Raw genomic sequence first — 62,291 nt, forward strand, 5'->3', positions numbered from 1 at the left:
TTTGCTCCCTTGTGATGCTACTAACGTGATGCAATGCCAATGCAAGGCTAGAAATTAAACATGGATGCATTATATATGACAAGCACATGCATTGCAAGAATTTAAATCTATCTTGTCAAGTTTGAACCCTTGGCAAGCTTCTTCATGATGAACCATTCTTCATGCCATGAGCGAAACCAAGACCACTGGCTCATGCAAGACCCATGTTCATCACTATCTTGACAAGGTTAGACAAGCCCCTAGCATTTGTACATATGAAATGCATCTATATGACAAGACAATTATATGACGTTAGAAGCATCTAGAACATTAAGCTCACTTCGCAACCTACAAAAGGTGCTCTCATCTAGAGGTTTTGTGAAGATATCCGCCAATTGATCTTCGGAACGAACACCACAAAGTAGTATATTATTCCTTGCCACATGATCTCTTAGAAAGTGATGGCGAATATCTATGTGCTTGGTACGAGAGTGTTGAACTGGGTTATTAGCAATTTTAACGGCACTCTCGTTATCACAAAGGAGCGGGATCCTATCTAATACTACACCATAGTCCAAGAGGCTTTGCTTCATGTAGAGGATTTGAGCACAACAAGCCCCGGCGGCAATATATTCCGCTTCCGCGGTTGACAAGGCCACGGAATTTTGTTTCTTTGACGACCAAGAGACTAAGGAATGCCCTAACAAGTGGCACCCACCCGATGTACTCTTGCGATCCACACGACATCCGGCAAAGTCCGAATCCGAGTATCCCAAGAGTGTAAAACTAGCGCCTTTGGGGTACCACAAGCCTATGCTAGGCGTATGCTTGAGATATCTAAGGATCCTCTTAACGGCACTAATGTGTGATTCCTTAGGATTAGCTTGAAAACGGGCACACATGCATACGCTAAACATGATATCGGGCCTAGATGCGGTTACGTAAAGAAGCGACCCAATCATAGAACGATAGAGAGTTTGGTCAACCGATTTACCTCCCTCATCCAAGTCAAGATGTCCATTAGTTGGCATTGGAGTCTTGATCGGCTTGCAATCATCCATCTTGAATTTCTTGAGAATATCCTTTGTATACTTTTCTTGATGGATGAAAGTCCCTTCCTTCAATTGCTTGATTTGAAACCCAAGGAAGAAATTGAGCTCACCGATCATGGACATCTCGAATTCCCGAGCCATCATTTCTCCAAATTCTTTGCAAAGAGTGGGGTTAGTTGAACCAAAAATGATATCATCAACATAAATTTGACATACGAATAGCTCTTCATTGATGATTCTTGTGAATAGAGTTGTATCCACCCTCCCGATCTTTAAGCCCTTGTTGAGAAGGAAGTCACGAAGGCGTTCATACCAAGCCCTTGGCGCTTGCTTGAGCCCATAGAGCGCCTTGTGCAACCTATAAACATGATTAGGATACCTAGGGTCCTCAAACCCGGGAGGTTGTTCAACAAACACCAACTCATTAATTAAGCCATTTAAGAATGCACTCTTCACATCCATTTGAAATAGTTTCATGTTATGATGTGAAGCGTACGCTAAAAGGATACGGATGGCTTCAAGTCTTGCAACGGGGGCAAATGTTTCACCAAAATCCAACCCTTCAACTTGTGCAAAGCCCTTTGCCACAAGTCTTGCCTTGTTGCGAATCACCACACCATGCTCATCTTGTTTATTGCGGAAGACCCACTTGGTACCAATGATATTCTTGTCTTGAGGACGTTCTTCAAGAACCCAAACTTCATTGCGGGTGAAGTTGTTGAGCTCTTCTTGCATGGCCATCACCCAATCCGGGTCCTCAAGAGCTTCATCTATATTTGTGGGTTCCAAGCAAGAAACAAACGAGTAATGTTCACAAAAGGAGGCATATTGACATCTACGAGTTCTTACTCCACCGGAGGGGTTACCCATGACCAAGTCAATGGGATGATTCCTTGAAGTTCTTGTATGCCTCTCTTGTGCTTAAGAAGTTGATTCTTCTAGGGATTCGCCATCTTGATCTTGAGTTTGGGCTTGTTCACTTGTGATGTGTGTGTCATCAAATGGAAGTTGTTCTTCAACCACTTGTTCATCTTGGACATCATGGAAAGGAGGTGAGGCATCATCTTCTTCATCGGATGACTCATCATGGTGATGTGATGATGTGGACTTGTCTTCATCCTTTGAGTCATCCTTGAAAGTGACTTCAACTTGAGTGGATGAGGCTTATAGCTCTTCCACCTCCTCCTTTGGCTTGACTTGCCCAATAGTGATGTTCTTCATGACTTTTCGAAATGGTTCATCACCTACATCATCACAAGAGAAAACTTCCCCTTGGGAGCCATTAGTCTCATCAAACTCCACATCACAAGTTTCTTCAATCTCGCTAGTAGCACTATTGAATACTCAATATGCTTTGAAGTTTGATGAATAATCAACAAGAAAACCAACATCACATCTACTTTCAAACTTGCCTAGGTGCTTCCTTTTCTTGAATATGTAGCATTTGCAACCAAACACCCGGAAGTAGGAGATGTTGGGCTTCCTCCCAATGAGAAGCTCATAAGGTGTCTTTCCCAAGAAGCGGTGAAGATAAACTCAGTTGGATGCATGGCATGCGGTGTTGATGGCTTCCGTCCAAAATCTTTGTGAGATGCCATAGTCATCCAACATTGCTCTTGCAAGAGTGATCAATGTCTTGTTCTTCCTCTCCACCACTCCATTTTGTTGGGGTGTGTATGTTGATGAAAACTCATGCTTGATCCCCAAGTCGTTGCAAAGCTCTTCTACTTGAGTGTTCCTAAACTCCGTGCCATTGTCACTCTGGGCCTTCACAACACTTGACTCAAATTCATTCTGAGCTTGCTTGACAAAAATCTTGATGATCCCCATAGTCTTGCTCTTGTCCTCTAAAAAGAAAGTCCAAGTATATCTAGAATAATCATCAACAATTACAAGACAATAGAGATTACCGCCAAGACTTTTGTAGGTGGTTGGCCCAAAGAGATCCATGTGTAGTAGCTCCAAGCTTCTTGATGTTGACAAATAAGCCTTCATGGGATGTGATGATGCAAATTGCTTCCCGGCTTGACAAGCACTACACAATTTGTTTTTGTCAAAAGTAACATCTTTGACACCAACCACCATACCTCGTTTGAAGGCCTTCTTGAGTTGGCTCATGCCAATATGAGCAATGCGGCGATGCCAAAGCCAACCCATGGAGTTCTTGGAGAAGAGACATGTCGCCAACCTTGCATCATTAGATGAGAAATCAACAAGGTAAATGTTACCATGTCGAAATCTTTTGAATATTAAGCTCTTGTCCTCCTTGTTTGTCACTATAACCTCACTATCACTAAAGGTGCATATTAGTCCTAAATCACAAAGTTGAGCAATAGATAACAAATTGAAACTAACCGATTCAACAAGCAACACATTAGAGATAGAAAGATCCTTGGTAATGGCTACCATACCCAAACCTACCACTCTTCCTTTTGAGTTGTCACCAAAGGTGACATGTTCATAATCGCCTATATCTTCATCTAGTGAGGTGAACATCTTTACATAGCTGTCATGTGTTGTGTACATCCGCTATCAAGCACCCAATGCTTGCCACCGGCTTTGTAGTTCACCTACACAAAAATGAATCACTTTTGAGGTTTGGGAACCCATGCAAGTTTGGGTCCTTTGACATGAGTTACTAAAGCTTTAGGAACCCATAGTTGGCGTGGTAGCTTTCCCTTAATTTGAGTGCCAATAAACTTTGCCTTAACCTTGCCACTTTTAAGCTTGCTTAACAAGAAATGATTTTCATTGAATTGAGACTTGTAATTAGGAGGCAAGGTAGGAGATGGACGAGTAGGAATTGGACACTCCCTTGTGTGATGCCCGGTGATTTGACAATGTTGACAATATGAGCCAACTTCCTTGGTGAAGCATGCCTTGAGCTCCGGCGACTTGGGACAATTTTCCGGAGGGTTGGGAAATAATCCAAGTCCATTTGTCCCATAGTGCCTTGCATTGTGGAAGAGAATTTCCTTATGCAAGTATTCTCCTCTTGTCACATTGAACATGCATTTGGTCATGCTTTCAAGTTCCTCCTCAAGTTGTTTCTCCTTATCATGGTTAGTCTTTGAACAAGAAGGAGAAGCATGATGACAAGTAGTAGGGTGAGGCAACTCCACAAGATCATCACAAGAAGTAGCAATATTGACTTTGATGACTTTCTTCTATGTTTCTTTTAGTTCTTCATCCAAAGCATCAAAGGCAAGGTCAAATTCTTGATACTTCATATTTAAGTTAGCATAATCAAGCTTAACCTTCTTGTTGCATGAAGTAAGTGACTTGTTAAGCACAACTACTTCCTCATATTTAACATTCAATTCATCATGCTTAACAAGTAGCTTGTCATGCTCTTCTCTAAGTTGCTTGCTAGGAACAATGCTTGTATCATGAGTTTCTACTACCTCATTGTGCCTAACAATCAACTCATTGTTTGAGGCCTTAAGCTTTGCATATTCAATTTCAAGAACTTTACATTTTGATTTGTACTTCTTGATCACTTGTTGGTACTCATCTAGGATGTTTTGTACTTCATTAGGAGATAAGCAATGTTCACTTTCATCACTAGAAGAGTTTTCATCATCACTCACCTTGGAGTTACCTCTTGCCATGAAGTACATGGGTGGTGGAGGTAGAGGTGCCTCATCACCATCATCTTCATCATCATGCATGGCAATCCCCACAATCTTTTTGTTTGATTCTTCATCACTTGAGTCATCATTTGAGGATTCACCATCCGTGATCCATTCTCCAAGGAAAGCCTTGACCTTCTCTTTTCTTGTGAAAGACCCTTTTTCTTGTGGTCCTTCTTCTCATGACTTTTCTTTGATGACTTGTGTTGATTGTCATTATTTTCTTGTTTCTTGTTGAGCTTTGAAGGCTTCGGACAATCATATGAGAGGTGACCATATTTGCCACAATTGTAACAAACTTTCTTGACATTGTCCTTGCTCTTTCGGGTATGAAACTTGTTTTTCTTGCGGTCATTGTTGTACCCTCTCTTGTTCAACCTTGACATCATCTTGGAGGTCTTCCTCATGAGAAGTGCTAGCTCAACATCACCATCTTCATCACTTGAATCTTCGTTAGCTTCATCTTCGCTTGAGCTTGGTGATGGAGCTTTGCACTTGTTCTTTTTCTTGGACTTATGATCACTCTTAGCTTTGAGTGCAAGATCTCTCTTGTCTTGCGGTGGATCAACTTCTCCCAAGAGGAACATCTCATGAGACCGAATCTTCCCAACAACATCACTCACTTCAAGCGTTTCAAGATCCTTCTCATAGAGCAATGAGGTGACGATGTTGTACTTGGGCTTGTGTAGACAATGTAGAATCTTCCGGATGATGTCACTATTAGACAAAGGAGAAATTTCAAGAGCGTTAATGTCCTCAATAAGCACATTTAATCGAGCATACATTTGTTCAACCAACTCATTTGGAAGCATTTTGAATTCATTAAGTTTTTTCTTAAGCACTTGATATTTTTCTTCACGAAGCTTTTTAGAACCAACATAGATAGCTTCAAGTGCTTCCCAAATTTCATGAGAGGTCTTTTTGCTATGAACACGAGCAAAGATCTCCTCACTAAGAGCATCAAATAAAGCATTCTTCGCTCTAGCACCATATTTGACTTGATCTTCATTCCACGGACCAACAATAGGTTTTTCCGTGACCGCCCAAGCGATGGGATTAATAACCTCAAGGTAACCCGCCATACGAGCTTTCCAATAAGCATAGTTTCTCACATCGAGTTTGGGTGGACCACCACTTCCCCCGGCCATTCTCTAGGATTTTAAGCCTAAAAACATAGCCCTAGCTCTGATACCAATTGAAAGGATCGTGGCCCAAGAAGGGGGGGTTGAATTGGGACTTTTTCAATTTTCTATCTAGTCCTTAACCTAGACTAGTATTGCCCAATCTACAAATTTGAAACCTAGTCACTAGAGCATGCTAGCACAAGGTCCTTAGGTAGGTAAACACATTATCATGATCATTTTGTCTAAAGGGTTTCACACTAGCAAGGTCAAAACCTAAGCAAAAGATCACACTACCATGCAAGTTGTCCTAGTCAAACTACAAGCAATCAAAAGCAAGAAACACAACAAAAGGATTTAATTGCTTGAAATAAAAGTAAGGGACATGAGACAACCGGATTTTTTTCCCGTGGTATCGAGGAGTTGACGCTCCCCCCCTAATCCACGTTGGAGCACCCACACAAGGGTATAGCTCTCTTGCGTCACCAAGGAGCAAGTGATCACTAAGAATGCTCTTTCTCCATCTCCGGAACGGCGAGCTTCACACCGTGTACAATCTTCTTGTCTTGGGGCTCCCACAAACTCCAAGAGCTCACCAAGAACCTCCCGATCACCACGACCGGCTAGGTGCCGCAAACACCAAGAGTAACAAGCTCCTAAGCCTTCACTTGACCTACACTCAGTTGGCCCTAGCTCAAGCACACTTGCTACACTTGCAAAGGATTAATTCTTCAAGGTTGAAGCACAAACAATTCACTAGATCTTCTCTCTTTTGCTCAAAGCACTTTCTCTTCTTCTTCAAGGGTGGCCTCAGGTATTCAAGGTGTCAAAGGCAACTGAAATGAGCCAGGGGGTGCCCTTATATAGAGTGGAGGAGGTCACATAGCCGTTGGAAGTTTTCTGCAGAAAAACCGTGACCACCGGAAGAACCGACGGGATAGAAAGTATAAGCACCGGTTCAACCGGTCTCTCTGTGTCCAATTAGTAGCCGTTGGAGTTCTGACACAGTATCCACGCTTGCGTCATTGCACCGGTGCATGCTCCGTAGGGGTATCGGTTCAACCGGTGCTGAAGAGGTTCACTGATCAACTCAAACAAGCGTTCTGGAACAAGGTACATCCAATGCACCGGTGCTTTAATTCTGAAGCGTCGGTTCAACCGGTGCTGAAGAGAAGTTGAAGTCCATCAAAACATGCTCTCTGGAACAAAGTACATCTAATGCACCGATGCTTTTCTTGGGACCATCGGTTCAACCGGTGCTATAGAGTTTTTGACTTGATTCCTGCCTGCATCCAGAGAAGATAGACCGACAGGGCATCGGTCCTTCCGCCAAGCATCGGATGCTCCGATGCTAGGGCACCGGTTCAACCGGTGCTGCTGATTTTCTATGTTTTCCGCTGAATTGACTTGGATTTGAATGTAACTTTGATTGTTTCTTCTTCCAAGCGTTGTGTTGACTTCTATTGACCATCTTGGGCTGTTTTTGAGCGAGTGTGCATGATTTCTAAGGCCAACTCAATTTTGATCAAGGTACTAACTCATGAACCCCTCTTAATAGTACGGTCAAGAACTAAAAACTATAAACCCTATCTAAATCAAGTGTCATTCATCTCCTTGTGACACTTGAGACTAGAAAGGTCCTTAATCTTTGAAATTGAGTCCTTGGCGCGCATGGTTGTTTCGAATTGAGGGGTCTCTTTTCACATTTCATATGAGACTAATTTAATCATTAATTTTTCCTTCAAAACACATGTTAGTCGCATACGGTTGTCATTAATCACCGAAACTTACCATTAGCATCTATCGGCCTAGATGCACTTCAACCAGTGGATCCAAACATCATCATCATCGGCCATATTGATGTGCTGGACGTACTCAATTTCTCATCGATGTGCAGGCCCTGGCATCGATCTGCAAGTAAAGTAATATCATGCTAAAGTTACACAAGGAAAGTAATTAATAAATTCTAATTGAATAAGGAAAGTAAATAGAGAAATTTTAGGAAAAAAATAATATACATGCTAAGGTTACACAAAAAAAGTAACTAATCAATTCTAAGTGAATAAGAAAAGTAAATAGAGAAATTTTAGGAAAAAATAATATGCATGCTAAGGTACACAAGAAAAGTAATAAGTGGGTATAAAGATGGGTAAAAAAGTGCTTGGTGTAAAAAGTATTAGCATTTTGGCAGAAATATTTTAGAAACATCAAAATCATGGGTCTCCACATCTCCTGTCAAACCTCTCGTGCTGACAATTAGGGCCTCTGCGAGGAGTAAGATAGGCCTAATTTTGGTGAGAAAGGGTTTCATTTTTTTATCCTTTATAGTATAGATATATCTACGGCCCTCACTTCGTGCTTATTCCGGTGCTTCATTACCTATTCCACTAACTGCTTTAATTATTTATTAAAGACAAACTAATATAATTTGTATTATCTGTACCAACGTAACGTACGAACACGAATCCGCGAAATATAGGATTACACGTGAGAATTCCATGCTAGCTCCGGGTTTTAGCAAATAACAACACGTTGAGTATTAGCAGGTACGGGCGATTGGTGAGGGACGATCAAGCCGTTCCATCTCCCGCGGTGTCAGCCAAGAAGAGCAGAGTCCCAAGTAGAAGTTGAAGTCAAGCCAAGGAAGCCGTTCCTCCGTCACAGCAGCCATGCCAGCCCCTGTGATAAGTTCAGGCCTCGAAGCACAGCAGTGGGTGAATGCAAGCTCGTGCCACAAAATCATTGTACCATCTTGTATCTCCATCTACATGTCGTGTTTGACCCTGTTAGTCTTCTTTTTAATACGGTGACAATGCAAAAGGGACGAGGTTGATCCATCTCCAAAACCCACACACTACGGGAACACGTGGTTTGCCGAGTGCGCTAGGCACATGGCAAAATTTATGCTGAGTACCACTCTCGGTATAGCTCACTCGGCAAAGTGTTAGACGGCAAACAGATCTTTATCGAGTGTTTTTTGTTGGGCAATCAGCAAAGACTTTTTAAAGGCTCTCGGTAACAAAAAAGGCACGAAGACGAAGATGGCAGTTTTGCCGAGTGCCACGATGGCAAAGTACTTGGCAAAGCCATGACTCTCTCTTTGCCGGTGTCAAGACCGAGGCACTCAGCAAAGGATGAAAATTTGCCGTGTCAAGGCAAAGGTACTCGGCAAAAGCTGAATAGCGCCAAGGCCAAAGCACTCGGAAAATACACAGGTTTTGCCGAGTGCAAGGGCTTAGGCACTTGGCAAAGAAGGTTTCCAGATAGCACTGAAAATGTCTTTTGTCGAGTATTATAGTATATGTACTCGGCAAAGGGTCTCTTTACCGAGTGTATTTCAGGTGGCACATGACAAAGGATCTTTTAAGTCAAACCCCAATTCGGTCGTCAATTTGACCACAAATCTTAACGAATCCTTCTCAACTCTATGGATTTTTTCGGAGATGCTTCAATTTGCAAGTAACGTATGTGTCACTTTTGCAAAACTTTTCTAATTTTTTCCACAGCCTCCACGTATGATATCATGATAAATTTCATGATTTTCAGACTTTTTTTTGCTTTATATAGAATTTAAAAATAATTTGACCACACGTTCGTGGTCACATTTCGTGAACAAGATGTTTGAAATTTTTCATTTCTAAAAAGACCTCCTATTGGACTCAGTAAATACGAATATCATTTTTCTATTAATTATGTTCCATTATTCGGATCACTTGCGATTTATATTTGAATTATCCCGAAAAATCCTTTCAAAGAAATAAATTAATGAAATATAACAAACAAACTGCAAAATATAACAAATTTTAACATGGGTACCACATATAGCATGTAGACAACAGAAAAAGTTTGAAGGGTAGAAGAGAATTTTTCTTGTTTAATTTGCCGAGGGACAAAATAACACTTGGCAAATACAAATTTTTACCAAGTGCATCTAAAAATATACTCAGTAAATATCTTTTTTGCTGAGTACCACTAGCAGAAACTGGGCAAAGAGCTAACAACCGGTGCTAGATTCAACAGCCGTGTGCACGTAGCACGTGCCGCTCTTTGCCGAGTGTATTATAGGTGGCACTCGGCAAATAACAAAATGCCAGGCGCTGGACTTCACGATGGGGTGCGCGTGGCGGGCACTGCCGCTTTTTACCGATTGTGTTTCGGTGGCCTGTTTCCTGCACTCAGACAAAAAAACTTGATTGCTGAGTGTTTGAGAAAATACTCTTAATAAAATTTTAGATACTCGGCAAACAGCCGGTTTTCGATAGTGCAAAGAGAGCCAGGCTGCTCACCAAACGAGGCGACCCATCGCCTCCGTTCGTTCCGCCATGGAGATCAAAAGATGGCATCGCACCAACCCACGACCAGGTCAGGAAGGTCAGACCAGACCAGAGCACCAATTTGCCCCCACCAACCAACGTCTCGTCTCCCAACTCTGACCACGAGCACGAGCCACCACCCACACCAGGCAGGCAGCGGCGAGCCCGACGGCGCCCCCCACGTTTCCGTGCACCTCCCCGCGGCAACCAACCCAGTTTCCGTGCTCGGCGCACACGGGGTTCCGCTCAAAACCAAGGAATTCCCCCGCACCGGAACACCGCCACGTTTTCCCACGGCCACCACCAACCAACCGAGCGAGCTTGGCGTCATATAAAACCACGCCACGGGCCGCACCCCCATACCCAGCCAGGCAGCAGCCGAGAGCAAGCAGAGCCGCCAGCGCCAGCACAGCACAGCAACTCGCAAGCACACAGCTAGTGATCAGCGGCAGCAATGGCGGTGTCCGCGGCCAGGGTGGCCGTCGCCACGGCCGCCTCCTTGGCCGCGCACTGGCTCGTCCGCTCCTTCCTCCAGCCCCACTACCCCGCGCTGGGCCTGCTCCTGCCGGCCGCCGTCTTCCTCGCCATCGCCGTGCTGGGCGGCGGCAGCGACGCCGGCGGCAGCGCGCCGCCGGGCCCGGCGGCCGTGCCGGTGTTCGGCAACTGGCTGCAGGTGGGGAACGACCTCAACCACCGCTTCCTGGCGAGCCTGTCCGCGCGGTACGGGCCCGCGTTCCGCCTCCGCCTCGGCGTGCGCAACCTCGTCGTCGTCTCCGACCCGCGGCTCGCCGCGGAGGTGCTCCACACGCAGGGGGTGGAGTTCGGCTCCCGCCCCCGCAACGTCGTCTTCGACATCTTCACGGCCAACGGCGCCGACATGGTCTTCACCGAGTACGGCGACCACTGGCGCCGCATGCGCCGCGTCATGACGCTGCCCTTCTTCACGGCGCGCGTCGTGCAGCAGTACCGGGGCATGTGGGAGGCCGAGATGGACGCCGTCGTCGCCGACATCTCCGGCGACGGCTCGGCGGCCCAGCGCGGCGGCTTCGTCGTGCGGCGCAGGCTGCAGCTCATGCTCTACAACATCATGTACCGGATGATGTTCGACGCGCGCTTCGACTCCGTCGACGACCCCATGTTCGTCGAGGCCACCAGGTTCAACTCCGAGCGCAGCCGCCTCGCGCAGAGCTTCGAGTACAACTACGGCGACTTCATCCCCATCCTGCGCCCCTTCCTGCGAGGCTACCTCGACAGGTGCCGGGACCTGCAGGCCAGGAGGCTCGCCTTCTTCAACAACAACTACGTCGAGAAGAGGAGGAAGGTCATGGACACGCCCGAGGACAAGGACAAGCTCCGGTGCGCCATCGACCACATCCTCCAGGCCGAGAAGAACGGCGAGATCACGCCGGAGAACGTCATCTACATCGTCGAGAACATCAACGTCGCCGCCATCGAGACCACGCTCTGGTCCATCGAGTGGGCGCTCGCCGAGGTCGTCAACCACCCGGCCGTGCAGTGCAAGGTCCGCGACGAGATCAGGGACGTGATCGGAGACGACGAGCCCATCACCGAGTCCAGCATTCACAAGCTCCCCTACCTGCAGGCCGTGATCAAGGAGACGCTGCGCCTCCACTCCCCCATCCCGCTCCTCGTCCCGCACATGAACCTCGAGGAGGCCAAGCTCGGCGGGTACACCATCCCCAAGGGCTCCAAGGTGGTGGTGAACGCCTGGTGGCTCGCCAACAACCCGGAGCTGTGGGAGAAGCCGGAGGAGTTCCGGCCGGAGCGGTTCTTGGGCGAGGAGAAGGCCGTGGACGCCACCGTCGGCGGGAAGGTGGACTTCAGGTTCCTGCCCTTCGGCGTGGGCCGCCGCAGCTGCCCCGGGATCATCCTGGCCCTGCCCATCCTCGCGCTCATCGTCGGCAAGCTCGTGCGCAGCTTCGAGATGGTGCCGCCGCCCGGCGTCGAGAAGCTCGACGTCAGCGAGAAAGGCGGGCAATTCAGCCTGCACATTGCCAAGCACTCTGTCATCGCCTTCCACCCAATCTCTGCATGAACAAGAGCGCTCCAGATCATTTCTGACATGGAAGTTACCCTGCACAATGATTTTCGTTTTTATTTAATTGGTATACGAGTTACGGTAGAAATGTGGAAGCAAGTTATTTTACAGATTTTTTTTTTTGAGTTTTTCGGGGATGTAATTTGGAAATTGAAATGTTATTGTCATCATTCATACTAATTTGAGCATGACATGTTCGGAGCCATTCTCTGTTTCCCGTCACCACTCCCGTTATCTGTTTTTTGAGTTTTTTTGGGATGATTTGGAAATTAAAATGTTATTACTGTCATCATTCATACTAATTTGAGATAGTTCGGAGCCATGCTCTGTTTCCCGTCACCACTCCCGTTGTCCTTGCCAAATTCTGCCAACTTTTCAACATGACATATAGGGTCCACATGTTATGAATTTTTTCCTTCAAAATATAACTACTTTTAGTAGGATACAGTACATCCATAGAACTTTACAATATATTAAATAGCAGGTTATAGCAGTCGTATAGCGAACTATGTTATAGCCCGTTATTCAAAAATTAAAAATGTTATCAAGTAATAGGTTATAACAAACTAGAATAATAATAGTAACAGTAGTGTATACATGCATAATATAATGTAATTACTCCGAATAAGAAAGTAGACATAAAAGGTGGTGACGGTTGAACAATAGTGCTTCACTGTCACCTACTCCCTCTGTCTCAAAATAATATTTTTTTTAGTATTTTCAAAAACATTAGCAGTTAAGAGAAATGATCATTTTAACCCTAGTTACTCATAGTAGTTGTGATCGAAAGCCGAGATGTATATTTGGTTTTCTAAATCCTTAACAAATATGCAGCATTTGGAACCAGAAAAAAAGTATCAATTAATCATAGTGCAGGAAATAGTATCAATTAATCATAGTGCAGCTGTTGCTTTAATTAGGCGAGTTTTACTAACTGATAAAGGCTGGGGGAATTTGAATACTAAAATTAAAGAACATTTATTTTAGGAAGGAGAGTGTACATCATTTTGAAAGCATCTCCAACAGACTCTCCAAAATATACTAGATAAATTTCCAATTAGCTATTCCTTAAATAAGATTGACTCTCTATATTAATTGACTCTCTATATTATGGTAGAGTTCAACGGACTAGCTATCCATTTATTCAACCCTCCTACCGCTGTCGGAGGCCGCATCCAAGCTCCCACCGCCGTCGCCTTCCGTGGCCGAGGATGTTTGTGCGCGCGGCTTCGTGGATGAATCCGAGGTGGAGCAAGCCTGGCCTGGCACGCCAGCCTCTGCTGCTTGGAGCTCGCCCTCCACCGGGGAAAGAGGAGAGGAAGGGCGCTGGATGGGGAGGGCAAGGATAAGGGGGTTTTACATTTTTACCATTATAATGGATGTCACTCATCAGATTATCACTTTTAAAATGGCACCTACAACTACACCAGCAGAGAGAGGTTTGAGTTATAATTTTACCACATTTGCTGATGTGGCACGCCACACTAGTCTCACATGCAGGCGCCCTGTCAGCAGGCTCAGGTGAAATGTCCTCTTTGTCCCTGATCTGATCCTCTCTCCCCCTCTGACGGATGGGTCCCGCAGCCCATCTCACTTTCATGTGGACCGCACATGTAAGTTCTGCCTCCTACCTTTGGCGCATGAAGACCGAGGGCCAATGGCCGCCTGAAGCCCGGGCTGGCGAGCTTCATCAGGTGGTGCAGGTGGCCGTGCGATGTCCGAGATGGCCTTGTCCTCTACTGCAAGTGCTTTGTCACTATTATGGAGCAAGGGGCAGGGGCGCTTGTCCTTGGACCTCGCGGTGTGCGACCCCTTGTCCAGGGGGTATTTGTTGCTGCCACCCATGACCGACGACTTGCTTGCCTCCGTAGGCTGCGGTCCGTGCCGGGCGCGGCCGCGAGCAGGGCCTCGACGCGGGACGCCGCGGCGGCGATGGCGCGCGACGCCGGCAGCGGCGGGACGTGCTGGAGGTGTGCGAGATCCTGTACGGGGCGGCGTCGGTGCCCGCGCTGCGGCTGATGCACGGGTACGCGGTGGCACAGAGCTGGGGCGTCGTGCGCGCTGCTGCCGTTGACCAGACAGGTCGGGATCGGGGGCGACGCCGCGCTTGCGGGCGCGGGATCCGCGACGGCCGCAGCCGGGATGGTCGAAGCCAATCGCGATTCGCGAGTTCGACGAGCTCTCCACCATGCCGGTGTTGGGACTCGCTCTCCGAAGTTCGCCGGCCCAGGCTTCAAGCGGCCATTGGTCGTCGGTCTTCAGGTGCTGGAGGTAGGAGACGGAACTTCCATGTGGGGCCCACATAGAAGTGAGTTGAGTTGTGGTACCCAGCTGTTAGAGAAGAGAGAGAGGAGCAGATCAGGGGGCAACGAGGACATTTCACCCGAGTTTGCTGACAAGGCGCCAGTGCGTGGGGCTGGTGTGGCGTGTCACGTCAGCAAATGTGGTAAAAATATAACTCAAACTTTCCTCCACTGGTATAGTTGTAGGTGTCATTATAAAAATGATAATTTGACGAGCATCATCCGTTATAATGGTAAAAATATAAAAACCCGCAAGGATAAGCCGCCAACTAGCAAAAGCCAAAATATAGGTGGCGGCACCCTCCCGAGTCCCAATGATGCTGCTGTCGCGGCGAGCCACGCTCACGCTCTCCCTCGTGGGCGTGGCCCTCCTCGCGGCGCTGGGCGTGGACGTGTCCGTCCACGAGTACGCTGGCAGCGGCTTCGCACCGCGGGCTAACTCCTTCCCCAAAAATACAATGCAGCATGTGCATGCATGCATGCATGCTGAGCGGGGCTTATCTACACCGCCCAGATTAGTCTGGGGATCGGCGCCAGGCTCTCTCTCCCCTGCGTATTCGTGTGTATTCTTCTTTTTGTACTGGGATGTATTGTATTTTTTGGGAGGCCTACAACATCACGTGCATTTGGTCAGACGGTGTGCTTCAGGAAAATCTGGGCGGTCTTGGTCTCCGGCGAGGACGCCACCTCGTCGCCCACCGGCCGGTGCCGGCTCCCGACAACGTCGTGTGCTGCCCTAAGGCGAGGAGGCTCCGGCCAAGGTGTGTCCTCGTCACTGGCGCCGGGCTCCCAACGACATTGTGTCCTGTATTCTTTACCTCCGGCGAGGGAGCGCCGTCGCCATCATCGTTTCCGGGGGACTTTTGCATCGGACGCTTTGGATCTGTATTATTTTGGATCTCGAACCAATCTTGCTTCCGCTGACTTTTGCATTGCATTTGCCCCTCCATGTCTGCGGCCTGTAGTCTCTCCTTCCGGCGAGCGAGCGCATCCAACTTCGTCTCCGGCGCCGCACTCCTTGTCGCCGTGCATCGACGATATTTTTCTGGCGAGGTAGTGATTACCTCATGTCTCCGGCGCACGCACGCATACCATTTTGGATCTTGAACATGTTGTTTTATTGCCAATCCACTACGATTCAATCTCTGAAAGAGGAGATTCAGGAGTGTCAGGAGTTACTGTATGTGAAAAATCGGAAGCGCCAGCATGCACTATGAAGACAGAATTATTGAAGGAGCAGGCATGCAGTATTGCTGAAGATCATGTGCCACCAGCCCACCAAGATGAGCAAATGAAGAAAATTTGCCAACCAGACATAGCATTTTCAAGCTTATTATCTTCTTCCTTAGGTGCAGCATTCCTGCTTAAGATATTAGCTTCTGTAATCGAGTAGTGAAGTAGCTGTTAATACGTGTCATGACCTGGGATCGCGAAGACGCGACCTTTTCTTCTTCTGCTTACAGGTACCTGGCTGCAACTGGAGAACTCGATGCCAATGGTGAGCGTATTTGGGCGACAAAGATTCCATCCAAGGTGAAGTTCTTCGCTTGGCTGTTCTGCAACGACCGTCTGCGGACTCGAGCCAACCTCCTCTACAAGCACATTCTGCATGATGAAGACGCTTCCTGCCCTTCCTGCTCGACCCCGACTGAATCTGCAGAACATCTCTTCTACGGGTGCAGCAGTGCCCTAGACATTTGGTTGGCGCTCTCCATAGGGACGACGGGTACTATGACTGCCTCTCCTTGGATGTGCCATTACCCCCAGCACCTTCCGGCTGACGTTTGGGATGATGTACTTCTTATTATCCTGTGGCGTATCTGGAACCGCTCAATGATGTAGTTTTCAGGTCCCTGCAAACCTCTACGGCGGCGACTCTCCGGCTTATTGCGACTGACATTGACACATGGTCTTACCGCTTCCGTGATCCTACTCTTAAACTACACCTATGTACCTGGCACTCTCATGTTTTGAGTGCCCTAATGGCGTAGCCATTCTTTTCCTTTTTTGGAGCAGCTTGTCTAGTCTGGACAAACATGTGCTCCCCCTGTAAACTTCTGCTTTGGCCCTGTGCCAAGTTTCTTCGATCAATGAAAAGGTGGGGCAACTCACCACCCCCCTCCCCCCCACATTCTCGAAAAAAAATATGTGTCCGAGGGAGAGTGTAATGAATTTTTAGTGATTGTCAGACTCTAATCAGTTTCCATTATTACTATTATGCTTTTTGTTGAGCATATTTTTTTTACACACTAGTACTATTTCTGCGCGTACACATAAAGTTTATCTTTGTGTCTGAAGATACTAACCACCTTTGTGTCTAAAGATACTGAATAGTTTTTTCATTCATTCAGTACTTACATATTCTAGGTTCACTTTCAACCTAGAATGACTTATATTTGAGGATAAATTTTGAATTCTAGAATGCCCTACATTTCAGGACGGAGGGAGTATATTACATAAAAAGGTACTATTAGGTAGTGTTATGGCCACTGATCAGAACATTGATCATTACAATAAGAGTTTGACGACTGATAAGAACTGTCGTGGCCATTGATAATATCAGTTGGGATATATTTCGTCCCCACTTGGCCCCATGCAGAAACATTGGTGAGTTGTGTTGACGATTGATCTGCAAGTCGTGGCACCGCAGAGAAAATCCGGCAATTGATTGATCTTGAAGTTTGAGGACGATCCAGCGAAGCTTCCAATACCCTTTCGGCTGTAATATTATGGGAGAATAAATATTGGAAACATCTCAAAATGTATGTCGTTATCTGTTACATTGCTGATAACATTTTTTTTAATATTGACACGAGCGCTATTACATAGACCATGCTTCTAGTACAAATCTAATTTTTCCCAACAGATAACAACCTAATGGTAACAGTAACTGAGGTAATTACATCTGACAAAACAAAATTACGCGGTGACAAGGTATGACAAACTGGCGCAAGTGGCCATAACACTAGAAGAAAAGAAGACACCATTACTCAACTTTAGAAGAAAAAATACACCATTACCACACTCGTGATGCTAAAGCTTAGGCGAAGTGGCCATTTTGTGCTCCAAAATCCTAGAATCCCTTTTCAACTGAAAGCATGCTTGAGAGGACAGATGCATGGTGTTACTTGAGCAAAAACAAAAACAATATGTTGCTTGCCACGAGACTAGAGGTAGACATGTTAGCTTGAATACAGAGTCACTCGTATCCAAAGACTCAGGACCATACACAAGGGCAGCATCATGAGACATGTCTCTAAGAGTTTACCTTGTACGGTATACCACAACTATCCATGAGCTTTGTGGCGGAAATTATAGGACGAAATACATTTGAAATTTCTCTTGATTCAATATCAACGATCTGAATGATGCAAAAGAAACTGTTAAAAGATAATGAAAGCGAATATGGCTCAGGAAAATAGTGGATTTGATTAACAGAGGTACAAAGGGGTACAATATATAGGCAATGAGCGTCTAGGGTTTATAGAAATACCCAATCGACGGAGATCCTTGCCTAATCTGAATCAAACACCACAAAACCCAAGGGGCAACCCTAGCCGCATGGCTGGGTGCCACGGCCCAAAGGCCAGCCCACTAAACACCTTGCTAACACGCCCCCATAGTTGGAACGTCAGCCACTGCACATTCAGACTGGACCTGAACTCCATGAAGACTGAAGAAGGAAGGCCTTTGGTGAAGATATTTGCATACTGCGACGAAATTGGCACGTGAAGAACACGAAGATCACCAATGGCAACCCGCTCCCGGACGAAGTGTAGATCGATCTCAATATACTTGGTACGTTGATGTTGGACGGGGTTGGAGGACATGTAGACGGCGCAGATGTTATCACAATACACCAGCGTGGAGCGGCGAAGAGGAGCGTGGAGCTCCTGCAGGAGTTGGCGCAGCCATGAGGCCTCGGCAACACCATTAGCCATAGCGCGATACTCAGCTTTAGCACTGGATCTTGAAACGGTGTTCTAACGCTTGGAGGACCATGAGATGAGATTGTCCCCAAGAAACACAGCATAGCCCGAAGTGGACTTGCGCGTATCCGGACAACTCGCCCAATCAGCATCAGTGTAGACCACAAGATCAGCAGATGTGGAAGGTCGCAGCAAAAGACCAAGGTGTAGAGTGCCCCGAACATAGCATAGGATGCGCTTCAGAGCCGCCACTAAACACCTTGCTAGCAGATAACAATATGCAAACGGAATATTATGGTAGGAAAATATATCCAGATAAATTTCATGCAAAGGAGGTCATTTCAAAAAAAATACTCAACATATTCTCAAATATCACAAGCAAGCTTTATAATTGGTTTATATGATTAAAGAAAATTTTCTAAGCATTAGAACCAGTAAACAACTGACACCATCAATCTGTATTTCCCTCACAAGTCTCTGCAAAGAAACAACTGATATAGCTCGAGTTTTACTATAAAAGTAGCATTAGTCTCAGATTAGTACTCAATGTTAAGTGAACAATATTTATGCTAAGAAAACTATATGCTAAATACCTGTGCTTGTGGTGAGTACGGCACTAGTGCTAGAGTCCTTACAGAATACTAGTATGTGAAAAATTCTTAGCATTTTAGTGACTTACAGCTTTTCCACATAATATGTTTCATCATATTTTTCCACATGAGCCCGCACGTAAAACAAAGAATCAGGCATTTAGAGGAACAACAAGAGTAAGAGAAATAAATACTTGCAGATTAATGTAATAATTCATGAGAAACGAGTGTAGAATACTAGAATTACATAATGAATTGTATATTACTGCACTAATTCATGTCATTAGTGCTACAAGGACCTTCAACGCTCCAGTATTGTATTGCAATTATATTGTGGTTTATATGGACTGATGAGGGATATTACGGTCGAACTTTGGATGCGACGTGGCCCAATCCAAGCATGAGTTTCCGTCCAGATTTCATCTTAAAGAGATAATCTGGTGGGAAGTACGAAATATTTATCGGTTGAGCACATGGGCCACATGTGTTTTCAAAGCAACGTAAATGTCACTTATCTGCGGTTTACCCGATATTGGAGGCACCAGAACAGCTACAAGGGCATGTTGAAGCTCTGTGGACCACATATCTGTGCATCTCCCTGTCAATAGAAGAGGATGAGATGTAAATGCGCATGTAAAAGGTAACCATTATGAATTAAAAATAGGAAGAGATGGTCTGGTCTGATTTAGTATTTTACCATTTAAGCTGGGATGTTTACAATGTCGTCAGGCTCTGTGTATTTTTGGTGGAACAAATATAGTGGCAGTGAATTGGATCAAAGTAAATTGAATCCATGTGAATGTAAGTAAACATTTGTATCAGTGAAAATGGCCAAGACGGAAAAAAATCGAATCAATTTCTCCTCCTCATGTAATGTACATCTCATATAGCAAGTCACTTTGGAGCAAGGTTATGTCTGTTTTGAGACTACAAGGTAAATCAAGCATATTGTGTACCCATTAATTTTGGAGCTCTTTTATGGTGCACAATACTACTATATACTACTATCTGAAAAAGACTCGTATGTAAAGATCGTACGGTCAAGATTTATTCTATACTACTGAAACATTATCAGTGGTATAAGTAGGGTTGAAAACAGTCGGGATAAATCCCGTTCCGTTCCGCACCGATTTCTCCATTTTACCAGCTCGTTTTCGCATTTTCGGACAAATTCGGATTCGGTACGGTAATACGGGATATCAAATTCGGAATTGGGACGGAAACGGTTTGACTGTTTTCCCGATCGTTTTCGGATTTCCCGTATTTGTTCGGGATATCCCGCTTTTACCAATTCGGGACATCCCGTTTTTTTGCAGTTGATGGAAACCAGCCCAAAAAAATTAGAGCACCCCATCCGATTCCATGACTGTGTTCCCTCCGCCTCCGCCAGCCTACTGCGAACCCGCGCTCGCCGCCCAGTCCAACTATCCAAGGCCCCCAACCACGTCACGCCGCCGCAGGGGACGGAGCCAGGGGCACCACTGCAAGCCGAGCACCCCCACAAACTGGAGAATGGACCCACTATCTCGCTTAGCAGTGAGGGGCAGGAAGAAGACTAAGAGCTATAGGCTGTACGTTTTTTATATTGTGATGTGCTCTGCACTTACGGGTCTTATTTGTGTATCTGAAACTTATTTGTGACTCTGTGTGAATGCGGCCGTGACCTGTCACCTGTGGACTCTGTGATCATGTGAGCCAAGGCGTGTCACAGTTCAACACTTATATTATGCTTAACTATTAAGACTTGTGTTATACTGTTATTATATCTCTGTGTTATTAATTATTATGATTTATGATTTGTATGTGTTGTTGTGTCGGGTTGGTTGGATGGTTGGGTAATATTTCTTCATTGTACGGGTCGATAGTTCCGTTTTGACTTTTCGTATTTCGATCGTTTTCGACACATTCCGTTCGAATTGGTTCGTTTTCGATATCCCGTAATTCCGTGTTCGTTTTCGTGTTCGAGCTTCCCATTTTCGATTTCGTATTCGTATTAAAATGTAAAAGTGAAAATAATAATAGAGTTATCCCGACCGATTCCGACCGTTTTCAACCCTAGGTATAAGGGAGTATAACTAGGTAGTATAGGTAGTATAAGGATATTATGGGAAAGATTATTATCCCTTTTTCTTATTAATTATCATTCTCTTCTCATAATTTGATTTTCATCCCTTCTCTTCTCTTTCTGTCACGAACAAGCGACAGCCCTAGGGTTTCTGCGTCCGTACTGGAATCGCCTCCGGGGAATCATCCCATGCATCGCCGTCAGTCGCCCTCGTGAAGTCGGCCACGGCACGACGCCAGGAAGTCCGCCTACGCACGCCCCGCCGCTCGCCGCCGGGATTCGAATCGGGCTCCCGCTCGGCGCTCGACTCCTTGGCGGCGGCGGCCCTCGAATCTCTGATTTCCCTCCGCCGCCGCTGGCCAAAGCGGGCCTCGGGTTTAGTTGGACGAGGTCGCCGCCGGCCACCCATCCGGTCGCCGCCCGTTCCACGAGCGTTGCCGGGCCATGGCTGCTGGCCAAGGCGATCCTGAGGCGTGTGTGGCTGACTGCACCAACAAACTCGGAGCCTTTGCACCAAGTGCAGCCAAGATCAACTGCTAAAGTACCGATCCATGAATGGTAGCTTTGAGAGTCATTCTCACTGGCAGAGTTTGATAAATGCTATGCAGCAATTAGGATGTTCAGAGTTCAGACAATGATCTAGTATCATAATAAAAAAATAAAAACAACCAGCTCATGCTATCCACCAGCTGCCCTTTAATTGAGGAGCTGCAGCTTGTATCTTTTGATCAGTATGATCTCCTCCATGTACTCTGTTGCTAAGTTTTAATTACAGTTTCTCATCCACAAAAATAAGATTGTCATCGAAACTGTCCCTCACTAGATTGGCTGAAGGATCCATATAGAAGGGCATAGGAAATCATGAAGTGGTTTTGAATCATACTCTGCTTCTGAATGCCAAATAGGAAAAATCATTTGTATTGTTGATCAAATAAAGCAAGTGAAAGGGAAAAGTGTAAGCAAAGATCTAGCTTTTTTTTTTGAAACAAAATCTAGCTTGTATTTTTACTTGCACAGTATAAATACAAGAGAGAGCTTTGCTTAGATTTTGAGGATAAATGGTTTTGTTCTGAACATGAAAGCACCCCGCATCTATTTTTTGCTTGCACAGTGGTTAGGCAGGTTTGGACGATTATTGACTGGCTATGTGAAAAGAAACACCAATCTTTAACATGATTAGTTCTGCGGCTCTTTGGGGCATTTGGAACCTAAGGAATCACATGTGTTTTCAGAATAGACATTAGCCAGGTTTGCAAAAAAAAAAAAACTATGGCTTTCCGTCATTGGGATTCTTAAGAACTGGGCTATGTTGTGCGCCGCCGAAGATGGTTCAACTGGTGGGTGCTATGTGATGGCGGCCACATTTAATTTTCAAGAGTAGAAGCTGCTGGAACTGAAGCCTTTCGACCTGGAAGTGCAGATGGAGGGGGCTCCCCGCTGCACAAGTGAGTCGTGCATGATGACAATTGAAAGTCTGAAACCAAGGGCCCTCAGTTACAAAGCATAGCAGTAGTCTGTTTTCTCCCTTGTTCTTGCAGAGATCGATGTCTCTGTCATGGTAAAGTTTTATTGTTCTGCGTAGATGACACACATCATTGCTAGAAAAAGAGTTAATATAATCGACGCCTTAAAACTGATGATTTTGTCCTGAAACAATTCAGTGGACAGGATTGGGTCTCGAGTTATCCTGAATCAGTGCAATGCATATGGGCCGTTTCATCTTCAGTGTTCAAACGCATAGGCTTCACAAATCCAAATTGGAATCAGCTAACGATTGTGTGATCTGCTACCACCATCGGGCAGGTCCTGCAGGTGCTTAACCCTGCAAACGCTCCGGCAGGCGGCAGTCCGGCTGCAGCATTTCAGCGAGCAGATTGTGCGGCATGCTGTTAGGTGTTAGCCCCCATCACAGGGTCTAGCATCTCCACAAACTCATCTTGTACTCGCCATGACTGGTTGATGCGAGCTCGGCGGCACGCGCGGTTATGGGCAGGGCCGAGGACGCCCACAACCAGGGCCGACGGCGCCCGCGGTGGCGTAAGAATGAGGGGCTGTCGTCGCCCACGGTGCCGCATGCGGCGAGGGCCGGCGGCGCCTGTCCACGCCACGGCTGGGGATCCGATCTTCCGGTCGGCGGCGACGAGGACGCCCGACGCAGATGGGCACGGGGAGTAGGCCGCCGCTGGTCAGGGGCGCCGCCACTACAGCGTGGAAGGGAGGAAGCGAGCGGTGTTGGTGAGCTTGATGGGGATGGGCGGCGGCCTGGAAGGAGGACGCGGCGCTGGTCAGATTCGGGGGGTATATATTAAGATACTAATGACAATCTTATCCTTTTTAATGAATAGTTAGATCTTTCATATATTACATACTACCAAATAGTAGTATTGTGCACCATAAAAGAGCTCCAATGCAATGGGTCTAAAACCACTAGATTTCGCTTGCTCATACCCGTGACCCCGAATACAATACACGCATATTAAAAAAATCCATGATCCACGGATTTAATTTTGTGCCCAAACCCATACCCGTCCGGTTAACAGCTACCCACGAGTCACTCCTGTGGGTCTATATTTTTTAATACTAGTTTTTATCATAATCAACAAATTTAATATAATAAACATAAAATTTATAGCGTACATAAATACATAATGAACAATAAGTTCATTGTTCACTAAAAATTGACAGATCAATAAAAAATAATTAACAAGTTGTATATTCAACGATCATAACAACAAACAAAGTCACCAATCCATTATATGCATATACAAACATTATAATTGCAAAGCAACAACACTCCTACCCACCACAAAAACATTGAGTGTTCACCAAAATAAGAGGTGGAGGAGAAGAGATGTGAAGTTTATTAAAATTTATAAAATAGAATAATAATTTAACTAGGTTGGATCAGGTTTAAAAAACACGTGGATTTACGAGTTTGGGTATTGTAGGAACAAACCTATGCCCATAAACCCAACAGGTGGGATTTTGTACCCATTAACAAATCTATGGATCTAAAAGTTGACCCAAACCCGTATCCATATAAACTAAAAACCCATCAGATTTCAGGTTTCGGGTACCCATTACCATCAGCTTGACCCAGCGAGCCACTGAGGGGCAGAGGCAGTTGGATTCCTAGCACTACTACAGAACAAGACTTTGGTTCAGTCCATTGGTCCCTGCTGCCGTTGGGCCCGGGACCAAAGGTGGCTTTTGTCCCGGATCCAACGGCTAGCCGAGTAGGGGAGGGTGGGGGGGGGGCAGGACCCTTTTGTCTCGGTTGGAGCCACCAACCGGGATCAAAAGGCACCCTTTTATTCTAGTTGGTGGCTCCAATCGGGATAAAAAGCCCATCAAAAGGGTGGCCTTAGGTCCCGGTTGGTACCTCCAACCAGGACAAATGTCCTTGGCCCCCTTATCCCCTTCCCCCTCCCCCGCCCGAGCCATTCAGCTCACTTGTTCTTACTGTTCTTGGATCGGGTGAGGGGGAGTTCTTCCACATTTTCTCACCACATTTGTGAAGATTTTTTATTCCCTCATTCATCCATCGGCTTTAAAGGTTTGGGGCTTGTTTCTCTCAGCTTTCATTGCTTGTGTAGCTCATTTCATGCTTTAGAAATAGAGAAAATGTGTAGCTCATTTCTTGCTCATTTAGATTGCATATGTAGGTGTGATTTATTTATTTTAGTTGATCCAAAGGAGTGTAGTATACTTGTTTTAGTTGATCCAAAGAGTTGATGTGATTTACTTGTATACATAGCTATATATTATAAATAAGTGTAGTGTATTTTTTATTTTTAGAATGAGATGAGATTGTGGATAGTAGAAATTTTTCGAAAGAGTCTAGATAGTTCCTGTGATTTACTTGTACATATGACCGTACGTGGACAGTAGAAATTTTTAGAATGAATTATTGAAATGAGTATAGTAGAAATCTTTTGTATTATGAATGGATTATTTTGACACTCTAGTGATGTATTTATTCAGGCTCACATTGAGATCATCTAAAAGTTAAAAAAAATTCTTTATTTCGGAACAAGTATACGTCATTAACCTAGACCCAGCGGTGATGGCACTACCTTTCAGGGGAACACGGTGCGGTACAAGGACGTCACCAATCGGTTGGTCACAGCACCAACACTTACAGTTAATAAGAACGCAGCATTTGGCGCAGGCAGCGTGGCCGTCGTTGTGCTAAAAGCATATCAACGACCACACTACCTGTGCCAAGTGCTACGTTCGTATCAACCATAAATGTTGGTGCTGCGATCAACCAATTGGTGACGTCCTTGTACCCCACTGTGTCCCCCCGAAAGGCAGTATCATCACCGCATGGTCGAGGTTAACGACATATACATTTTCTGAAATAATTTATTTTTCTTCTAGATGGTTTTTGGATATTAAGTCTGAAACAAAGTGTGTGAACCATGATTGCATTCCATCCCAAGGCATCAGCTTGGGACAAAGATAGAGTTCGCCTCAAACTGAAGAGTGTCGAAATAATTAGAAGATATAGAGATTTATTTCAATTAATTTGAAGTGACATGGTTAGCTTGATAGTTATGCAATGTTTTTTATACAAGTATACTTGTTACCAGCAAGTGTGAAATGTAAACGAATTAGTGTTGTTATTGGGGCATTAGTCACATCGTGCCTGCAATGTCGCAGCTTTTTCTAGACCCTTCATTATGTAGATAGGGTGAGGCCAGGAGCGACGAAGAATAAGGGCTTAGGCAAAGCTGCGACATTGCACGGCACACAATGATGACTAATACCTCAATAGCAACTTTAATTTGTTTAAAATTCAGACTTGCTGGTAACTATATTTTATTGTACGGTAGAGTGGTTATTGTTTTATTGTATATGTTTTCATTATTATCTGTAAGAGTAATTAATATTTTCATTGTAATTGTAGGAGTAATTAATGATGTATATGTTTTCATTGTAATTAATATTTGCATTGTAATTGTAAATTAATATTTGCATTGTAATTATAATGAGCTTTAAGTAATATTACTTTTGAGAAATGACTTTGCGACATGATGCCTTTGAGCATCGTGTGTCCGCTCGGGCGGCTGTACACAATCAATTGAAGCACACCAGACATTCTCTTGAGTTCCGTCCTGAAGAGCGTGTTGGTCTTGTAAGCGGTCGTATTTGTCGTTGGATTAACAAAGTGTTTTACATCTTTACAATTTCAAAAGCAGATCACAAATTTCAGCGTGAGTTTAATGTTTAGTTGCATGGTACGGATGATGATCGCGAGTGGATGGCTCGATATAATGCTAGACGTAAAGAGTCAAGGTTGGCAGAATTTGACCATAACGTGCCGCGACTTCGGGAGGTAGTTAAGGAGATGTTGGTTGATATGTCCCGTGAGTAGGATGTATTATCCTGTACCATAATTTGTACTATTTACTTTGTCAAGTTCTGTAATGGATTATGTACATCTTTTAATTAATCATGATGTATGGTGAATTAATTATCCAAATTGTATGATGGACATTGCAGATATTTTAATTATTCATGTTATGTTACATTTAATTTAATTTAGTTTAGTTATACTTAATTTATTTGATATGTGTAAAGAATTCAAATTGATCCCTTTGAAAGTAGTTCTTTTTTTTTGAAAACATGTAGATGGGCCGGCTATGGATGCAAAATACTGACCGACGTTCTAACGAATTCACTGAAGACCTGCATTATTTTTTGGTTGTGGCTGAGGCAAACAAGCATAATGGTTTTATGTGCTGCCCGTGTGTTAATCGCAAGAATAACAAGGATTACTCCTCTTCAAAAATCCTACACAGCCACATTTTTTCAAATGGTTTCATGGAGAAGTATGTTTGTTGGACGAAGCACAGAGAAAAAGGGAGTTACCATGGAAGGCAATGAAGAAAGAAGATTTTGACGACCACTTTCCCGGGAATGCTGGATTCGGTGCATTCGATGACGATATTCCCATGGAAGAGCCCGAAGCAAATGTAGCAGAAGATGATCCCGGCGACGATCTAGGGTAGGCACTGCACAATGTGCGGGCAGATTGTGAGAGTGGAAAGGAGAGGCTGAAGTTCCAAAGGATGTTAAAGGACCACCGGAAGTTGTTATACCCAAGCTGCGAAGATGGATTGAAAATGCTTGGCACCACCCTAGAGTTGCTGCAATGGAAGGTGACAAATGGTGTATCCGACAAGGGATTCCGATTTGGTGAATTACCGAAACTTCTTAAAAAATGCTTCCTAAGGACAACGAATTGCCTACCACAACGTATGAAGCCAAACAACTTATTTGCCCTCAAGGACTGGAAGTGCAGAAGATACATGCATGCCCCAACGACTGCATCCTCTATCGAGGAGAGTACGAGAATTTGGATGAATGCCCCGTATGCAGTGCATTGCGTTACAAGATCAGAAAAGATGATCCTGACGATGTCGCGGGGGAGCATTCCCGGAAGAGAGTTCTTACCAAGGTCATGTGGTACTCGCCTATAATATCATGTTTGAAGCGCCTGTTTAGAAATAAAGATAATGCTAAGTTGATGCGATGGCACAAAGAGGAACGCAAGCAAGATTCGATGTTGAGACACCACGCTGATGGAATGCAGTGGAGAAATATAGATAGAACCTACCCTGAATTTGAATTGGATGTGAGAAACATAAGGTTCGGTTTGAGTATGGATGGCATGAGTCCTTTTGGTGAGATGAGCAGTGGTCATAACGAGCATTTATTCCTAACATGGTGTTGGTAATTTGCAACATGATGTTGGTAATTTGCAATTCTGTAGTAATGGTCTTGTAATTAATTTTACTCTCTTGATTAGAGATTCGGTTAATCCATTTTGTGTATGTACGTAAGGTACCGAATGTTCCACATTTATTCCTAAAGCCATGCAATAGTCATTGAAAACTTTTGAGGAAAACTCGGCAGCATTATCCATCCTGATGAATTTTATTGGATCATCTGGATAATGTGCTCTTAATTTGATAATGTGAGCTATGAACCTTGCGAAAGCATGGTTTCTAGTGGACAATAAACATACATGGGACCATCTTGTTGATGCATCGATAAGTACCATGAAGTACCTAAATGGACCAATTAATGGATGAATTGGACCACAAATATCTCCTTGAATGCGTTCAAGAAATGTTAGTGATTCAGTCTTTATCTTAAGATATGAGGGTCTTAAGATTAATTTCCTTGTGGCACATGTGGTGCACACAAAATCTGAAGGTTTAGAAAATTTTGAAGTATTCATATGATGACCAAGTGAATTGCTGATAATTTTTCTCATCGTCCCAATCCCAGGATGACCTAGGCGATCATGCCAAATCTTGAAGATATCAGGATTTTGAAAAATTATCTTATATGCAACATGTTGTACGGGTTTGATGTATGTGAAATACAATCCAGTTGATAGTGAAGGAATTTTCTCATGCAATTGCTTGTTATATCTGTCATTTTTGGAGATGAATAGATATTCATCTTTGTTGTCGTTATGTTTTTCAATATGGAAACCATTTCGACGGATATCTTTGTAACTCAATAGGGTATGTGTTGAATCGGGATACAAGAGTGCATCCTCGATTATTAATTGTGTACCCATAGGGAGAATTATTATTCCTCGTCCTGAACCAACAATCACGACATCATGTCCTGCGATAGTCGTGACTTTTTCTTTACTCTTAGTATGAGTTTGGAAATATTTAATTTCCCTAAGTATTGTGTTAGTGGTAGCACTATCCACTAAACACAGTTCTTCCTCCATTTGGATTGTCCCCGTAGGTTAATATATAATAATTGAGTCAAATATATTCAGAATAACTCAAAATTATATATAATATATACTTTGTTGAATAACTATATAATTAGTTAATTGTGTATTTTACAATACTTATGACAACAAATATTTACAACACAACATAATTATTACAAGAATATAGCTAGATAATCAAGTTTTAGGGGTGATGGAGACTAGTTGTTGTCTCCGAATATGTCATTGGATTGGAATTCAACGAGCATATCGTCAGTGCTGAGTAAATCGTCTGTCTGCAGAGGAGAATCAATGTTTTCCAGAGGAGTATCCTTGGATCAACTGGCGTCAGTTGGTTGAGTAGTGAAGTGCGCTTCATACTTGTCCCCTCGAACTTGTTTGCCAACAAATTTCTGGTAGAGTTCAACCAAATGCTTGGCAGTGTGGCATTTCTTGGTGATGTGGTTGCGACAACCACACCTTTGACAAACTTTAGAGTTGTCATGGTGAAAATGTTTCTTGGAAATGCCCATGCCCTTGTGAGAATCCTTATTTTTCTAAAAATGATGCTTATTTTTCTTGTTCCACTTTCCCTTGAAATTCTTTTGAATTTCTTGCCACCAAACTTCTTTTGAGTGTTCTGACTATTGTAGTATATTTCAGGCAGAGGTGCTGCCCCAACCGGGCGCATTTGATGATTCTTTGTTAAGAGTTCATCATGTTTTTCTATCTGGAGTAAGGTATATATCAAGTTAGAGTGTTTGGCATAGTTATGGCGATGGTATTGCTGTTGCAATAACCTATTTGCAGGGAGAAATGTGGATAAAGTTTTTTTAATTTTTTCTGCATCATTAACAGGTTGATCACAAAAATGAAGCTTGGAACAAATCTTGTGAACATCATAGTTATATTCTGCAACAGATTTGAAATTCATGAGATGTAGTAGAGACCGATCCCATCTTGCTTCGGGCAAAATGATTGTCTTTTGTTGATCATAGCGTTCTTTGAGTGCAACCCAAAGTGCTCGAGGATTCTCTTCCATCATATATTCATTCAAGAGATCAGGGTGAAGGTGATGTCTCAAGAAATATAATGTAGTGTATTTGGCTTCGTCTGTAACAGGGGCTTGTGGATTTGGCTCTTCAATTGTATTGATATAGCCATTTGCTATTAGCATAATTTTAACGTCCATAGCCCAAGTCAGATAGTTGCTACCATCTATTGAAAGTTTAGCGAAATCTTTGTTGACTAAGTGAGCCATTTTCCTACATGGATGATCATGTATATGATTAATTTACTATAGTAAATTAAATAAAATGTGATTGTAAATTTGTGCAAAATATTTGAAATCAAGATGATTCTTGAATCATAATTTAAGGTATATTGTACTGAATAGTGTAACTATTTTTATAATATTCCTGCGGAAATAAATGTCTTGATAGTCATATTTATACATTTTAATTGTATAGAATATTTTGGATATACACATTATATGTAATCATCATAAGATGTAGACCTTTAGTAGTGGACAAATATTTGCCGCCTAAAAACATGATCTCTAGGAAAACAAATTCTTAAAGAATTTATCGCAGACGAGGCTTAGGTCTCCATTACCTTGTGTTTTATCCAAAAATTCAAAATTATATACCTTAATTTTAATTTTGCATATCTCTACATGATGTAGAATATAAATCAAGTGCTATATTTGTAATAATAGAAATACAAAATAAACTAAATTGCACATAAAAAGATTGTTTGAAATAATATTTGCATAACCAATGTGAGATCTGCAGATCACTTATATATACAATTACTGCGGTAATCATAGAATTCAAACTAGATTGGGTCTAGTAGGCTATTTACAACAATTATGCAAATTCATAATAGTCGGGGGACTAAAATAGAACAATCTAGGGTCTTAAACATAAATATTCAAAACTGGATATGCTAAAAAGTGTAAATATACAAAGTGTTGGGCCTTATTGCAATTTTGTGAAGGAAAAGAGGGGCTAGATCGGTTTGGGCGGCCTGGCGGGCGAAACCCGCAGGCGGCCTGCCGATGTGGCGGCCCAGCTTCGGCCTGCCACAAGTGGGTTGATGGCGGCCCATTTCTGGCCCAGTTTGGCCTGGCGGGCCAAGGCCCGTATAAAACGAGTTGAAGGGGCGGTTAGGGTTCCGCCCCTCCCCTTGAGCCGCCGCCGGCCCCTGTTGGGTGCCGCCGCCTCCTCCATGCGCCGCCCACGACGGTGCCCAGCGCCGCTGGCGCCGCTGCTGCTAGAGTTGAGCGGTGCGTCGCCCATATCCTCCTCTCGCCCTCTTCTTCTTCGGTTCGCGCCGCCCCCAAGTGCGCCGGCCACTGCCTGCCTTCATGGCTCAGTGCAGAGACCCAGCGTGGCTGGGTTCCACGTTCCGCGCCGGATCCCCGGCCTGCGGTCCGTGGTCGCCACTCAGCCGAGGAGGCAAGCGGGTGTCGGGGCGGTGGACGAGGAGGGCGCCGGCGAAGCCGTCGCGGAGACCACCAGAGTTGCAGATGCGGTGGTCTCCGGAATTGTGGTCATGGGCGCCGGTGAGGCTGATGCCGATGCCGCTGGTGGTGTGACCATGGGGAAGCCGTCCGAGTTGAAGAACGGCGGCGCACCCCGACGAGCCACTCGTGTTTTGAGGATGAAACTCGGATGTATCGCCGTGGTGGCTCCAGCGAGGCCTGACGCGGTGTGAGCGGCCATGAAGGAGTTGATGGCACCGTCGTCGGCGTCAATATTCGAGGGGCCGGCCTGAGGGCCGTAACTGGCGTTGCTGGCCGTGTACGATGGCGTCGCCGCCCTTGGACGCTCAGAGGAGTTGCTAGTGTTGCTCGAGGCCGCTGCGGCGGGCGTCGAAGGGCTAGGATGAGGGCCTGGGTTCACAGAGGGAGCAGCAGCGTCTTGTCGATGGTGAGTCGGCGTGTCAACGCATCCCGTTCCGTCCGCGACCACCGCGGAAGCAGCGACCATGGAGGCCTCGACGGCGACGACCAGTGCAAGCAACAACAGGGAAGACGAGAAATCCGTCTCCAAGTGCAAAGAATCGAAGGTCAGTTGAGTCCATTCTTACTTTGCGAGGTCTCCGGCGAGGAAATCAGATGAGGAACTCTGGTAAGAACTCCGGTGAGTCTCCCTATCGATATTGCCTTCTTCTGTTTTTCAAGAACTCGACGAGTTGCTTTAGTCTTCTATTGTTTCTGTTTACAGGGAGGGTCTCGACTTGTGCCCAGTGAAGAGTCTAAGTGCATGATAATGTGTTGTGAATGAAAGTGAAATAGTGAATGATGTAATGGTTGTTATTTCCATTGATGATGATTGTTCCTTATATAGAAGACCTAGAGACATCATCCCAAGGGACATGTCCCTTGAGGATGACCTCTTCGGGGCACCCTTGGGGTGGAAGTTCCCCAAGTGGTGATTTATCTACTAATTACTGAATTAACTAAATAATTACACTAATTGATCACTAATTAACTATTTTTCTTCTAACATGTTGCAGTGTTTTTGCTTAGGTTACAGCGCTATGTCAAATCACTATGGGCATTTGCTAGTTTACACCTATGTGTCACACTATATGTCAAATCAAGCTAGTTAGAGAAAAAATGCCTATTTGACACTAGAAAAGATAAGGTTTGCGTATTTGACATCGAAAGTTCAGAACTTGCCTATATGTCCTCAACTGAAAATTTTGTTGCCTATTTGACACTCCGCTCGCTTCTGTTAGATTCCACCGTTAGACATGTGGGCCCTGCATTGCGAAATGACCAATATGCCCTTGTGCCCACACGTGAAGACACAGTGGGGCGGCACCAACAGGGGGGTTGCGGCGGCCTTCACCGGCGGTACCCGCCGGTGGCAGGCTTGCTGGCAGTGGAGCTGGCGCGGGGAGCTTCACCGCGGCTCTGCGCTTCTCATGTGTGCGCAGGCACGGGCGGAATGGGAGGACGGTGAAGCGGCGGCGCGGGCGCGGCGCCGCGGCGGCGTTCTCGACGATGACCGCGCAGCGACGAAGCAAGCATGAGCACCAGCAGGACCTGGAGACTCCGTTTACACAGTCAAAAGGGCGGCAGTGCGGCGGAGCTAGGTCATCGCTGGCGGTCTTCTACGACGGTCGGCGGGCCGGGAAGATGGGCGGGGAAGGCCGGCGGTGTAGTAGAGAAGCACCACGCACGAGCAATCGACGCGGGATGGTGGGAACCCGACGGATTTTTGGCTGGCGGCGTGACAGCCCAAAAACAGGGGCGACACGGAGTTCCTCTGCTCTGTGAACGACGGCGGCGGCTTGCTGGCGCGGAGCCGCTCTGACGGCAGTAAGGCGCGCGCAGGGGCGGTGAGGCGAGCGTGGTGTAGGTGCGAGGGCGCTGGGCGCGGCACGCAGGCGAGCGTGGCGCGGGTGTGGCGAACGCGCGGCCGCTGTGCATGGCAAGTGTGTCCATCACCTTGCCCACCTAGCCGGCCGCGGCGGGGAGGGGGAGCGCGCCTGGCCGCGCGGGTCTCATGGGCGGCTGCGACGGGGAGGAGTGGTGCCGTCGGCTGCCGACTGTGCGGGCCTCCTGGGCGGCCACGGTGGGGATGTGCGGGGCAGGGACAGGCGGGGAGGCCAGCGCCGGATGGTAGCCTGGTAGAGAGGCAGCTGGGGACTTTTTTTTGGAACGAGGCAGCCGGGGACTTGGCCGCGGCCTCCTCTGTGTCTTCACGTGTGGGCAGAAGGGCATATTGGTCATTTCGCGATGCGGGGCCCACGAGTCTAACGGTGGAATATAACAGAAGCGAGCGGAGTGTCAAATAGGCAACAAAATTTTCAGTTGGAGATGTATAGGGAAGTTCTGAAATTTCGATGTCAAATGAGCAAATCTCATCTTTTCTAGTGTCAAATAGGCAATTTTCTCAGCTAGTTATTATCGGTTCCTACAGCTTGGACATATGCATGCGTGAGCATCACTATCAGAATGGGTTAGAAGCTTGCACATGAATGTATGCCCGAGCAATACGGCTCCACGGACCTATTCTCCTTGTGTTAAAACAGTCTATAAACACGAGCGGGCGGATACAATATATTATTTTAGAGCATCTCCAAAAACTCAGGTAAATTTCATTCTCTACATTCTTATTTAGCTATCCATTTAACTAAAATTTATTCTTTATATTTGATTACACTCCAACAGACTAGTTAAATATCACTATTCATATCCCACTCTCCTCTCATCTCTCATCTCTTGAGCTCACTGACGTGTAGGCCCAACAACCTCATCCAATCACCAGCCCCCTCCTCTCATCCATGGCGGCAGCACAACAGCACCCCGACATGGCGGCAGCAATGTTGAGTCGCAAGTACTCCTTGCTGCTAGCCTGCTACCCAGTCCAGTGCTAGTTGAATTGAAGCTCGTTGTCGTTGTCCAATCAGGTGGCCCACCGCTCATGGTCTTCCCCCGCCCGGCAAGATGCAGCTCGACAGCGACCCTCGGCCTCAGCGTGCCCCAGCGCCCGTCGCCATGCGCGCCCGATAGCGGGGCACCAGACCTCCTCCTCCACTCCCCTTGGCGCAGAGCGGCCATCTGGGCGAGCCCGAGCGCCCGTCGCCATGCGCGCCCGATGGCGGACCTCCCCGGCGGCCGGCGCGGCTCGGCGGAGTCCTCCACCTCACCTCGGCGCAGCGCGACCGAACGAGCGGCTCTTTTACATTTTTACCATTATAATTAATTGTGCTTATTAAATCATCACTTTTAAACTAACACCTATATCTATACCAACTAAGAAAAATTTAACTTACAATTTTATCACATTTGTGCATGTGGCAAACCACGCAGACATGACGTCAAATCAGCCGGGAGTGTGAAATGTACTCCCTATTCCTGATCTCCTCTATCTCTCTCTCTATCTCTCTCCTACAGCCGGGTCCCAAGATTCTCTCACTGCCAGGTAGGCCCCCTTGTCAACTTCATCTCCTAACCTCTAGCACTGTCCCGTCGCCCAGCTCCTTTCCTCCCTCCCAACCGCAGGGAGCACGCGCCCGCGCTCCTCCCCTCCCTCCCAGGCGCGCAGCCGCCGGGAGTCCGCGCTCGCGCCGCTCCCCTCCCTTCCAGGAGCATGGCTGAAGCCCAGCTCCTTCCCTCCATCCCAAGCGTGTGGCCATTGGGAGGCCCGCTCCTGCGTGGCTTGCACGCGCGCGGCTGCCGGGTGAGGAGGGTGCCCGCGCGGCTTGGCACGCAGGACGAGGCGGCCGGCGCGGTGTTGCTGCAAGCGAGCTCGGCCGGAGCAGCCACCCCGATAGGAAGTCCGGCCGTTGTCGACGCCCCACATCCGGCCACTTCCCCGCCGATCCAAGCCCTCGATAAGGTCACTTGCAAACTCCTCTTACTCCCCAGCTCCTCCGCGAGTCCATCCCGCGCCACCGGCGCTGGAAACGGCAGCACGCCGCCATGTCTGGGCTGCCCGCGCACCGGCGAGTTGTTCCGGCCTGCTGCGCCTGCGCCAGCGGGCGCCCTAGGTGCGCCGCACCTTGGGGAGCCTGAACCTGGTAGTTTCCCCACCGGGAGTTCGCCGTCGACGAGCTTGCCGCCGGAATCGGCCGACTTCCTGTCCGTTGCTGCTGGTGTGTCGATGTGTCGAGAGGTTGAAGAAGGAGGGGGCAACAATGACATTTCACCTAGGCCTGCTGACTGGACGCCCACGTCTCATGCCTGCGTGGCTTGCCACATGCGCAAATATGGTAAAATTGTAAGTTAAACTTCTCTCAATTGGTATAGATGTAGATGCCATTATAAAAGTGATAATATAATTAGTGCAATTCGTTATAATGGTAAAAATATAAAAGACCCGCAAGCGGGAGGGTAGGAGCGGATGGCGACCGGATTTGCTCGGGGGAAAAAACTAGCGGAAAACCGGGGATGTCGAGCCGGATGCATTAGCAAGGCATATGGAGAATCTCTTGGATGTAGTTTTTTTACTACTTTTGTTTATTTTTACCTAACTAAATAGATTTAGCTAAGCTGTTGGAGATGCTCTTAGGTTAATTTGCTTTTCGGATCTGCTCACGAATCCTTCGCGATGGAATAAAGCTTTGTAGCACAAGCGATTTCGGGGGTGTTTAGATCCAAAAAAATTTCTACAATACTTATCACATCAAATATTCAGACACATACATAAAGTATTAAATGCACTTAAAAATAATTAATTACGCAGTTTAACTGATTAGAACGAGATGAATTGTTTAAACCTAATTAATCTATGATTTAGCATTAATTACAAATAACAACGAAATGTGCTACGGTCCCCAAACTCAAACTTTTTCATCAACTAAACACCTTCCCCGGTATGCATGGCCCATTAGATCTACTATCCGCAAGTATGCACAAAAATTATATGGCTGTTTAGGCTACCCGCACTGGCCTCCGGTACCCCGCCCTGCAGTATGCCTTTGGCGTAAAAACTACTGCAGCGGGGTACTGGGAGGGGCACGCTAAGCTAGAGGAGACGTCCGCTTTTGCTATTCCTAGAGAAGGTCGAGGATGCCGCTACCGGCGGACGTGGCGTGGGTCCGCGCGCTCCACCCCGCCGTTCGCGCCTTTTGGTTGCTGCTGCCACCGTCGGCTCCCTGCGCCGCTGCCGCGATAGAGCAAGGCAGCTCGAGCAGAGGAGATGGGGGGGGGGGGGGGGGGGGGGGGGTTGACGCCGCAGTGCACCAGGGCGCGGCGAGCATGGATGGCAGGGGTGCCGCCGCCCGCTAGGTCGCAGCTCTCCCGCGCCGTGATTTCCGTTCATGCCCGACCTCCCCTGCGCCGAGAGGGGCCCCTGCTGGGCGCGCCGGAGCTGAGCCGAGCCCGCCGCCCGCGGAGATGGAGGGAGCTTGGCGCTCGCGGAGGAGGGAGGAGGGAGCAGGCGCCGCGGAGGGAGGACCCGGCCGCCGAGCTTGCCGCGTCGTGGCAGCCAGCCGAGCTCCGCCCGCCGCGCCGCGCCCGCCGGGAGCCGCGCGGGCCTCCGCCTCGAGCTCGGCTGTCGCGCCGCTGCCTCTGCCCGCCTACCCGCTCGCCGCCGCCGGGGTCCTCCACCTCGAGCTCGGCCGTCGCACCGCCCTGTCGCTGGGAGCCGCGCCACCGGGAGCCGCGCGGGCCTCCAGCTCGGCCGCGGGCTCCGCCTCGAGCTCGGCCGCCGCGCCATCGCTCGGGCCCTCGCCCGCATCTCTGCCCGCCGCGGCCCGCCTCGCGAGGGAGGAGGACAGCCTCGCCGTGCGCCGCCTTGGCCAGGCCTCCGCCACGTCGCGCATCTCCGCAGCCCGTCTCGCCACGCGCCGCTCGCGGGTGAGCTCGCCTCGCCCCGCGCCGCTCGCGGATGAGCTCGGCCGCCGCCGGGAGGAACGAGGAGGGGGAAGGAGGCGCCTGCTTCGCCGTGCCGCGCGGCCCCCAACCCCGGCCGCCACGAGCGCGCAGGAGGGCCGCGGATCCGGCCGCCGCCTCCTCCTAGTGGTGGAGAGGTCCAAGGGCCGGCGCCGAGCGCGGCGGTCGCCAGCTCCTAGGGCGGCGGGGGCGAGCGCGAGGAGGCAGGGAGCGCGCAGAGGCTGGCCGCCGGCGAGGTCGGGAAGGCCGGCTCCGGTGGGGGTGAGATGGGCGGAGGGAGCAGCAGGAGAGAGGGAGAAAAGAGAGATTGGGGGAGGGAGGTCGGCCGGAGAAGAAAGAGGGAGGGAGTGAGGAAAAAAAAAGAGAAAAAAACTGACGTGTAGGTCCTATTTTTGGCAGTTGGTGTAGAGTAGATATTTAGAGGATAGATGAGTACTGAGAAATTGGAGAAAGAAGAGAGAATCTTGATGACTAGGATGTAATATTTCTTATAGAGTATGAATTTAGAGTATCACGAGTGCAGATAGTTTTAGTTTACAAAATTTTTTCATGCGCTATAGTAATTTCGAACATTTGACCATTAATTATAAGTATTAAATGTAGATAACTGACAAAACTCGTTCCATAACTCCGGGTAAAATCGCAACACGAATCTAATGAACCTAATTATACAATGATTAAACAATATTGTGCTACATTAAACAAACTTTAATAATGGATTAATTAGATAATAGATCCATCTCCGATTTCTCGTCCATGTAATTAGTTATATAATTAGTCTATGTTTCATATTTCTAATTTGTGTTGCAAACATTGCCAAAAAATTTTATCCAAAAATCTTTGCTAACTAAACGGCCCTAAATCCACCTCGGTTCTGAATGCGATCGAATTCCAGCTGGGGTGGCAGGCTTGCTGGAGCTCGGCTCCGGACGGCCGGTCCGCAGCTCCCCTCACGGCTCAGGGTCTTTCCCCCTTTCGGCCTTTCCCTTCTCTCCGACTCTCTCCTCCGTCCTCCATCCCTTGCGGCGCTGACTGGGGGCGAGCGGCGGCGCCATTCGTCACGTCCTGGCCCAGCCCTTCGCCAGCGACGAGCATCCACCAGGTATGCCCGCCCCTTCTCTTACCTTCACATCGGCGAGACGGAGCACCCCAAACCCTAACAAAACTATTTGTATTCGGATCTGATCCAGTTACACCTACTAACCTCGATTTCGTTTGCAAAAATTATCGGGTGCACATGTGTACACCCATGTCCTATGCGGGGTCTGCCTGTCAACTTATTACGTGGTACCGTAGCAAAATCTGATGCATCGGGTCGACTAGGATCAGACCGCGCACAAGATCTCAGGTCACTGCAAGTCCTGGTGGTATCCGTGCTGCGCTATTTCACAGGAATTACTAGTTTACATATCAAAATGATTAGGGAGTAGTAGGCTCTGTTAGCACTTAGCAGGACTGCCACCTACAAATTCTGATGTGCAGTTTTCACATACCCGAGCAAAGGCAGATGTGCAGTTTTCACATACCCGAGCAAAGACAGATGTGCCTGCTAACCAGTTTTATCAAATGGCCTTATATGCTTAAATTTAGTACTTAGCTACGGTATCTTTTTTTCGCGACCGTGCCACGTATTTCAGTAAGAGAACATTCAGTACAAGCTAAGGAAAAGAGATCCAGAGCTCGTAGCTACGGTATCTTTGCAGTCATTGATAGATGTCTTCAATGGAAGGAAATCTGGTGCAAAGCAATCCCTTTAAATCCCCAAAACTTGGACAATAGTGGACAAGACTGGACAAAAAAATTGAATTAGCATTGTAGTTTCTTAGAAAATTACAGGCTGTTGGAGCCCACACCTCTGCACCCCAAACTGGTGCCTAACAACTATTCATGTAGGTGTTTATGTAGTTCTTATGGTTATGAGGTGTATTTAAATCTCTGATTCAAAGTTTAAATAGGCCAGCTCACATATGTTTTGATCCTCACTGAGGAACTGGCTTTAGCTGGTTTGCTGCATTAAGATTTGCTGCAATGGCCCTAACTACCAGAAAACACTATTAGTGAGAACAAACAGCTTGGTTTGTTTTTATATCCCTTTTATCTTTTTTTCTATAGTTTAACTAATTTCCTATTTTCTTTACATGATGTTTTCCAGCATAAAAAAAAAAATACTCATACACAGCTTACTGCTTGTTTTGGGATAGATGGCAGATAGAGAGCAACGAACAGTGTTTGTCACTGTGGGGACCACATGTTTTGATTCTCTTGTCATGGCAGTAGATTCTCCAGAAGTGAAAAAAGCTTTGTTGAAAAAAGGTTATACCGATCTTCTTATTCAAATGGGTCGGGGGAGATATGTTCCATCTAAGGTTGGTTGTCTTGTACTTCTGTAGTAAATTTTCAAAATATAATTCCTCTCTAGTGTGCATGCATGACGATTTCTACTCATTAGTAATTGTGATAATATATTACATTACATAACTGATGATTTATTAAGTTACACTAAGTGAAAAGGTGAACCAGAAACGCCCCACAAGTTACAGGATGAACTTAATTTAGTGCAAATTGATCTCATGTGAAGTGTTTGATGCAAATAATGTATCTGATGTTTTGACAGATTGTTTTTAAATGAAATGTCTTCTAGAAAAAACAGTGCGCCTGTGTGAACTGACGTTTTCTAAATGGCAGTCAGCTTTACGTTTGAGAAAACAAACCTGTAGTTACTTCACTGTGTTGTTCATGATGTTGTTTCTTCATCATGCATCCAACTTGATTCAGTGGTTGCTAGTGTTGACCTAATTTTGGCTTTTCCTTTTTAAGATTCATTTTAACACAGCTTGCATTGTTTTAATACAGGTGTCAGGAGATGCAACCCTTCAAGTTGATCATTTCATGTTTTCACCAAGCATTGCTGACAATATGAGAACAGCTTCCCTAATTATCAGCCATGCAGGTAATATAGTGTTTCCTTATGGTGAAAAATGCAAAGATAATGGAATATTTTTCATGGCGTGGGTTCCAGAGAGGCAGCGCGGGTTGAGGTGGAGGACCAAGGCTGCGTAGGTGATAGCCGTGATCGGTAGTAGGGCGAGGCTGTTCACCTCGTCGCCCAGGAGCAATGGTGGCACACACACACACAGGAGAGAGAGAGAGAGAGAGAGAGAGAGAGAGAGAGAGAGAGAGAGAGAGAGAGAGAGAGAGAGAGAGCTTGTCGTTGAATAATTTGTGCTAGTACTCTGCAGCAATGTGCAGCAAGTTCCTGGTAGCCAGTGTTCGATGCTAAAAGAATCAACATAGCTACCCTCCTGCAACTTGAATGCTTCTGCATCATTGAATTTCTTGAGCAAGGAGGTTCTCACAAGCCAAATCTTATGAATTACTGACTGATTTTGCATGTTGGATTATCTTGTTTGTATGTTATTTATTGCTTAGTCTCTGAAGATTTGGCACTGGCAGGTTCAGGAAGCATATTTGAGACGCTACGACTTGGCAAACCACTAATCGTTGTTGTAAATAAAGATTTGATGGACAATCACCAGAGTGAGCTAGCAGAAGAGTTGGCTGAAAGGAAGCACCTCTTCTGTGCACACCCACAAACACTGGGAGAGACCATCCGAGCAATGGACCTAGGGGCCCTCGTTCCTTATGTACCAGGTGATGCCAAACCAGTTGTCACCCTGATCAACAAATTTCTTGGATTTCCAGTTGACTGACAAGAGAAGATAGGCAGTAAGCCATTAACCCCCCCCCCCCCCCCCCCCCCCCCCCCTATCTTATCTGTTCGAACAAAATGGATTGACTGATTGGCTCACATGGTGAGCTGATGATTTCATATTGTTGTACAGTAATAGCAAGGTGATCTTTCTTGTCATTGGGCATAATTAGGGACACGAGGTTTATTGTCACGTAATTTTGTTTTTATACTGATTAACTGCACTGATTCAGTTCTCTCAATCCATGTCAGCATTAAGCATTCCTGTGGTGCTAAAAAGCAAAAATTTTCTTGCTTGCGAAGTCCAGTAAGAATTGAAAATAATTATATTCTTATGCGAACAATGGGTAAAAGTTGTGCTGTTTGGCGATGGGATATAGATTCTCAGCGAGAACATTCGGAATTTCTGCTGTCCAGCGAAAGCATTATGTTTTCCAATGCTGGACTATTTAAACTTAAGTGCACCTCGTCTCGTTTTGAGTGGAGTGAGTGAACTCTTCTGTATGCAGAAATCTGAAGTGGACTCCGGATTATAGTTGGTTTTTAGATCAGTGCAACAGTGGCTGAGAACTTGTGCTATTCAGTAGAGTATCAGGAATCTCCTTTGTTACTCCCAGTGTTTGTTAGCTGCCCAACCCTTCCATGGAAGGAAGAAACAGATACAGAACTGAAGTCAGCAACTATTCATGTCACAATGGTAACATTGACTTGGAAAAAATCTATTTTACAGTTTAGAACTGTAGTTGAAGTCTGATTTTCAGCTCTATTCTACATCTTTGAATTATTCAGACCAGACTAATTACTTTTTGTAAAAAATACCACACGTGTTTTGCCTTATCCTCATATTCATAAAATATCAATCAATTGTTGTTAAAATTTTGGTTCTATTGTAATTTTGGGAAGTAAGAAATGATTTGGAAGAGCAAAATTACAGGTTGAATCACATAGTAACCCTTTCGTCACTATACCTTCTCTGTTTTCCTTATCATTTATCATCTGTTTTCATTCTTCACAGTTTCAATGAGCAAAGGTTTCGGTGGTAAATTTGCTCTAAATGTGTTTTTCTTGCTCTAAATGAGCATTGGAGGTGTGGACATTTGTGAACACGGACGCTCTGGAACTGAATATTCAGTCCTCTCTCCACCACAACAAAATTTCACTTAATGTTTCGGTCACTTTCACTCACACCAAAATTAATCTGGGCCATTACACTAGAATTCAAAATGCGGATTCCTTGGTTGGATAAACAATTAATGCTGAAAGTGTTGGAGGGGGGGGCTCGCTTCCAAAGTATTTTTTCAGTTTATTTTTACTATTTTTAATTAGATATGATATCATTTAGAAGTGAGCAAAAACACTCGCCTCACAAAAAGTGACGCATCGTCGTTTTCTTTCGTTTGTTCCAATCTGTAGATTCATCTATCACAGGTTTCTTGGGTTCGAGCATCCCCTGCATTACAAGTCTGAACTCTGAACATGCGTGAAACAGACGTTTCGGAAATGAACTGAATCGACAGCCGTTCCTCCACCGCAACGGAATTTCTCGACGTCCACTCCTCGTGCCAAATTGAATCTGGCCCATCACACGGAACCCTAGAACAACCGTGAAATAAACCATCGCTGCCCCTTGGAAAGTTGGGGACATTAATCTCAAAAAAAAAATTAGGAACATTATCACGCCGCGGGTGCCCCCACCTCTCCATTTCTTTTCCTAATTTTCGCCGATCTCTCTCTGAGTTTCTCCCCCACCTTTTTCTGGGTTTCTCCTCCCCCATCACGGAAGGCACAAAGCCACAACGAACCCGGGCGGGTGAGCGGCCCTTGGAGAGGGAGCGAGCGCTGCGCAGCTAGACACGGACCGGGTCGCCGGTGGCAACGAGAGGCGCCATGGCGCCGCCGCCGCCGCTGCTCGGAGGCGCCGACCTCTGGCGGCCCGCCACCGCCGCCCGCTGGGGCTGGTGGGCCACGGCCGCCGCGCTTCTCGTCGTCATCTTGTCCCATCTCACCGTCCTCCTCATCCGCCGCCGCCTCCGCCTCCGCCGCCGCAGCGGAGTCGATCGAATCGCCCCCACCGAGGCCGCCCCCGCGCCCGCCCCCGCCTCCGCCTCCGCCTCAGGGTTGGTCATTTTTTGTGATCGAAAGATGCGTGCGAACTCTGCTCTGATCGGTCATCGGTGGTGGGGGCTGGCTCGGCTGATTGTGTCCTGTTTACCCCTTGGGTGATGGTAGGCTGGAGGGGCTCGTGACGGAGGAGGATCTGAGGCAGCTTGTGGGAAGCCTCGGCGTGGGCGCGCGCGAGCCGGAGGCGGAGGGCTGGGAGCATGTCATCTCCAAGCGGAACGACGACGTCTCCTACAGAGCCTGGTGCGACAAGCCCACGGTATTGCTAGCGCATCTCCCTCTCGCCTTCCTGTGACAACTCATACACTGGAATGGAATTGTTTTCGCTTGTGAAGTGAGGCGTGAAAATTGCCCTTTAGGATGTTTATTCTTGGTAACTACTGAGAATTCAAAATGTTTCATAGGCAATCACGAATCATGTTTAGCCTGCTTCAATTTTCGTGGCGTCTTAATTTGTTTCTGGATTCTATTATAAGATGATTGATGTTGTTGTGCTCTTACAATATTTCTATTTGCCTTGTTTCTATCATTTTGCCACTATAAATTCCGGTGGCAAATATTTCATGCAGATGTGCATAATGTGTTTCATTTCTGATGATACAATTGTTCTTGCAGGCTGGTCCTCCTAAATATCTAAGTATTACAACATATGAGAGATGCTCAACAGAGCAGTTGAGGGACTTCTACATGGATAATGAATACAGAATGGAGTGGGATAACACTGTCACAAAGCATGAGCAGCTGCAGTATGATGAGAACAGTGGGGTGGAGGTAGGGAGAACTATTAAGAAGTTTCCACTTCTGACACAAAGGGAGTACATATTAGCATGGCGAGTCTGGGAAGCAAATGACAAATCTTTCTATTGTTTTATCAAGGTTAGTCACTTAGCCTCCACCCCTCCTTCCTGCATTTAACTTCAGATGCATTAGTGTTTGAGCTGATATAGAACGAAATTGATGAATCCATATCTGTTGTATTGGAATGCGATCTCGAACATCCATAGCTTAACTGGAATTCCAGTGACAACTGATTTACATCCTATGCTTAAAAAGTTTCAACCAATGCACGTCCTATATTTTCTTGATCGAGCTTTTTTTCCTTCATTAGGAACATGACATAACTAGAAATGAGCTAAGTTGGCAATATGGCATGCTTCTTTCATGCTTGACAGCTTGAGTGACCCTATATGTGTTGTACCTGGCATTGCTGCAGGGGAGGAGCCAGAAATGCCTTCTACCTGAGGCTGACCAGTGGATTAAGTACTGAGCTAATTGAAATTGAACTAAAGGATACTGTTTTTAGACCTAAATATTCTCTTTCAATAAACCTATTTCAAAAATTAAAATTTTCTCTTTTGCGATATTCCTATTTGAGTTGCCGTCTTGGGAATGCCATGGACAGCCGTTTCAGTTCATGTGAAAGTAACTCACTCCAAAAAAAAAGGTTGGTGCATGTATATGATGACATCGAGACTGAAGAGTCGTGATTAATTAGATGATAAGCAAGGTCCTTGTCCTTGATCATTTGTGCCAAGGTGAAATAAGTATTAAAAGAGAATGGAGGGAGTACATGTAACGAGTTAGACTAGGCCCGTGCTGCAGCATGCCCAGCACGGGCCCTGGCTCCACCCCTGCATTGCTGACAGCTGGATTTCTTTGCACTCTCTACTAACTTGGTGTCTTTTCTTGACAAAGTTCCCTGAGATCTAAGATGTGTAAACTGTTAATCCTGACAGGAATGTGAACATCCTCTTGCGGCACGACAGAAAAAGTTCGTTAGAGTGCGTCTTCTAAGATCAGGATGGTGTATTAGGAAAAGTAAGTGATGTTTGATTTTCTGTAAGCACATCTTTATTTAACTAATCCTGTTTTTGTTTCATCATGGGAGTCTGGGAGATGAATCCTTTTTAAGGAAAGGCAGAAAATTCCATGCAGACTCACTTATCATGTACTAATTGCTAGCCATCACATGATTTGTGTTATGAATAAAAAATACTAGTCTCTTCCGTTTCCCCAGTTCTTTTTAATTAACTTCGAGATTATGTGCAGTTAGTATGCTTTCTCGCACAAGCCTTTAGTAAGTGTAGTGTAAGTCACGGTGGCCTTCACTGAAATTAAGTTTTGTACTGAGTACATGCTGGTTGCAGGTTCTAGTCTAGCTGAAATTTAGAAGAAAAATTGTGTTGAAGATCTTTTTCCCTTAATTTGGAAGAAGAGTTAGATATTGCAGTCAAACTTGATGAGACATTCTCTTTTTTATTTGTTGTCAGAGTACATTGTTCCCGATCCATTTCAGTTACTGTGATGTATTGTACTATTGTTATATCTTGTGCCACTTTGTAGAACATTGAAACATGGAACCAAATGGAAGGGCACTCCAGTTTTGCTTTACTTTATTGGATGAAATATAATCATAACAGAGTAAGAAGGATTAAATCATCGGGACACATATGTTGATATTTTCTTTTCTATTTTATATTACAGTCCCTGGCAGGGATGCATGCCAAATCACAGTGCTGCATCATGAGGATAATGGAATGAACATAGAGATGGCAAAGCTAGCCTTTTCCAAGGGCATCTGGAGCTACATATGTAAAATGAACAATGCTCTACGTCGGTATCCTCAGCATCGCAGTCTGTCGGTATCAATCCAGACCATGCAAAAACTTATTAAGAAGGTGAGCCCTCTTCATTAGTTTTCAGTTTAGTTTATCAAAATTTGTAGTTTTTAATGCTTTCTTATGATACAACGAAGGCCACTCGTGTTAGCCTTCTAACGAAGCCTGTTATGGAATGTAGTTTCTGTTTCTGGAGTATGTCTGTGATCAAAAAATAATTGAACTACAGTATTGGTGCAGGAAATGCTAATGTTTTTTGATATTTGAATATTTTTTGTATTGCTTAATGCTTGAGAGCCTAGGTAAATGTTTGAATTAAGCAACCACATAATTTGAATAGACTATTCTTATTTTGCATGATTGGAATTGTTCATGCTCTAACAAAGCTAAGCTTCTTTGCTTATCAGTTTCCCCAGGACTTGGAGACTGCCATGGATGCAAGTCTTCCAGCTTCACAGCCTACAGCAGGAACGGCTGTTCCTTCAACCCAGAATGCCAGGACATCACCATGCAAGCTACCAGGCAAGAAGTCTTCTCGGCAAATGATCGCAAGTGGACTTCTGCTGGTTGCCATGTTTTCAAGTCGTCCGATTAATCGCGATTAATCGCGATTAATCGCCCAGGTCGGTTCTCCAAGTCCGACCAGCACCACCGACCCGACCAGAGCGACCAGAAACCTGGTCGTCCGATTAGTCGTCCACTAATCGCGATTAGTCGGTCGACCAGGGCATTTCTCGACCAGGGCAGGATTCAGCAGCAGGGATTCAGCAAGAAGAATATGGAGTTTTGGACAAGAAGCTGGAGTTCTGGAGAGCAAATATCAAAAGTAAGTCACCAAAACCTGCAGAATTGCTTGCTGTATACTATATTGTATATATATAATTATATATACACTATATAGTATATACTGAACATGTAGACATATGGACGATTAGGGAACGACCAGGCTCGACCAGGTCGACCTGGTCGTCGACTAATCGCGATTAATCGCATGGTCGGTCCCTAGGCGACCAGGACCGACCAGCCGATTTGAAAACATTGGCTGGTTGGAAGCATTGTTTGCCTATCTCGGGGCCGGTCCAACCTTGGTGCTCAGCTCGCGATGGCATTCTTCCTGAAGAAGGCCTTCAAGCAAGAGAGAGAATCAGGTTCATCGACATCAAGGGGGAAAAGAGATGTCACTAGATCCAGGCGGTAGCAGCAGTATAGGCTAGTATTAACTTTGTTCAAATTAGAAAAAAAATGACTACACTCTGTTTGAATGGATACTGATTGTAAAGAGTTCTTCCAGCACGAATTATGTAAATAATCGTTTTGAAATAACTACATACATGCACACAGTAAATTTTGCTGTTTCATCGAGTTGACTTAAATATGTTTTCCTGAAGTATGTATCGTTTCAGCCTTTAATTTCAAACCACTGAATTCCGTGCTATGATGTGTACGTAGTCAAATCCACCAATTTATCAGAGAGCAAAGTATTTAAATACTTTAAAATATGGACAGTGAAAAAACATCAAGAGATCAAGCTATCAACCGAAACAGACTCAAAAATCAAAAGTACCAGTCTCAATATTCAGGAGGAATTGATTCTCAAAGTTTAAGCAAATACCTCATTGCAGGACCTTAGGCCACCTCAAAGTGTAGTCTTCCATGTGGCTATATTGCTGCTGTCAATCGCAACTTATGTATGGCTGTATGTATGTACACCTTCATTGTGTGAAACTTCTTCGAGGGATTGGCCAACAAACCTTGAGAAAAACAAATTTAAGAGAGATGGTTCACTGACATGGTTTGGCGATAAGACAAATGACATACTTACTCTTATAAATAGTTTACGGCACAGCTCTAGTAGCTTTACAGATTGCTATAGTACGTAATGTGCGGTTGAAATCAGTGTACAGTTGAAAACATTTTCGTCTTTTACCCTGGTGCATTGGCACCATTCAAGATGAACATGGTGTCAAGGGTCTACACTATGGGCATTGCGCCGAGATCGAAAGGAAGAACAAAATATGATGCCGCGCCTGTCACGCCAGACAGGTTAATAAGGGCGTCGTACATGTTGATAATTAGGAACAAGCCTCCCGTGACTGACACCTTTTTTTAGAACAAAACAGAGCACCCGCCACTGACACCTGAGCCCCTCCGATCAAGAGGTGACCATGTGGACAGAGTTCCCAAACAAATTGCTAAATCGGGCCCTGCTTCGGGGTCGGCCCGCGCAAGGGGCAGCTCATGGGCCGCAGAGCTGTCCAACCCCAAGGAAGGATGACGGGGTCGGAGCTTTGGGCCCACCAGGAACATGCATCATTTATCGAGTCAGGTCGAATAAAAAAATTGATATTTTTCGGCTTGTATTTGGTCTGACTTGACCATCAGGCTAGATTTTTTGGTTTGAGCCTGACCCGAATACAATTTTTGTGTATAAAATTCAGGTCGGATTGAGTTTCGCATCAAAAAATTCGGTCCATGCTCGATCCGGTTTTTGTCGGGTCAAAAATTTGGGCCTAAGTCCAGCCCACGTATTAATAGGCTCAGGTTGGATCGGGTAGATCGTGATCACGTATACGCTAGGATAAAGTTAAGCCTCCTCATAGTGCAAAATCAGCTAGCTTGTAAGATTAAAGTATAATATTTTGTCTAGTCGGAAGAGATAGAAAGAAGAGTTATCTCTTGATCAAAGAGAGTCTTGTACACGTACTCCAAAACTGCGTGGCACTACTACGTGGATCTGTCTCTATTTTAATCTATGTACTAAGAGCATCTCCAGTAGTTTGGCAAATCGAGTTGTCATCTTTGATTTTTGTAAAAACATTAAAAATACTCCTCCAACAGTTTGGCAAAAGACTTGGCAATTTTTGGCAACTTGGGAAAAATCAGCCTCCAGCGCGTAAATATACGCGCGCGGTGTACGGTTGGCATCGTGGTTTCTAGTCAGGTGGGAGGGTGAAAAAAAATAAATAATAGATAAGGGTTCCTAATTTAAGTTTTCAAGATGTGGAAAGGCATAAATATAATTTTGTTTTTCTCTCAGGGTTCCTGATGTAAGTTAGATCTGGGTTTGGCAAGTGAATTATGCCAAACTGTTGGAGATAAGCTCTTTTTTTATTTGGCATATCTTTTTAGAAGTTGGCAAAACACAAGATATGCCAAGTAAAATATGGCAAACTGCTGGAGATGCTCTAAGAGTTAGATTGTTAAAATGTTATCTCTTACACTATTTTTTTTGTTGCGAACAAGTGATTAACTGGCCTTAGGCTGTCTACACTCGTCATCCTCTAAATTCATCATCTAAAAGGAATATTCTTGCCTAGTCATTGATATTCTCTTCTTTACATTCAGTTTCGCTGCACTCGTTCATCCTCTATATCTCTACTCTATACCAACTACCAGCAGATGGGACCCACACATCAGTTTTTTTCTTTTCTTTACTCCCCTGTCTCTCTCTATATCTCTCTCTCTTAGCCCCCTCCCTCCGGCGGCGATTGCTCTGCCCCGCCAACCGGATCGGCGCGCGGCGGGTGCCTCCTCACGACGGCGGAGGTGGCTTGCGCGAGCAGCCTCGAGCACCTCCCTCTCCCATGGTGGCCTCGAGCTCCACCGCCGCCTCGAGCACGCCGGCCTCGAGCTCCCGCGGCGAGGCTTGGATGGAGGTGCCGAGCTACGAGCCATGGCGGCAGTGCGGGCCCTTGTCCTTCCCCCTCCTCTCTCCCCCTACCTGGCCGGCGGGCATGGCAGCTGCCCGCACCTCCCTGCCGTGGAGGGAGGTCGCGATGCGCGGCCGGGCGGAGGTCGCGGTGTGCGCGCGGAAGCGCGGCGGCGAGCGGCCCGCGGGGCGAAGGAGGACCGCCGACGTCCCCACGCGCATCTCCGGCTGCCGCTCGCCCGCTCGTCCCTCTAGCCCCTCTCCCGGAGGCCGCGGCCGGCCTTCCACCTCCCCTGCGCGCGCGGTAGCTGGCCCGTGCCGTCCCCTTCGCCTGCCCTCGAGCAGAGGCATGGCGCCACAGAGGGCGGGGCGACGGAGGCTCGCGCGGGGCCATGGTGCGCCTCCCACCCCCTCCCTTGATCCGGCACAGCGGCGGCGCCCCTGCCTCCCTCCCCGGTCTCCTTCCCCTGGGCCGGACGGGGGCAGCAGGCAGTGGCCGTGGACAGCGGCCAACGGCAGCCTGGCTCGAAGCTCGGAGGTGTGGTGGTGGTGCGGGGGCAGCAGGGCTGTCGGCTCGATTCGGCGCGCGCGGGAGCAGGGCCGCCGGCTCGATTCGGCGGCGAGCGCGGCAGAGCCGCCTGCGGTGACGCCCAGCGGTGGAGGAGTTGACGCTGCTGCGCGCGGCACCCGGTGAGGCCTCCCTCTTCCCGGCCTCGTGCGGGAAGGCGGTGTCGTGCCCTCAATGGCGGCATCCATGGCGAGACAGAGGGGCTGCGCACGGCGTCCATGGTGGGGGCCGGCCTCCTCCCCTGCACACCCCCTCGTCCCTCCCCCTCCTCCAGATCCCGGCGGCGGTGGGCCGCGTCGACCTCTTCAGCATGCCATGGCGGGCCGCGTCGAGCTCCGCCGGCCGGATCCGCGCACGGTCACCATGGCGGAGCTCGTGGCGGTGGGCATGGCGGAGCGCGGCCCGGCGTGGCTTGCAGCGGCGGTGGTGGCCCGGCCAACAGCAGCGTGTCGGGCTCCCTCCCCTGTCGGCCTCCAGCGGCGGCGGTGGCGGCCCGAGCAGGAGGCGGCGGCGTCGAATCGACCGGGCGCAGGAGGCGGGGGAGCAACGGCCGGAGCCGAGCCCCACGCCACGTCGGGGCGTTGCGGACGGCCGCTACGTCCCCCTACATTTGGCATGCCAAGCTTGGTCCGCAAGGGTAGCATTTTGCATAGCGAGCGTCGCTGCAGCAAAAAAAAAAAGCGGTACATGCGTACGCTATAGCTTTTACCGTGCCTTTTACAGGCACCGGTGTGGACAGCCTTAGGCGTGTGTGAACGCGCCCAACTGCGGGGATGATTTTCAACCACCGTACCCTGACACATTCACGTGCCCCTGCTGACCTCAATGCTGCATACGGGGACGCGACTCGTCGAGAGTACGTATCTGGTGTTACCGCTCCTTTAGATGTTAGAAAAAAGTCTATATCACCCCTCACCTATGTGTGGTAGACTAAATAACCCCCCAACCTATGAAACGATCTATATCACCCCCTGAAGCAGTTTTGAAAAATCATAGTAAATCACAGAAAAATCATAAAATAAAAAATCAAATTGTGTTAGACTCCAAATGAATAGATCAACACGGTGAACATATAATATGTTATGCTTTATTATACTTTTTTATTGTAACTTTAGATCTATGCTTTTCTTCATAGCTATAAAAAATGTACTAAAGTATACCATATTATATGTTCACTGTGTACATCTACTCATTTGGAGTCCAATACAATTGGATTTTTATTTTATAATTTTTTTTGATTTACTATGATTTTTTCGAACTGCTTAATGGGATAATTTGACCTGTTTTGAAAAGTTTAGGGAGTGATATAGACCGTTTCATATGTTGGGGGTTATGTAGTCCACCCCATAGGTGAGGGGATGATATAGACTTTTTCCAAGATGTTACCATGTTACCAAATTTAATTATATCTAATTTATGCATTAAAAATTTATCCAAAAATATGAATGCATAGAGCACATAAACATCTACCATTATATAAAGTTTGAGATTGAATACAAGTTTCTCTTTTTTATTTCTTCTTGCACAATATTTTGTTCAACCTCAAACTTTGCATGATGATAGATACTTATGTACTCTATCCACTTATTTTTGGATAATTTTTTATGCATAATTTTTTATGTAATTAAATTTGGTAACACAGTAACACCGGCTACGTTCTAAATCTAACCTCGTACTATCGATATGGATAGAGGGTGGTAATGGATTTTAAACCTAAAAGATCTCTTCGCAATCTAACTTTATCTTTATATACTTTTAGTTTAAAATTATATAAAATTAGAGCCTAATTTTCTTATATCTAAACTAAATTTTAAAACTATTTACCGCACCTGTCACACACGTCATCCGTCCCCCCACGTGCTATCCCGCCATCATGGTCAAGACGAGTGCTTCATTCTGACAAAGCGTTAGACCAAAGTATTCCTTCCATCCCTAAAAGCATGCAATTCTCACTTTTTTTTAAAGTCAAATAATTTGAACTTTAACTAAAGTTATATAAAAAAATAAGAGTAAATTGCACCCATCATGCATCAACTTGTGTGGTTGTTTCACTTTAGTCCAACAAATTCAACAAATTATAAAACCCACAAACTGATGCATGAACTTATCAAAAATGTGCATCTACGGTCAAACATACACCAAACAATATATTTAGGTCACAAACTTTAATATGGAGAAGAAGGAGGACCATAATACAAATATGTGTTCCCATTCAATCGGCGGCCTTCGTACCAATCGGCGGTTGTTCCTATTTCTGCAGCAATAGGCGGTACTAATGAAACCACAGCGACGTGCACCAAGCAGCTTCCCTCTTGCATATGGTTAGTCCATCTTCTCCTGCTAAAGGTTCGTGGAAGCCAATCCTTGCACGATTTGTGGCCTCAACAATCGAGTAGCATATCGTAGATTAGACGTGTATGGTAGATCCGTAGATGCAACCTAGAAGCAGATGCAATGCATCCTTGGCGGCAACAAGCTAGCAAGTCAAATTAACTTTGCTCATTTAAATATCAATCACGTGGTTGATAGCTTGGGATACAATCATGCAAATCTCTTCAATTTGTTGAATGAGGTTAGTACCTTTTACTTGCACTAACTCATTTTTAATAGTGCAAAAAAATGCCAACTCAAGGCAGGCACTATGGCCATTACCAAAGTCTTTTTTTTTTTGTTGAACAATAAAGAGATGCAATGCCTCCTCCAAAACTGACCAGGAGGCAAACCAAGAAGAACAAGAGGGACTAGAGGTACCATAAGAGGACGTGTTCAAACAAGGGATGCAACACAGGAGGTAGGACACGTGGTAAGGCTAATAGGACAAGAGGACCTGGTCAGAAAGGGGCTAAGAGAGATGATGACAGTATAGGAGAACAAAATGCCGCAATAGATATCAAGGAGGTTAGCATTACATAAAATGCTCCAACTAACCTTAGTCATCAAGAATCTCTCCAATGTTTATCGTGTGATTGTTATGGACTATGCATGAATCTCTAGTACTGTCACTAGTGTTTTCTCACGTTTTTTTACTGAGGAATTAATATAGTTTGTTCTGACTACAATATTCTTGTTTGTTTGTTTTTCAACTTGTTGTGTATTTGCTTAATTATGTTACACATCAACAGTGGCCACAAAAGTAAACAGCAGATATATGATCATGTGTAACGAGCTATCGACGGATCGAATTGGGGAGATAGATAGCACAAGCATCATCACATGACAGAAACCAACATCAGCTAAGAGATATTTTGCATTATGATCCTCCCTCTTCACATTAAAGCTTGTGACCTAAATACGCTCTATGGTGTACGTGTGACCTTAGATGCACACTTTTGACAAGTTCATGCATCTATTCGTGCGTTTTACACTTTGTTGGACTAATGTGATACAATCGCATAAGTTGTTGTATGATGGGTACAATTTACTCGATAATTTATAGTTTTCTAATGAGAGGGATACTTTCACCTGGAATATACATAAACACAATTTTTTTGGGTACCGGCTATGCATCTATATCTAATAAATCTAGGTTTACCTTTCAATAACAGATTCATTAATCATCTATTTTTATGATTGACTGCAAGCTAAATCTATTAGAAATATTTTGATAAAAGAGCAAATCAAGACGATCTATATTTTGAGAAACTTTAGTTCCTGGTTTCTGGAGATTTAAAGTTACTCCCTCCATTCTCTTATGATAGTTATATTATAAAAACTCAAATATTCATAATTGATAGCTATATTTATTATTGGCATACGGTAATAGTAATAAATAGCACTAGTAACTAGGACTTCGCAATTAAAACATTGAAGAACTAAAAAAGTCTATGATACATTTATTATATAATAAATAAGGTTATTTTTTTGGTCGTTATGTTAAGTTATGTTAAGGAAAAATATAGCTATCAAGAATGGAGGACAATGCCCTTCAAACTCCGAAGTGCATTTAGACTTGTATGCAACTATGCAATACGGCTCACGCATGAGCGCCCCTCCGCCATCCTCCCGGCATGAGCGACACCGCCCGGGCGGCCGCCGCCCTGAACCATTGGAACCGCCTGATCCAGCTCGCCGCCGCATCGGGCTCCTACGCCGACTGCCTCCGCCTCTACACGGGCTCCCTCCTTGCCGCGGGCCTCCGCGGCGACGCCTCCACGTTCCCTTCCCTCGCCAAGTCCTGCGCCGCGCTGCGCCTGCCCGGCCTCGGCCGCGCCATCCACGCCCGCGCCTTCCTTGCGGGCGTCGCCGTCTCCCGCGACGCCTTCGTCCGCACCGCGTTGATAGACATGTACGCCAAGTGCGGCCGCCTCCCCGACGCGCGCCGCCTGTTCGATGAAACGCCGCGCTCGAGCCGGACGCTGGTCGCCTGGAACTGCATGGCCTCGGCGTACGGCAGGAGCTATCAGATGGATAAGGCCGTCGCGGTGTTCAACGCCATGCGGCACGCGGAAGTCAGACCCAGTGGGAGCACCCTCGTCGGCCTTCTGTCAGGCTGCGCGGACTCCGTGTCCGCAAGGAACATAGGCATGTGCCTCTACGGGTATAGCGTCAAATCAGGGCTTGATGCGGATTTGCTTGTCTTAAACTCGGTGCTTACCATGCTTGTACGTGGCAACCAGCTGGACACTGCACAGTCGCTGTTTGATTGTGTGAAGAACAAGTCTGTGGTTACTTGGACTGCAATGGCATCAGGTTATTTGCAAGCAAAGGACTGTGTAAAAGTATTTGATCTGTTCAGAGTCATGCGGGTGATAGAGCAGAGAATGGATTCAGTGGTGCTTATCAATCTGACCGCAGCTGCAACACTGTTTGGAAACCTGTTGGTGGCTAAGGGTGTGCATGCTCTTGTGATCAAGGGTGGTTTTCAGTTCCAGGAAGATCTGGCGGCATCCTTGGTAAAATTGTACACCAGGTGTGGGGATCCTTTGGCTGCTAAAGAGGTATTTGATTCAGTTCACAGAAAGAACACTGTGTTGTGGACATCAATGCTAAATGGATATGTCGAATGTGGTTGTCCGGACAAGGCCCTGGAATTATTTGATGCCATGTTGTGTGCAAGAGTAGAACCAAACAGAGCAACTTTCTTGGCGGTTCTTTCAGGATGTGCTAATTTGGGATCCCCTAATCTTGGCCAAAAGGTTGAGGAGCATGTAATAGCAATTGGACTGCAGGCAGATCTGCAAGTTTCCACTGGACTAATAGACATGTACTGCAAGTGTGGGAGCATTCTGCATGCTAGAAAAATATTTGACAGTGTTTCTAATAAGGACTTAGCTATCTGGAGTGCCATGATTAATGGTTATGCTTGCAACGGCGAAGGCATTGAGGCTCTCGCCCTTTTCAGTGAGATGCAAAACAGGGGTGTTCGACCAGATGCCATTGTCTTTACTCATGTTCTAACAGCATGCAACCATTCTGGTTTAGTAGATGAAGGTCTGAATTGCTTTCACAGCATGACGGTGGAATATGGTATCAAACCATCTATCGAACATTATATGTGCATGATGGATTTGCTTTCTAAAGCTGGTCATCTTAGTAGTGCTATGAAGTTCTTTAAGGAAATGCCAGTTCAATTGCGAAACCAGGTTTTGGCTCCTCTTATCAGTGCACACAAAGCTCATGGTGTCAATTCATCCATAGACTTTGTATCAGAGGAACTTCTGAACCTGGACTACCAAGATTCTGGCCACTGTGTCCTAATTTCTAATATGCTTAGTTGCTTAGGTGAGTGGAAGAAGGCCAGAAATTATAGGAGGCTAATAAGCAAGCAAGGATTAGTCAAGAAACCTGGTTGGAGTTACATTGAGATGGGTACCTAACAGTCTAATTGATTTATATTTGTACAAAACCCATGTACACATTTTGTGAATCCCAACAGATGGCATGTGTTCTTTCAAGTTTAACCAAAGCACTTTTTGGACAAGCTCAATTAAGGTTGGAGAACTGATTCTTTGTGGACCCAATTGAATCTGTATTTCTGATATTACGCACTTACAAGTTACAACTAATCAGATTTAGTAATTAGCGTGGTGCTAGAATTTGGAATTTGCATCCAACACATTGATTTGTTGCGACCAAATGCAAAGACAGCGCAGAACACCCAATCAGAGATGGTGGTCCAGATTGAGGCTTAATGAGGGTAATCCTGAAGGGCTTCTAATGTTAGTTGCTATTGGCCCTAAACTTTTTAACAGAACACTGCTAAAGAAAATTTCCATATCTGCCAAGAGTTGCACATATGGTAAGGCCTTAAAATGGGTTGCATGAAAGTATTATATTTCTATTATCCATTTGATGATTATCAGCAATGGACCTTGTGGAATCATTATCTTCATTCTGAACCAGCCTTTTCGCATTTTAGGGACTTTTGCAATCCCCTAGACTCACTGTTAACTCAGCTTAAGTACTACATATAGTTTGGAGTTAACTTGTAGCAAGAACCAATGTTGCATCAGGGACTAAGCAGGGCAGCATTTCTAGCAAAACTGGATTAGTTATCAACTTCTGTGTTACTTATTGAGAATACATTAGCTGCCAAACTCTTGCTTTATTTTTTCTCCTATGGATTGAAAAAGGTTATATCTGTGAAAGGAAATAATTCATCATAAAATTTCTCAATTGTTATGGTATTTAAATGGGAGAATTCTTTTGTAAAAGAACTTGTAGGATCACACCATATTTTAACTTGGTCAATAACTGTACAATGAAGATCTGTAAAACCAGAAAAATATTGTGGTCGCAACTAGAAAAAGATATATGAAACAATTAACAGTATTGCTGGAAAATCAGATAATGCTCCATTTGAATGTTAGATAAATAATGAGATGTGTCTTATTTAGTATTTTGTTCATATTGGCTCACTCCTGTTATGAAACTCATGTTTTCATTGTTCGCACGCAGCATTTCCTTCTAGGGGGGAAGCTGTCCTGTGGAGCTGCAGGTATATACTGTCCCATAATTTAGAGCTGTTACGCCAGAGCAAGTTATTGTTGTAAAGGTAAATATTCTGACAGGCTTCTCAGGCTTTCCATCTTTTCAGGTCGATGATTGCTTCAACATGGGCTGAACAAATGAACAGGCATAGAAAATGCCAGGGGATTTGATAACTACTTTTTATAGTTTCCTTTTTTATGTTAAATCATATATATATATATATATATATATAAGGAACCAAAACAATTGAAACATTTTTTTACCGAGATTAATAAGCTCATATCCCTCACAGCGTCCCCATTTGTCAGGCCTCGAATCTTGAGGGCCCATGGTGGACCTATAGAAATTGGATGATGCAAAATGAATCTCCCAAAACCGAAAATATTTTGTCACTAGACGTCTGGCTTACCCGCCCACCTATACCCGCGTTCATTCAAAATTTTCAGGGAGCCCACGCCCGGCAATCACGTTTCACGTAATGTGTTTCCTTCTATAGCCCACGTGTTTGATTTTAGCCCCACGTCCTGTATTCACGGCAATCAAACATGGCATACACATGTTCACGTCCTGTAATCTTCCTCTAGCGTCCACACGGCAATCATGCTCGCGCTTAGCTTCCATTGATAGCGTCCCTTACCCTTGTTCGTCCCTGATCACGCGTCTGCCAGGGACTGGCGGACACAGCTACGCATAGCTCGCCGTCTTTATCGGCGCCGAGGGAACGTGGCCGGCGGACGTGGCGACACAGCAATGCAGAGCTTGCCGTCTTCATCGGTGGCCGGAGGATGATCACCGTTGTAGCGCATCTTCCCGCGCGTCTGCCTGGGACCGGCGTGTCGAAGCAACGTGGCCGGCGGAGCTCGCCGATTTCAGGTATGCAGACGTATAGCGCATCTATACGCGCGTCTGCCTGGCCACGGCGTGCCTCGGAACTTGGCCGGCGCACGGTGCGCCTGGGGGTCGCGCTCGTCACGCGCCTGTTCCTCGCCGCGCCGCCCGCCGTGCGAGGTTGTCCTGCACGTGTACGTACGCGTACGTCCTGCTCCTTCGCCGCCCCCTCGTCAGCTGCACTTCGGGTCCCGGTGCTCCAAAACCTAGACCATCAGGTTCGCTCGGACCTCGCAGCCGCCTGGTCCAGCGCGCAGATAATCGCACAGTCGCAAGGAGGCCGACCACTGGGGGGCGGTAGGCTACCACCGCCGGAGACCGCGCCGCCAAGTGCCCCGGCGATCCGCTAGGGCACTGTGCCAAGCCATAGCTAGAGAGGGTAGCTGCCGCTTCCGGGAGCCAGCAGAGCGGCCGGCGACCATAGTCCTCTTCTGGCATCATCGATGGACGGAGGGGGCCGTAGCGGTGTTAAGCGACAGCAGCTACGTGATGAATGTTCATCATAACAGTGATCCCTAAGTATGTACATACATCCTGGTGCTATTCTTCTTCTAAAATGTGATGTGTCATAATACGTATTTATATCTCAAACATGAATAATTCTTGAGTTCCAGGGAGAATTTCTACAGTCCCATGGAGCCGTGTCGTCCACTTTCCGATGTCACAAGCACGAGTGTTGCAAATAGATCCAGGACAACAACAACAAAAAATACATCTGATGCAGGTTGTGTTTAAGCTAGACTAATTTTGGTGATTTTTGTTTAGGGCTTTCAGCATTGGATTTAAAACGACAAAGGGACAGAGATAGGTATGCAAGATTGACGGATGAGCAAAAGGCCCAGAGGAACACAAACAGAAGGGCGAATTATGCCCGCAAGAAGGCCGCAATGAGTGAACAAATTCGATTTGCGCCGGGTGATCCCAAAGAAAATGAAGTTGGTCTTGCTGTACTAGCATTAGGGGCATGCTGTTTGTACCAAATAATTATTCAGCCCGACGAACATGTCCATTAATATGATAGATTTGTATTGGTTTATTTGTCTGTTGTCGACAGGTTTGACACAAGTTGTTCCCATCCATGAAGATAATGAAGACTTATTTCCCATATCTGTGACCGTCCAGGAAGTATCCCACATGGTAGATACAGTATTGTCAATACTGACCCATCATCAGGTAAAGTATCCTGTATATATTCATCCAGGAGAACATAAGCAAAAATATTTAATCTTATTTTTTGGTTTTGTTTTCTGCATCATCAGGTTTAATGGAGCCTTTTGAAATTCATGAAAATGATAAATATATGATTAGCAATAACGGTAACACTTCTATTTTTGTGAGCATTCAATCTTTGTTGTTCACACCTGATAATATGGGACACAAATTGATGAAAGTTACAGATAATATTTAGTATATGGCTTTTGAATAATTGAGGATTTTATAAGGCTTCATAATAATTTATGTTTATTTTGTTTTAGTGAACTATGAAGAACAAACACCTCAGGCTATCTGTGCTTCCAATCCATGTTATACAGTCGTCCGACTAATCGCGATTAGTCGCGATTAGTCGACCTTATCGCTCCGCTGGCTTCGATAAGTGAAACGACTAGCTTTTGTCGATCAGATGTCTGATCGTCCGACTAATCGTCGTCTAATCGCGATTAGTCGTCCGACTAGCTACTTGGACGATCAGGCCAAAACCAAAAGATGTCCAGCAGACCAGCACTCCAGCCCGCCGCCTGTACTGGGCTCAATTAGGCCCATTAGCCATTAGGGTTAGGTTAACTATATAACTTGCACCATTAGTCATTAGGGTTAGGTTAACTATATAACTTGCACCATTAGTCATTAGCCATTAGCCATTAGTCATTAGCCATTAGCCATTAGGGTTAGGTTAACTATATAACTTGCACCATTAGCCATTAGCCATTAGCTTGTACTGTGTGGGACAAGAATATGGAGTTCTGGACAATTCAAACATCAAATCTCACCAGTAAGTGTCACCAAACTGACTATCATTGTGGTGTTCCTGCTTACTATATAGTATATAAGTACATATACATGTACATATATGTCATGGGATATATAGGACGACTATAGCGACGACTAGGACCGACTAGGGTCGACTAATCGACCTGATCGACGACTAGTCGCGACTAGTCGCCTTATCGGTGCCATGGCGACTAGGTTCGACTAGACGAATGTATAACATTGCTTCCAATAATTTGTCTGGGGACATCACACCTGAATCTGTGGGAAGGAAATTGAAAAAAGGTACATATAACTTGAATATATGGCTTTTCAATAATTGAGATTTTTATAAGTGTAATAATGGTTATATGGCTTTTGTAGTACTTGACTGACCCGTACATCTTATGATTACAATTTATATGGCTCTGTAGTAATTTTAGTTATTTTCTTGTTCGGTGCACTATGAAGAACAAACACCTCAGGCTATCCCTTCCGGTAATTTGTTCGGGATCACACCCGAACCTATGGGTAATACCTTGAATAAATGAAAATTTAATGTATTTATGTCTTTTGTAATCCTTTAATTTATGTACCTTTTCAGAAAACTTTGATGAAAATACACCAGCAGAAATTATGAGAGAAAGAAAAAGAAAAGTTTATGCTTCTATGTCCGCGAGTGATAAACATGATAGAATTTGTAAACAGAAAATCAGACGTGAAGCTAACAGAAAAACCAAAGAGGATGCATGCAGACAAAGGTTGCAGAACTCTTGCTCGTAAAATCATGAGGCCAGCGTTTCTAAATACCCTATCACCTTGACTATAAATAAAGCTCAGAGTCAAACTATCCCGAATGTTGGGATCTATCTTCCAGAACCAGTTTTCTCCCATGGACAACTACATGTTGCTTTGTCCAGAGGTGTTTCACATTCAACTACATGGATGCTGGCTAAACCTAACAAAGACATGGATCCCGCGGATAGAAGGACATAAAATATTGTTTACAAGGATATTTTACAGACTTGAAAATAGAGCCATTCATTTTTTTTATACAGGTAACTCACTAGATTTATTCTATTTTATTTGAGTCTCAATGATGTTGGATTTCCCTGAGGCGTTAGAATTTGAAAATGCCCGTCTAATTTTAATTTCTTTTGATTTGTTTCATGCCGCCATGATAGTTGAAACCCCAAGATCTGACAACCGGTGAGAATCCGTGGGGTGTGGTCTACTACTGGTGTGGACGTGTGCTCCTCGGCTCTTGTGGATAGGGCACATGCATATCAATTTCAACCGGCAAAATGAGGCAAGGCAGCTTAACGAGCCAACAACCTTGAGTAGGGCATGCCCCTCCTGTTGGCAACACCTTCATCTTGTAATTGGTAGTTTGTTTGGATTTTGGAAGAGGTGCATGGTTCAAGTACCTGCAAATGTACTTTTGTGAGCTGAACTAGAATGTCAAGTCGTGTGATGTGAGACCTAGAGATTGCAACCGGTGTCACCACATTCGTCCCATGCTCAAAGCGTAGGTTCGAACTCTGATTTACCAATCCATTATGATCATGAATATTGTATCTTGATTTGCATTGCAGAAGTGTACTTTTTACTATCCAAACATGCACCTTTTATATATCTTTCCAATCCTTTGCTAAACAGGGTATCAGCCGCCGCATCAAACCGCCATACATACGAGTGTCTCCAGAAAAAAATTAGTGTGAATCATTTTTTCCGCAACATCGTCCTTCAAACACGTGCGGCGGCACATGCACCCTACTAGTTAATACATAGAATCAATTGGAATGTCGGTTGCCAAAATATTTTTAACCTGTCGCAGTGTCCCCAATGCGTGCAATCTTGTTTTGCAGTTTAGATAATTGAACGAAACTGTTCCGCCCTTGCTGCTGAGCGCATGATCCTTTGTGGTAACTACTGTTTCTGATTTTGTACGATGAATGGATGACGTATTAAACTGCCTTTTTTCAATGTAACAAATGAATACCGATCATATTTCGCTATGATCACCTGATGTCTCGGTGAATGCAACTCGACATGGTATAAGACTCAAGATGCACCAACGTTCAAACTGTGATTCAAACATGAGATATATTAGAAGAAAGATGACAATGGAGTTAGCATAACCCATCTTAAAGAAGATGATATTCATATTGAACTCCATCTAAAAGAGCTACTCGTGTGTAGGAGTATGTTCTTTATGCCGATCTTCTTGCCTTAAGGCTACGATAATTGATAAACACAAGAACTGCCGTGACTGAGTACGCAGTTAGTGTTTCTGCGAGGCTTGTCCAACAACCTGTTCAGCTTTGCTAAAAAAAAAACCAACAACAACAACCTGCTCAGCCTGCTAACCAGACACAGCACTAGCAACCTCCCCAGACGCCTTTTTTTATTTTTATATTTAAAAAAATAAAATTTTAAAAATATATGGCCGTTCCAAAAAAATACCCATGGGGAGGGCGACAGGCCTGTTTTGTAAAAAACAATTTACAAACAGGTCCCCCAACGGGAGCGGAGCGGGGCTCGGCGGCCACCCCAACGGGCGACAGAGTCCGCGTGGTGGGGGGGCCAGTCGCCCCCCCCAACGGGCGACAGGGGGGCCTATCGCCCCCCCCCCCTCGGGCGTCAGGGTCCCCCTCTATATAAGCCCCCCACCCCCATTCCCTCCTCATTTGAGCC

At 45.7% G+C, this 62,291-nt stretch overlaps 4 protein-coding genes across 6 annotated transcripts; all 4 read left to right on the forward strand.

Moving 5' to 3' along the window:
- The first annotated feature begins 10,467 nt into the window (after window positions 1-10,467).
- On the forward strand, window positions 10,468-12,361 carry LOC120655693 (cytochrome P450 CYP73A100-like). The gene has a single exon (XM_039933638.1). It carries the CDS (start codon window positions 10,552-10,554, stop codon window positions 12,151-12,153), a length of 1,602 nt encoding a protein of 533 aa, XP_039789572.1. The 5' UTR covers window positions 10,468-10,551; the 3' UTR covers window positions 12,154-12,361.
- Window positions 12,362-38,022: 25,661 nt separating this feature from the next.
- On the forward strand, window positions 38,023-41,079 carry LOC120655695 (UDP-N-acetylglucosamine transferase subunit ALG13 homolog). 2 transcript variants are annotated; one of them, XM_039933642.1, is made up of 4 exons: window positions 38,023-38,248; window positions 39,355-39,512; window positions 40,000-40,096; window positions 40,600-41,079. In XM_039933642.1, exons 2-4 carry the CDS (start codon window positions 39,414-39,416, stop codon window positions 40,854-40,856), a joined length of 453 nt encoding a protein of 150 aa, XP_039789576.1. In that variant the 5' UTR covers window positions 38,023-38,248; window positions 39,355-39,413; the 3' UTR covers window positions 40,857-41,079. The 2 variants fall into 2 exon arrangements, with proteins under 2 accessions (XP_039789576.1, XP_039789575.1); XM_039933641.1 differs by having other exon boundaries at window positions 38,024-38,248; window positions 39,348-39,512.
- Window positions 41,080-41,263: 184 nt separating this feature from the next.
- On the forward strand, window positions 41,264-46,967 carry LOC120655694. Of its 2 annotated transcripts, none has more exons than XM_039933639.1 (7): window positions 41,264-42,972; window positions 43,085-43,235; window positions 43,592-43,852; window positions 44,713-44,794; window positions 45,461-45,654; window positions 46,002-46,160; window positions 46,640-46,967. In XM_039933639.1, exons 1-7 carry the CDS (start codon window positions 42,743-42,745, stop codon window positions 46,790-46,792), a joined length of 1,230 nt encoding a protein of 409 aa, XP_039789573.1. In that variant the 5' UTR covers window positions 41,264-42,742; the 3' UTR covers window positions 46,793-46,967. The 2 variants fall into 2 exon arrangements, with proteins under 2 accessions (XP_039789573.1, XP_039789574.1); XM_039933640.1 differs by lacking the exon at window positions 46,640-46,967 and adding an exon at window positions 46,349-46,618 and having other exon boundaries at window positions 46,002-46,217.
- Window positions 46,968-53,789: 6,822 nt separating this feature from the next.
- LOC120655697 (pentatricopeptide repeat-containing protein At3g03580-like) lies at window positions 53,790-55,716 on the forward strand. The gene has a single exon (XM_039933643.1). It carries the CDS (start codon window positions 53,819-53,821, stop codon window positions 55,625-55,627), a length of 1,809 nt encoding a protein of 602 aa, XP_039789577.1. The 5' UTR covers window positions 53,790-53,818; the 3' UTR covers window positions 55,628-55,716.
- The last annotated feature ends 6,575 nt before the right edge of the window (window positions 55,717-62,291 follow it).

The sequence above is a fragment of the Panicum virgatum genome, chromosome 1N (genome assembly GCF_016808335.1).
Source record: "Panicum virgatum strain AP13 chromosome 1N, P.virgatum_v5, whole genome shotgun sequence".
Lineage (NCBI taxonomy): Eukaryota > Viridiplantae > Streptophyta > Magnoliopsida > Poales > Poaceae > Panicum > Panicum virgatum.

What these genes read in the sequence shown, in the direction of transcription:
- LOC120655695 (XM_039933641.1), top strand. Translation starts at nt 39,348, where the DNA reads ATGGCAGATAGAGAGCAACGAACAGTGTTTGTCACTGTGGGGACCACA. An exon ending in GGAGATATGTTCCATCTAAG is followed by an intron (nt 39,513 to 39,999) that starts GTTGGTTGTCTT and finishes GTTTTAATACAG; the next exon opens with GTGTCAGGAGATGCAACCCT. An exon ending in CCTAATTATCAGCCATGCAG is followed by an intron (nt 40,097 to 40,599) that starts GTAATATAGTGT and finishes TGGCACTGGCAG; the next exon opens with GTTCAGGAAGCATATTTGAG.
- LOC120655693 (XM_039933638.1), top strand. Translation starts at nt 10,552, where the DNA reads ATGGCGGTGTCCGCGGCCAGGGTGGCCGTCGCCACGGCCGCCTCCTTG.
- LOC120655697 (XM_039933643.1), top strand. Translation starts at nt 53,819, where the DNA reads ATGAGCGACACCGCCCGGGCGGCCGCCGCCCTGAACCATTGGAACCGC.
- LOC120655694 (XM_039933639.1), top strand. Translation starts at nt 42,743, where the DNA reads ATGGCGCCGCCGCCGCCGCTGCTCGGAGGCGCCGACCTCTGGCGGCCC. An exon ending in AGGATGGTGTATTAGGAAAA is followed by an intron (nt 44,795 to 45,460) that starts GTAAGTGATGTT and finishes TTTATATTACAG; the next exon opens with TCCCTGGCAGGGATGCATGC. An exon ending in TCGCAAGTGGACTTCTGCTG is followed by an intron (nt 46,161 to 46,639) that starts GTTGCCATGTTT and finishes AAACATTGGCTG; the next exon opens with GTTGGAAGCATTGTTTGCCT.